Below are 65,301 nucleotides of genomic sequence, written 5' to 3'. Positions count from 1 at the left end.
GTGTTTACGGACATATGACTGAACTAAATGACTACCGCCCCGTAGCACTCACTTCTGTCATCATGAAGTGTTTTGAGAGACTAGTCAAGGATCATATTCCTCCACCTTACCGGCCACCCAAGACCCACTTCAGTTTGCATATCGCCCCAACAGGTCTACAGACGATGCAATCGCCATCACACTGCACACTGTCCTAACTCATACCTATGTAAGAATGCTGTTCATCGACTACAGCTCAGCATTTAACACCATAGTACCCTCCAAGCTCATCATCAAGCTGGAGGCCCTGGGTCTCAACCCCGCCCTGTGCAATTTGGTCGTGGACTTTCTGACGGGCCGACCTCCAGGTGGTGAAGGTAGGAAACATCAGTGTGGTGTCAGGAAAACAACCTTTCACTAAACGTCAACAAAACAAAGGAGATGATCGTGGACTTCAGGAAACAGAAGAGGGAGCACCCCCCTATCCACATCGAAGGGACAGCAGTGGAGAAGGTGGAAAGTTTTAAGTTTCTCGGTGTACACATCTCAGACAAACTGAAATGGTCCACCCTCACAGACAGTGTTGTGAACAAGGCGCCTCTTCAACCTCCGGAGGCTGAAGAATTTTGGCTTGTCACCCAAAACCCTGACAAACTTTTACAGATGCACAATCGAGAGCATCCTGTCGGGCTGTATCACAGCCTGGTACGGCAACTGCACTGCCCTCAACCATAAGGCTCTCCAGAGGGTGGTGCGGTCTGCACAACGCATCATCGGGGGAAAACTACCTACCCTCCATGACACCGACAGCACCCAATGTCACAGGAAGGCCAAAAAGATCATCAAGGAAAAAACACCCGAGCCACTGCCTGTTCACACCGTTACCATCCAGAAGGCGAGGTCAGTACAGGTGCATCAAAGCTGGGACCGAGAGACTGAAAAACAGCTTCTATCTCAAGGCCACCAGACTGCTTAACAGCAATCACTAACTCAGAGAGGCTGCTGCCTACATTGAGACCCAATCACTGGCCACTTTAATAAATGGATCACTAATCACTTTAAACAATGCCACTCTAAATAATGCAACTTTAATAAAGTTGACATATCTTACATTACTCATATCACACGTACATACTGTATTTTATACCATCTATTGCACCTTGCCTACGCCGCTCAGCCATCGCTCATCCATATACTTACATGTACATATTCTCATTCACCCCTTTAGATTTGTGTGTATAAGGTAGTTGTTGGGGAATTGTTAGATTACTTGTTAGATATTACTGCACTGTCGGAACTAGAAGCGTAAGCATTTCGCTACACTCGCATTAACATCTGCTAATCATGTGTATGTGACCAATACAATTTGATTTGATTTGAAATGAGTGGATTTGGCTATTTCAGCCACAGCCGTTGCTGACAATTGTATACAATCAAGCACCCAGCCATGCAATCTCCATAGACAAACATTAGCAGTAGAATGGCCCGTACTGAAGAGCTCAGTGACTTTCAACGTGGCACCGTGATGAATCCCGCTTCAACAACTCATCTGGCAGTCCGACGGACAAATCTGGGTTTGGCGGATGCCAGGAGAAGACTAGCTGCCCGAATGCATTGTGCAAACTGTAAAGTTTGATGGAGGAGGAATAATGGTCTGGGGCTGTTTTTCATGGTTCGGGCTAGGGCCCTTAGTTTCAGTGAAGGGAAATCTTAATGCTACAGCATACAATGACATTCTAGACGATTCTGTGATTACAACTTTGTGGCAACAGTTTGAAGAAGGCCCTTTCGGTGTGGAAGAACTTGACTGGCCTGCACAGAGCCCTGACCCCATAACCATCAAACACCTTTGGGATGAATTGGAACAACGACTGCGAGCCAGGCCTAATCGCCCAACATCAGTGCCCGATCTTACTAATGCTCTTGTGGCTGAATGGAAGCAAGTCCCCGCAGCAATGTTCCATCATCTAGTGGAAAGCCTTCCCAGAAGAGTGGAGGCTGTTATAGCAGCAGTGGGGGACAAACTACATATTAATGCCCATGATTTTGGAATGAGATGTTCAACGAGCAGGGGTCCACATACTTTTGGCCGTGTAGTGTATAATATTGCAAAGAATTATGGGCTGTAGCATTTACTTTTAAATTGTTTGAATAGACAACCAATCTTGCAGAATGCGTAGCCAGTGTTTGGCACTCGCAATAGGTGGCATTCATTTTTGGTTTGAAAAAGTCACTGCAAAAGATTAAAACATTCTACCCACGCCACTGCAGAAATGTGATTAAAATTAGACTTTGCGCTTTCTTTTAGAAACTGACATGGCCCAGTTCTAACATTTTCCAAATCATACAGCAAATGAGGACATTTTTGCTACCATAAATGGTGAATGGAGGGCATTTTCCAGGTGGGGTTGTAGCACTCGTTCACGTATAGTGTGGCTCTTACTTATCAATGAAAACTCAAAGTTGAAAATCAATGTTTGCGACAGTTTGATAAATGCCAATAATTTGTTTGCGCGCGCAAATCCTACAATCTCAATTTTGTGAGAATAGGCCCCAGCAGAGGGGAGGAAAGAATCCTTGTAAATGTCCGTGCACAGTAGTGGGTAAGAGATTAGCTAGTGTTAGGATTGAGTTAGTTACAAGTTGTAGATCTAATACATCTATTAATAAGAACAACCGAAAGTGAGTCAAGCAGTTGAGAGTTAGGTTTGTTTATCTTGTTAGCTCTAGAAAACGAGCAGAACTCTACTCGAAAGTAAATAGGAAAACATTTTGTAGGTATGGTCCAGTACCCAAATGGAAAGTGCCTGTAAGTAACCTACTAAGAAAGCAGTACAATTCAAGGGCCAAGTCCTTTTCATGTTTTTTTGTGCAGATGACATTGGTTACTCTTTCAACACAGGATTTGTCAATCACAAACTATAGCTCCAGACTGTTATTACTACCAGTGGATATCAAGTGCTTGTTTTTTTAGATGGCTAATCCAGCACAGTAATTGTACTTCAATGGCACTTCCATCATGAGAGCTAGTATTGAGTAACAGTATCAATCAAGAACTTTCAATTGAATCGCAAGTGCTCTCTGTCACAAGGCACAGTATGCCATAACCAGATATGAGTTAAATGACAATGATTTCAAAATAATTGACCACACGTCAAATCTCACGACTAAATAGCCAGTCACTACCAGCTTGTTTGACTGTTTTTTGACTGGCCAAATGCACTGTAAAGGAAATGRCAACCATGTTAATAATAATAGTGCCTTCTGTGGGCAATGCGGTTAACGGGACAGACACAAAGTCAGCCGYCATCCGTCGCTTCAGGGGACTAAAGAAAAGTGTCGTCTGACCTCTTCCCCCCTCAGCCTGTGTGTTCAGCACTTCAAAGGAACAGTTTACTCCCTGACAGAGGTCCGTGCACACAGACTAAAGAGAACAGAGTCTGTTTGTGTAACTCATCCGGCTCTATTAGTGTAACTAAACTGACCCTGGGGGGTGAGGGGTTAAAACAGAACTATTTCCAATGAAGGGGTTTGGTCAATGTAACTGCAACTGAGGTAGGCTATTCTAATTCTGTAGTAACCACMGTCTTACCCGACCCCAGGAATAGAGATGGAATAGTTCTCCTTCAAGGATGTGCATGTACTTACTGTAGTGTAGATTTAAGTGATAGGAGGTAAGCATACATTATTGATTTGGGTCATTGATTTATTAGGGCAACTAATCAGGGATTTCCCAATATTGAATTTACTGTACTCTAGTGTTTTTACAGTTCAGCCGAGCACGTAACAATGTAAACGAATATTGATCTGCTACTGTAATTGGCAAATGATGTGGCTATAGGACAATTAGCCAATCAATCAAAAACAATTAAGTCATCAACTCGCATGTACATGTAACGTACTATACACAAGACAATTAAATCGCGAGAGGAAACCTATTTTTCGTAGCTAGCTGTTGATCTCCACAATGAAGCTCCATAAACAGTGTCAATAGTGTCTTTGTGTTTAGGAGACTGCAGAATGTCTGTCTGGTATTAAAGTAGGCTGTCTGTCTGGTTTTTCTCTCCACACATAGGGACTGTTGGATGAGGACGAGGGCAGTGAGACGGTTGTGTTGAAGATGTCAGACTCTCATTAAAGTTTCAGGGCAGCTTACTTCCGCCCCTATAGGCTGCCTTGTAAAGGGAAGCGTAAGCTTCCCACTCTGGCCAGCAGCGCACGGACACCTGGCATACCACACACATATATACCGGAACACACGCACAAATACCGGAACATGAGCACACACAAAACCACATACTGGTAAACACATGCACGCACACAGGCATACACAAAAACACACCCACACATGCACACACTCACTTTTCCATTCATTCACATAGGCACAAAGTTGACCTCATTCTCACACACAAATACACACACATGCAGCGCATGCACACACCCATATAGTCACAGCAGTACCATACTGCTAGCATAGGCAGTTCTTGTAAACCATTAGAGCAGGGCAATCCATTATGTAGTCAATATCATCGATACGTTAGTACTGCTGTAGGCCTACGTCGTATCTTTGATGTCTATTTATGCTGTTTCACCAGACCCCGCTCAAAAAGATATGGTGCATTCCACTGGCTTCTATCACTCTAAAGGTCCTCAGCATCCGTCTTCACGTTACAATACAGCATGTACCACTTACACAACCTTCTAACCTTTTGAACAATGTGGCAAAATGTATCAGGAATCAAGGTAAGACCCAAGTGCAGACCGTGTGAAGTAACAATGTTTATTGTAACAACAGGGGCAGGCAAACGACATGTCAAGGCAGGCAGGGGTCGATAATCCAGAGGTGGGACAAAGGTACCGGACGGCAGGCAGGCTCAGGGTAGGCAGAGGTCAATAATCCAGAGGTGGGACAAAGGTACCGGACGGCAGGCAGGCTCAGGGTAGGCAGAGGTCAATAATCCAGAGGTGGGACAAAGGTACCGGACGGCAGGCAGGCTCAGGGTAGGCAGAGGTCAATAATCCAGAGGTGGGACAAGGGTACAGGACGGCAGGCAGGCTCAGGGCCCGGGACGGGCAGAGTGGTCTGGCAGGCAGGTACAAGGTCAGGACAGACAAGGGTCAAAAACCAGGAGGATAAGGAAAAAGAGAAAAAGACAGGCGCTGACAGGACGAACACTGGTAAGCTTGACAAACAAGACGAACTGACAACAGACAAACAGAGAACACAGGTATAAATACACTGGGGATAATGGGGAAGATGGGCGACACCTGGAAGGGGGTGGAGACAAGCACAAAGACATGTGAAACAGATCAGGGTGTGACAAAAATMTACATTTCCACTCAAATAGACATGCCTAAAAGTAATACATCTTCATGAGATGGCCATAAACAATACTTAGAAATGTTGCATAGTTATACAAAGGTCTGAAACTCACCTTTCTGGTAAAAATAGATATACATTGCTGAGGTGTACAAATATGATGAAAATAATAAGAAAATACATCCTATTCAACAAAAGTAAGGGAATAGGGTTTGAAATGAATTAAATGCATTCTAAATGTAGTAACAATCAAAATATAAACTACCTTAATAGAAGATTAAAGCTTCTAATTGTGATCATAATTAGTGACAGTACAAATTTGGCCCCATTTCATACAACTGATGACATAGCGGTGACCAAAAGAAAGTGGTCGTGTTTCAATTCTCGTGTTTCAATTCTAAGTCATTTAGTATTTTTTCATGTTGAGAGCTGAGAATCCGGCTGAGAATATCACAGCGAGATGAAACTGCGACTGCTGGATTCGCGAGACTGCCCCCATGAATATGCCGCCTCCCAGGCTGGGCTCCGTTGCACAGAGGGAGYGCAAATTGATTATTTGTRTGGATAGGCCAGACAACGTGACACATCACTCCCTATGCYAATGTGGAGTGTGAAACCTGACACTTCAAATGGTAGCAGACAGATGGCACTATAAGGCACTAAAGCCTGCAACGTTCACAGAGCGATTTATACACCAAAAAGTCAGTCAAAACCGGTCCAGAACTGCTTAAAGTCCSCTAAATAGGGGACACACAGTACACACAGTAGAGCGAGAGAGAGAGAGAGAGKGCAARGACGTAGTGACGTAGTGCACATATCTMCACATTTGTGACGTAGAGATATGCATCTTCATTTGATCACTATTTTGTTGATGATAATTTTCCTGCACAACAGGAAATGCGAACTTGTGGTGTATTCAAGGTTTAAAAATCCTTCCAAAGCTTATAATTTCCACTTGATACATTTTATGTTAGGGCAAATCATGTCTGAAATTCTAAACCCCTACAATAAATTGTCATTAATTATAATACACACAATAATTCAATTTTCCTGTTGCTGCAGGATCATTTTTCTGCTGTATCAAACTGGCTCAAGTTAAGATCCCACAACWGTAGTATGCAATTTTTGGGGACCACTTTTAGTTCATGGGCGCTACTTTCAAAACTACTGGCAAAAAAATATATACAAACGTACCGGAGAATCTCTTTAACGTCTAAGAGCAGTTAGCCCACTCATTTAGAGATCCCTCGCCCCCAGAGATGTCACGCAGAAACACGAACACAAAGACAACCCCCACTTCTCGTTAGCCAAGATGAAGAGGTGAAAATGGGGGTCCGAGGAGTGTAATCCCTCAAACAGGCGGCTGGGGGCTTGAATCCGGGGGTTTAACCCCCCATAAAGTCCTTAAATCCCCAGTTTAGACGTCCAAAACTGATGGGCTGAAGCCCCATGCATGGCTCCAGACAGGCTGGACCSAGACAGAAGACCCTCCTCATCCCTGAGTGTTCAACGGATGGACACGCCGGAGGGGAACAGTGGTTACGGAGTTGACCAGGAGATACAATGTGGTTACGGTGAGATGACAACCACGTGTGAGAGGTGCACTGTGGCTACGGTGTTGACCATTTTGAAATGAACTGTGGTCACGGTGATGACTGTACAGGTTAAGCACAGGAGTCATTGGATATTTGTGTTAATGCACTGAGGTTACAGAGGTGACTGTACTAGGTGGTGTGCACTTTATTAAAGATACCAATGGCTGCCTTGGATTCCTATTTGCTCCTACCGTAGCCAGTTGTCTGGTAGGATGTCACAGTTACAGGTGCTACAGGCACGACATCATGAAGGGGTTGGCATGGAGAGAGAGCTTTGGGGACAGAAAGAACACAKGCCTAACAACTGCAGTTTGACTGACACAGAAGACTTTGTTGGTAAGTCAGTTAGCGATCTTCATTTTAGTGGATCTATAGGGTCACAATTGTTTTGTGTTTGCTTTGTAAGAAACAGCAATTCAACCACGCAGTCTATTCTGAACAGTGGATGTTGAGATGRGTCTGTTACTTGAACTCTGTGAAGCGTTTATTTGTGCTGCAATCTGAGGTGCAGTTAACTCTAATGAGCTTGTGGTCTGCAGCAGAGGTAACTCTGACTCTTAKTTTCCTGTGGCGGTCCTCACGAGAGCCAGTTTCATCATAGCGCTTGATGGCTTTTGCGACTGCACTTGAAGAAATGTTCAAAGTTCTTGAAATTTTCCGTATTGTCTTAAAGTAATGCCGGACTGTCGTTTCTCTTTACTTATTTGAACTGTTCTTGCCATAATATGGACTTGGTCTTTTACCAAATAGGGCTATCTCCTGTATACCACCCCTACCTTGTTACAACACAACTGATTGGCTCAAGAAGGAAAGAAATTCCACAAATTAACTTTAACAAGACACAGCTGTTAATTGAAACGCATTCCAGGTGACTGCCTCATGAAGCTGACTGAGAGAATGCCAAGAGTGTGCAAAGCTATCATCAAGGCAAAGGGTGGCTACTTGGAAGAATCTCAAATACACTTTGATTTCTACATGATTCCATATGTGTTATTTCATAGTTTTGATGTCTTCACTATTATTCTACAATGTAGAAAATAGTAAAAATGAAAGAAAAACCTTAAATGAGTAGGTGTGTCCAAACTTTTGACTGGTACTGTACACACACACACACACACAAGACCCAAATGCAGACTGTGTTGAAGTAACAATGTTAATTACAGCAACAGGCAAACGACAGGTCAAGGCAGGCCAAGGTCAATAATCCAGAGTAGTGGTCAACGGTACTGGACAGCAGACAGGCTCAGAACAGGCAAGGGTCAAAACCAGGAGGGTGAAAAAAAGCAAGGCTTGTGAAAGCAGGAGCTGAAACAAACCACTGGTTGACTTGACAAACAAGACGAACTGGCAACAGACAAACAGAGAACACAGGTATAAGTACACAGGAGATAATGGGGAAGATGAGCGACACCCAGAGGGGGGTTGAGACAATCACAAGGACAGGCGAAACAGATCAGGGCGTGACACATGCTTTACTTTAAATGTCTTACACTCCATCAGAACAATGTTTGTAAATAATGTAATTGTAACCAAATAGTGTAAAGCCTAAAAAAACTGGGATGGTCATGGATGGACATTTCTCTAGCCTCATCCCTTAGCTCTTTACCAAAACAGTAGCGAGGTGACCGCTTTGTCATTGTTTGAACTACAGATTGCTTTTTTAAATAGCTAATATTTTGAACAGAAAATACAGAAAACAATGAATGAGACTGATATAATGTCCATGTTTTCATTGATTTAAAATGGATTTGACATCCTGCTTATTTATAACCAGCGTATCCCGTTTGTCCTAAGGGGTAGTTACAACCTAGGTTGAAGAAAGCCCTAGGTTACAACTTGCCTCAGGCTGTGTAATCAGGTCTGACATCGTAAAGTGGTTGCTATAGTGACCGAATGGATAGAATTAAAGAAATGTACGTTGTGGTACCAAATTGTGACCATCGTTGATGTAACATGTAATGTAATGTAATGTAGCTCGACATTTTACGATGACTTCACAGTTGCCACAGAGAGAGAACCCAACGAACAAGATCACGGATAAAATGCAATCAGTAGTTGCAGCAACTCACTGAAAGCTTTAAAGCAAGTCTTTACATTTAAATACTTTAATGGTGTTTAAATAGAGACAGTTGTGGTTGAACAACGAAGCAGTGTAGCCTGATCCTCGCACATTCAGATGGTTCATCTTCATTCAGAACAATTTAATATCAAGAGTTGCCTGTTTATTCACTCTGTCGGCTTGTGSTGAGTTTATGTTATATCTGCCTATAAAATCAATACTACATGGGATACTAATTGAATGCCACACAGTGATTCATGTTTATTAAAGACGTAACAATAAGGGTCATGGTAACAAAGCATGAGGTTTTACAAAGGGAGCTGTGTGCTCTTTCCCCATAGTAGCCAGGTTTCCCACAGTTAATATGAGCTGGTTTACAGTGTTGAACTAGTTTAACAGAATCAGTGTTTTGTATATGAAAAGACAGTCTGGTAATATTATTCCTGAACATGTTGGATGTGTTTGTTTTCTCACAGATATTCTGATCAAAAGGAGTTTGCGAGTGGCGGTGGTGAGACAGCAAGGAGAAAAGTGAAGATGGAAGAGGGGCAAAGGCACACGTTAATAGGGAGATGAGAAAGGCGGTTGAACAAGAGTGCTTGTATAACAGGTGACCAATGAAGGTAGAGAGTGGTAGGAGGATGGAGAAGGAGAGGGGAGAAGCGGTGGTCTGTTGGAGTGGTGAAGAGTATGGAGATCTGCTCTGCAAGCAAATAGGGTGGAGGAGGAGGTGGTGGAGGAGGTGGTGGAGGTGGTGGTTTGAAGAGAAAGAAGGACAGAAGAACTAAAGATCAAATGAGATTGAGCACAATGAAGGAAGAGACACCAACTATCCAGGAGGCTATGGAGAGAGAGAGAGATTGGTGATTCTATCAATGTGATACAAAAAGAGAACGAGAGGAGGATAGACGGGGAGAGAAAGATGGAAAGAATGACGGAGGAAGAGGGGCAGAAAAAGATAGAAAGAAGAGCGGAGGAGGAAGCAACAGAGGAGGATAAAAGAGAGTGGGAACTCCACTGGAACAAAAGAGAAAAATAGATGGAGTTTGAGGCCCAATGGGGGAAGTTGAAGAGATTGACAGAGAAACAACAGAATAATAGAGAGACGAAAAACCAGAGAGACAATTGATTGAAATCAGGCTGTAATGACAGACAGAGAGACCGAGAGGGCGACAGAGACCAGGTAAGGAAGACATTTTTGTTGTGTTGTTTAAAAAWATATATATTATAAGTCATTGTACGAATMAATTGTATTCCTTTTGATTATTATTTACAAACATCATTTTAATTTCAGTTTGAGGGTGGTTGGATATCGGAGAACAGCTTGAAAGAAACTGAAAAAGGAAGTTGGGGGGGGGAATGGAGAGACAAAGAGGGTAATTCAAACTAGATAATTGTCAAAAAATATTGAGGATTTCTTGTGGTGATTACAAAGTATAATGTTCAAATGCCCAAGCCCACACACCACACCGTAGTTCCATACACTGTAAACCCCAAGGCATGTTTAACTCAAATACTTCATTGTTGCTCAAAATGTTTGTGGTACTGACTCAAAACTACACTGACCCAAAATATAAACGCAGCATGTAAAGGGTTGGTCTCATGTTTCCTGAGCTGAAATATAAGATCCCATACATTTACCAGACGGACAAAAAGCTTATTTCTCTCAAATGTTGTGCACAGATGTGTTTACATCCCTGTTAGTGAGCATTTCTCCTTTCCCAAGATAATCCACTCACCTGACAGGTGTGGCATATCAAGAAGCTGATTAAACAGCATGATCATTACACAAGTGCACCTTGTGCTGGGGACAATAAAAGGCCACTCTAAAATGTGCAGTTTTGACACAAAACACAATATTACAGATGTCTCAAGTTTTGAGGGAGTATGCAACTGGCAGGCTGACTGCAGGAATGCCCACCAGAGCTGTTGCCAGAGAATGTAATGTTAATTTCTCTTGGAAGTACCATAAGCCGCKTCCAACTTAGTTTTAGAGAATTTGGAAGTACGTCCAACCGGCCTCAACCGCAGACGAAGTGTAACCTTGCCAGCCCAGAACCTCCACATCRCGCTTCTTCATCTGCGAGAKCAGCCACCRGGATAGCTGATGAAACTCTGGGTTTGCACAAGCAAAGAATGTCTGCATAAACTGTTTTGAACTGTCTCAGGGAAGCTCCTCTGCATGCTCGTTGTCCTCACCAGGGTCTTGACTAGACTGCAGTTTGGCGTCGTGACCGACTTCAGTGGAAAAATACTCACCTTCGATGGCCACTGTCACGCTGGAGAAGTGTACCCTTCATGGATGAATCCTGGTTTCAACTGTACCGGGCAGAATGGCATTGTGTGGGCGAGCAGATTGCTGATGTCAACGTTGTGAACAGAGTGCCCCATGGTGGCGGAGGGGTGATGGTATGGGCAGGCATAAACTACGGACAACGAACACAATTGCATTTTATCGATGGCAATTTGCACAGAGATAACGTGACGAGATCCTGAGGCCCATTGTCGTGCCATTCATCCATCAGGTCATATTTCAGCATGATAATGCATGGCCCTATGTCGCAAGGATCTGTACACAATTCCTGGAAGCTGAAAATGTCCCAGTTCTTCCATGGCCTGCATACTTACCAGACATATCACCCATTGAGCATGTTTGGAATGCTCTGGATTGATATCCAGCAACTTTGCACAGCCATTGAAGAGGACAACATTCTACAGGCCACAATTAACAACCTGATCATCTCTATGCGAAGGAGATGTTTTGAGCTGAATGAGGGAAATGGTGATCCCAACAGATACTGACTGGATTTCTGATCCACCCTCCTACCTTTTTTTAAGGCATCTGTGACCAACCGATGCATATCTGTATTCCCAGTCATGTCAAATCCATAGATTAGGGCCTAATGAATTCAATTTACTGATTTCCTTAAACTGTAACTCAGTAAAATCTTTGAAATTGTTGCGTTTATATTTTTGTTCAGTGTAAATGAGAAGTCACACCAACTCTATTTTTGTAAGTTATGATAACAAATAAACTTTTTTTCCCAGCATGCTCTATTGCAGTTAGATTTATATATATATATATTTTTTTATATCTGTGTTTTTGCATGTACGTTGAGTGACTGATTGATTAATCTTATGGTACACAAAGCTAAATAACATACATTTTCCTAACCTAATCCAATCTTTTAGTTAGAATTTTTGCACCCAAGAAACAAAGAGCTCTTCTGTTGGATCTGACAATTAATCTTGATGGTTGTACAGTCATCTCAAATAAAACTGTGAGGGACCTCGGCGTTACTCTGGACCCTGAGCTCTCTTTTGATGAACATATCAAGAATATTTCAAGGACAGCTTTTTTCCATCTTGGTAACATTGCAAAAATCTTAAACTTTCTGTCCAAAAATGATGCAGAAAAATGTATCCATGCTTTTGTCACTTCTTGACATTTTAATTGACAAAAAAATGTGCTTTTCTTTCAAAAACAAGGACATTTCTAAGTGACCCTCAACTTTTCAATGGTAGTGTATATTTATTTATGTGGGTATGCCTATGTATGTATGTATATATATATATAAATATATGTATATACCCAAAAAATATGGGGAACTGGAAATGATGCAGACAATTACATTGATAGAAGCTGCAATCTATCCGCAACATTAAAGCTGATCTACCCCTAAAAAAAATTACAAATTAATTGACATATTACAAGAAAATATATAAATTGCTAAATAAATAGATGCACAAATACATTTTCAACTAATATGCTGAACAAAAATATAAACGCAACATGCAACAATTTCAAAGATTTTACTAAGTTACATTATATGTTATATGAGGAAATCAGTCAATTTAAACAAATTCATTAGGCCCCAATCTATGAATTTCACATGACTGGGAACACAGATATGCATCCCTTGGTCACAGATACCTTTTTAAAAAATGGGTCTCACAATGGGCCTCAGGATCTCGTCACGTTATTTCTGTCCATTCAAATTGCCATCGATAAAATGCAATTGTGTTCGTTGTCCCCACTACTATAGGGCACTCGGTTCACAACGTTGACATCAGCAAACCGCTCACCCACACGACGCCGTGGTCTGCGGTTGTGAGTCCGGTTGGACATACTGCCAAATTCTCAACATTGGAGGTGGCMTATGTCTGGTGGGCATTTCTGCAGTCAGCATGCCAATTGCAKGCTCCCTCAAAACTTGAGACATTTGTGGCATTGTGTTGTGTAACAAAACTGCACATTTTAGAGTGGCCTTTTATTGTCCCCAGGGCAAGGTGCACCGGCGTAATATCGTGCTGTTTAATCAGCTTCTTGATATGCCAGAACTGTCAGGTGGATGGATTCTTGTGGCAAAGGAGAAATGCTCACTAACAGGGWTGGAAACAAATRTGMGSACAACATTTGAGAGAAATAAGCTTTTTGTACATATGGAACATTTCTGGGATCTTATATTTCAGCTCAGGAAACATGGGACCATACTMTACATGTTGCGTTTATATTTTTGTTCAGTGTATATCAGTGGATTGTTTGTAAATTGTTTACGGTAATACATTATGGGTGGCTTTAAGGTATAATCTCTTACTGTGCTCTCTCCCTTTGTTTGATCCCTCCTAACCCCTATTGGTAGATTCGTGTACCAACAACAACGCAGGTTTCCGGGTGCACAGCATCACCGAAACTGTGTATCTAAGTTGTTAGCTTTATAACTAACTGTCAGACAAGCACAATGGGTATTACAAAACTGGCAGATTTGATTCGTAGCGATGCACCAGGTGCTATTTCTTACAAAGAGATCTGCGACTACACAGGTACGTTTGATGCTTAGCTAGTACTTCTACTAAGGCTAACGTTAGCTAGCTAGCTAGCATGCAGTTTGCCGCTAGTATCAACATTGACCTCCTTCATATGCTCTTTATCTCATCCTAGCATGTATAATGTTATGGAGCATCAGTGTGCTCACCCAATAATTGACATTACTTATCCCCAACATTGAAGCTACCAGACAGGGCAGGCATTATTCACGTTATCAAACTAGCTTGGCCAAGTTTAARCCAGTACTAGATATGAGCACAGTTGGATGTTTCCTACTCATTGAGTTCAATCAAAGATTTTACAAATGRAGTCATTTGTTTTGTCTCAAAATTTTAGGAAAGGTCGTTGCGTTGGACACCTTCATTGTTCTGAACCAGTTCCGCACTGCAGTACCAAATCTTCAGTTTCWGGGGTGAGCTGTCATTTCTAACTTCTAAATTGAGAAGGTTACCCAACRATTGACAGCACCTCAAATGTGGCTTCTTCCTCCCCTTCATCTGCACTGATATGAAATCACAGGATGGGGGAAAGCATATGGCGAATGTCTGCCAGTTATTTACTGTCATCTGTCCAGTTCTTTCCAGCCAGTGTAGATGAAGTGAGTAGCTAGAGGGAGTCACTTTAGACTATTGGGATGTGTAGACCTGTTGTAAACTAACTCTGAATTCAGGGCCCMGTTTCTGTTTCTAACCCATGTTCCCATCCTTTCGCTCTAGTCCCTTGACAGGTTTGTTCTTTCGAACGCTAACCTTCCTGGAGCATGACATCAAACCATTGTTTGTGTTCGATGGGAAGCCTCCTGGCGAGAAAAGMGCTGTGGTTAGTGGCGGCTCTTAGAATTACAGCTGAGACCATAGCTACCTACYGTGCCTTCGGAAAGTATTCACACCCCTTGACTTTTCCCCCATTTTGTTGTTASAGCCTGAATTCAAAATMMATTYAATTGAGATTTGTTTGTCACTGGCCTACACACAATACCCCATAATGWCAAAGTGGAATTATGTTAAAAACATTTTTTCCAWATTAATAAAAAATGAAAGCTGAAATGTCTTGAGTCAAGTATTAAACCTCTTTGTTATGACAAGCCTAAATAAGTTCAGGAGTAAAAATGTGTTTTACAAGTCATATAATAAGTTACATGGACTCACTTACATGGACTCACAACCAGATTGATTAATGACTACCTCATCTCTGTACCCCACACGTACAATTATCTGTAAGGTCCCTCAGTCGAGCAGTGAATTTCAAACACAGATTCAACCACAAAGATCAGGGAGGTTTTCCAATGCCTGGCAAAGAAGGGCAGCTATTGGTAGAAGGGGGYAAAAAATAAGACATTGAATATCAATTACAGAAATTGTCCGAGTGGGAAGCTCGGAATAAAAATATTCAAAAACATGCATCCTGGCACTAAAGTAATGCTGCAAAAAATGTGGCAAAGCAATTAACTTTTTGTCCTGAATACAATGTGTTGTGTTTGGGGCAAATCCAATACAGCACATTACTGAGTACCACTCTCCAAATTTTCAAGCATAATGGTGGCTGCATCATGTTATGGGTATGCTTGTAATKGTTGAGGACTGGGGAGTTTTTCAGGATAWAAAAACAAAAGGAATGGAGCTAAGCACAGGCAACATCCTAGAGGAAAACCTGGTTCAGTCTGCTTTCCACCAGACACTGYGAGATGAATTCGCCTTTCAGCAGGACAATAACKTACAACACCAGGCCAAATCTACACTGGAACTGCTTACCAAGAAGASYGTTAATGTTACTGAGTGGCCYAGTTACAGTTTTGACTTAAATCTACTTAAATATATGGCATGACCTGAAAATGGCTGTCTAGCAATAATTAACAACCCATTTGACAGAGCTTGAAGAATTTTGAAAATAATAAGGGCAAATGTTGCACAATTCAGGTGTGGAAAGTTCTGAGACTTACCCAGAAAGACTCACTGTTGTAATCGCTGGTAAAGGTGCTTCTACAGAGTATTGACTCAGGGGTGTCATTTTCAAAAAATTTGCTGGAATTTCGAAAAACATGTTTTCCCTTTGTCATTATGGGCAATTGTGTCTWGATGGGTGAGGAAAAAAATCTATTTAATCCATTTCAGGCTGTGACAACAAAATYTGGATTAAGTRGAGGYATATGAATACTTTCTGAAGGCACTGTACCTCACAAAATGATACCCTCACAAGTAGTTCACTACACTAAATAGGGAATAGAGTACAATTTGCTACAGTCCATGTCAATACGGTTTAATTTAATTGTATTCTCTTGTTTTCTTTCAGTTGGAGAAGAGGGCACAGGCTGCAGGCTGGAGCTCCCCCAGTCGTTCAGGAGCAGGTAAGAGAAACATTGGAATTCAATCGCAGCGCATATCAGMTTTCCATCTTCCTGTATTTTACTTTTGACCTCTCTGTGGGCACCTGTAGTGTCCCCTCAGACACGGGACTGTCTCCAKCTTCTGAAGCTTATGGGTGTGCCCATCATCCAGGTCAGTGTGCGAGTGCTCTATGTAGCATGCTAACCCTGAACACATACCCTAATTATACCAAGTTGTCTTGAACAAACACCAGCCACCAGAAACCATAACATATGAACTCTCTCCTTCCACTCTCTCGCTCTCTCTCCAGGCTCCAGGAGATGGCGAGGCCCTATGTGCCCACCTGGTGAAACAGGGCGTAGTAGACGCGGTAGCATCAGAAGACATGGACACTCTGCCCTTTGGTGGAAACATCCTGATCCGCCAGCTCAATGCCAAGAAAAACAGGTGAGAGTGCACCTTTGAGTTCATAACCATGTCTATACAGCCTGGTCTCATAGACTAGACGTAATATAGTAAATGTACTTCAGGGACACTCAAATTAGTATGATATGTTACGTTTGGTGTTTATTTTTTATTTTARCTTTATTTAACTAAGCAAGTCAGTTAATAACAAATTCRTATTTTCAATGATGGCCTAGGAACAGTGGGTTAARTGCCTTGTWCAGGGGCAGAACGACAGATTTGTACCTTGTCAGCTCTGGGATTCGATCTTGRAACCTTTCTGTTACTAGTCCAACACTCTAACCACTAGGCTACCTGCCGCCCCAATGGTTACATAAGACGATGATTTGGTATGGGTGAGTGTATAACATGAACGTCTAGCAACCCAAATAACGCGAATGTCAAGAAACTCCAAGGTTGCATGTTCGAATRTCATCACATTTTAGCTAATTATCAACGTTGTAACTACTTACTACTTTTTAGCTACTTTGCAACTACTTAGCATGTTAGCTAACCCTTCCCCTAAACCTAACTTTAACCCTTTAACATCACTCCTAACCTTAACCCTAAGCTTAACCATAAAAGCTCAAGACACCAGCAGGATAGTGAAACGTTTGCCTGCCGACAGTACTTAGCACCTCTGAACAGGGGGTCTGCAGTAAATGTATTTTTTATTCACACAGCAAAGACCTTGGAAGTCGTCAGGCACAAAAGCCTTGTTAAAATACTCCAAACRAGAAGGTGGCAGTTGCGTTGTTTGGCTTTGCATATCTGTGTGTATTGCTTATGGTCTAGATTCCAAGCTATCAAATTGAATTGGTCGCATACACATATTTAMAAGTTGTTATACGGGTGTAGCGAATTGTGTGTGTTCCTAGCTCCAACAMTGCAGTAGTATCTAACAATTCACAACAATACACACAAATCTAAAAGTAAAAGGATGGAAACATGGACACTGACAAATGTTGCGCTAATGTTGCTATTTTATAGAAAGCCCTTGTTGATACTAACCAGATGACCACAGCTAGATCTAGCAAGATGACGAAGAGACAATTTAATTCACTCTCCATAATCCCATACTGTCAGTGCCAGCCCATAGCCAAATGTGTAGCTAGCTAGCTAAAGTTAGCATATTTGCTAGCTTGTGCAACATAGCTAGCTAAGGACACTGCACTAACTCAGCAGCYAACACAGGCAGCTGTTTAATGGAAACTAGCAAATCCATTGTGATTTAATTATAATGCCAATACTAGCTACAGTGGTTAGATAGTTTGGAGGAAGTATTTAGTGTTGTGTGTATTGCATCTGTGCACTTAGCTAGCTACTATTCAATAGCCGACATTGCATATGAAGTGTAGGCTCCCCCACATGGGGGTTCGTGCTCTCTGATTGGCTCAAAGTGAAGTAGTTGGCCAATGACACGAGCGTTGCGATTCTACAAGTAGAATCGGTAGGTTCGTCGCTACCGGGTCAGCAAGCAGCAGGTACCGCTTTTGTTTTAGCAAGAGAAGGAACACTCCCACTGTGATAAGTACCTATTGTCAGACTATCGGCACAGAGATTGTCGGTGTGTTCCATGCATAACATTGACCCTAACCTTAACCCCCAACACCTAGGTTAGCTAACGTTAGCCACCTAGCTAATGTTAGCCACAATAAATTGGAATTCGTAACATATATCACACGTTTTTGAAAATTCGTAGCATGATGTACTAATTGTGATTCGTAACATATTGCACAAATTGCAATTCGTAACATATCATATGAATTGTAATTTGTTACATATCATACAAAATAGATCATGGACATCTACAAAGTAATACATATCATATGAAATGTAACATATCATACTATTTYGAGTGTACAGGATTTATGTTTAATATATTTACACGTTGTTTATACTGCTGTGGTTTCCCCCAATAGAAAAGGTCTTAGGCCAGGGTTACTTCTAAGCACTTTGTGGCAAAGTATTAGTAAAAAAAACATGAATTGATMAATTGATTAAGTTATTGTAATGACTGATGGCCAGTTCTCTGGGTCTCTAAATCTAATTATTCTTCTCCTCACAGCGAAGTCATTGAGTACTCTCTGCCCAAGCTGCTAGACATTTTGAAGATAACACATGAAGAGGTAAGATACCTCCTCCACCCAAAGRATTTGTATTGAATGAGGCATAGGCCTTCATTACACGTTCATAGGCATCATGTGTAGGCATCAAGCGTACTACATTCTTGTAAGGCATAAACATCATGTACCTTTCTCTCAAGTGTAATCTCTCAACTGTCTCTCAACCCTCAAAATGCTCCCATACTATCTATTCAGTGATATTTCATCTCTTAGGCTAACACCCCTTGTCTTTCCTCCTAATTTATGTCAGTTTGTGGACCTGTGTATCTTGTTGGGCTGTGACTACTGTGACAAAATCACAGGCCTTGGACCTAAGAGAGCTCTGACTCTGATCCAGCAGCACCGGAACATAGAGAACGTTGTGCTGAACATCAACAGAAAGGTACATGTTCCCTCCCTGACAACTGTTCATACTGTATTACTGCAATGCGATTGTCTTGGAGATTTTGGTGCCAATGTGTTTGCTGAAGTCTTATCTATAAGTCTGGATAGAATATACTAGTAAACCAAGAAAATATTAAATGATCTATGTCATTTGTTACCACTCCACATATGAATAACATATATGAACTAATGATTATTTCATTTTTCATCTCAGACCTCACCTTCTATGCTCTGTTCCTGTCCATGTAATTAGACTAACACCCAACCCCTTTTCTCCCTCCTCCTTCAGACCCACCCTGTCCCASTGTTCTGGCAGTATCAGGATGCCCGCAAGCTGTTTTTGGATGCCCCCCTGACCGAGCTCCCGAACCTGGTCTGGACTGAGCCAGATGAGGAGGCCCTGGTCCACTTTCTGTGCCACGAGAAACACGTCAAGTACTGTTCTGGTCCTGTATGACCGACCACCTTTGGAATTAGACCAGGGGCCATGTGTATCAAGCATCTCAGAGTAGGAGTGCTGATCTAGGATCAGGTTCCCCTTGACCATGTAATCTTATTAATTGTGTTCGAAAAAGGTAACGCTGAGGCGCTTGATATATACGACCCCTGGTGTGCACAAATCGTGTCCTCTATATCTGCAGTGCATGGTTGTTTTATGTCCTTGCCCAGTAATCTAAAACTGAATTATTCCATATATGTGTGTGTGTTATGTAGGGAGCAAAGGGTACGAGGTCGAATGCAGAAGTTCAGTGAGAAGCGTGAACGCCTGAGGAAGGAGAGGGAGGAGGACAAGGCAGCAGGACAGAGCCGACAAACTCGCATGGAGGACTTCTTCCGTGTTACACGGAAAAGGCAACAGGTGATATAACCCCACTATGACACTTTTATGACACCTCGCCATTTTATGGTGGGAGTACCTGCTGAACTCTACATCTCATGGCCCAGAGCCTGGTATAGAGATGGCTATATATCAGACTTTATTAGCCTGTTCATTGATGCCAAATGTTTCATATCTATGGTATTTATGGCTTTGGAGATCCCCAAACTGTATCAACCCTTTACATTCGGTCCACTATATCCAATACCGCTAAGGTTAACTTCAGTTTTACAATTCGGTTGAAATGTACAGCAATTTTCTAAGTAATTTATAACCTCATCCTCCATGTAGGTATGCCTTTATTGATTGATCACCTTTAATTTATCAGGTTATATTGACTGTCAATCGAGATGTCTAAGGATCAACACTCTTTATACAGTTGAAAAGTGTTTTAATTTTTTTTTGAAACAATTAATGTATGAACTGAACTTAATTGTCCAATAAGAACACAGGTTTTCCTTCTGTTGCTAAATGTCCTACTGAACACGACCCTGTACTGCTGTACTGGGAATAGTAGCCTCAGGGGTATACTAAGACACTAGCTAGATATTTTCTGGATTTTCTAAAGCTAGCCAGCTTCAGTTGGCTTCAAATTCAAGCTCAGGCTTCATACATGTTGCGAAGGTGGATATTGATCATGCAGCCGCCGTTAACTTGAGCCAGCTTGTAACTGCGTGTTCGCGTCYAACGTGACAAGTCAAAAGCCGAACTCGTCATTGAGACAATGCTGAAACAGCAATCCGTGGGCGAGTCGGTGCCACAGAAATTTTTGACGAAATGAAAGAAAGCTTATCTTGAAATGGGCTATTAGAAGTGCCATCTTTCTTTTATTAATCGTATCATTAATATCGTCTTTGGTGTGCTTATCAATGCACAAGCCCCTTTTTACCCACAACTTTTAAATGCGTCCTGTCTTCGCTAAATGTGTAGTGTGGTATATCTTTGAATATTACTACACAAAATCGATTTTTCTTTAAAAAATATTGAATCAGTCTTCCTCAAATATGGTCCGGAGAAGGGGATGATGAGGCACTCTGTGAGAGTGAGGGAATCTATAGCCGACAAATTGCTAATTTGATTGGTCCTCAACTTTCGGCTCAAACGCTTAGTTCAGGATGAAGTGGAGTTGCCCTGCCCCGGAGCAGGTTAGAGATGAAGCATTCACTGCCATAGATATGTACCTAGCTAAAAGGTGAGCCATCTTCGTGTCAACGGTAATCTCGAGTTGAACACAGAATTGACTCAAGTAAGCTCGCTAACTCCTCTCTCCAGCTTCGTAGTACACCCCTCTGGTTCCCTAACTGTTCCTGCATTCAACAATGTCACATTGTTGCCTTGTTTGGCAATATAACATTTCATGATTGCAGGTTGGCTAAAGCAGAAACAGACTGGAATCCAGACTAAATTGATGTGACATCTAAATTAGCCTGTGTATTTCTGGTATCTATTCAGTTATTGTGTTGTGTCTGAAATACCAGCCTTATCTCCACTTGTAGCCGTCGTCTGAAACTGGGGATTCCATTGGCACCAAAGAAAAGAGAGTGAGGTCAAAGTGACACTGCCCTCCGACGGAGTCTGGTGGTACTGCAAATGCATCCTTACCAACCAGCTGCCTGACAGTTAAAAGGATGTGCTTGTTCATGAGGGTCTACCTGAGAAAGGAGCTGTGCAGGTCAACTGATCCATACATTTCTTTAACTTCCTAACGATTGAGCATAAACCAATTCTTATTATGTAAAGATTTGTGACAGCGACTARCTCGGGGTCATGTTCATTAGGCACCGCCTTGAAACGGGCCGACTACCTGGGCATATCCAATAAGTAATGCTCATATTCGTTTTCCGTTTTAAAACGTTGTGCCCTAATGAACATGACCCAGGCCAACTCCTAGGGAGCGAGTAAACAGGATGAGCAGAGGCGGAGACTCATTGGCGAGAACAGTGCAACCACTGTCTGTGGGGCCTTGGCTTGCTTGTTCCCTCATCCAAAACAGGAGCCGATTGATTTCTATGGAGGGAGGTCAGATGGGCTCATGGCTTATTTGGTGGACACCTGCTACCCTCAACAGTGCCAAATTTGAGGCAAATTACTTTCTTATCTTGATAAACATGATCATGTCAAAGTAGATACCAAAATATGATAATCTCTTGTATCAGTGTTGTTACACAAGATGTCAGTATGATGGTATTTACTATTAAACTTTTATTCATCAATATAATATGTTGTCGACTGGTCATTGCTGCCCACCAGATCTTCCCACCGGTAGGTGTCAGTCACTCTCCGGTTAGCTGTCTGGTACACCTCCTGTATGCCAACGAAGAAGGAACGTGTCCGTCCCACTAGACCTCTCAGCAAGGTGTCTGAACCACCACCGCTGTCGAGGCAAGCCTCCCCGAAGACATCCTCGATAAACTTCTCCCACGGTTAGTAGCCCCATTTCTCAACCATGGCGACGAGTGCGAAGCGAAAGCAAGAGGAGACGCATCTCAAGATGCTTCGGGAAATGACTAGCCAACCCCCGAATAGGAAGTGCTTTGATTGCGACCAGCGCGGCCCGACTTATGCCAACATGACAGTGGGTTCCTTCGTCTGTACCACCTGTTCTGGCATTTTGTAAGTACTGTGTTGATTCTATAGCTGTGTTTTTATGTGGGATTGTTTTTAAAGAAAAATGTCGTTCTTTGTGATGTGTTTTGGTGGTTTAGCTAACGTTGGCAAGCTCCCCAACACAGCAGGTAATGCTATCCAACGTTAGCTCGAGGCCATTGGTTGGGCTGGGTCGCAAGCCCATGCTTTGTTGTAAGGAGGGGTCTCAATTCCCAATCTTTAGAAGGRCAATATGCAGTTCCATACCTAGCTTGGCAACTATTTAAAGGATTGTTTGTGCCGAAAGTACTTGTCTGATAAAAGACAAATATTTGACCAGTGTGTCAAAACGGCACGTCACCGCACCGGCGAACCTATTTCCCAATCAACTTGTCTATACCGTAGGCGTAGTTTGGGACATCCGTTGCTCACGCCTATATGTGTAACGTTATAGTTTGAGCAGGGATGGGCAGTCCTCGGGGGCCTGATTGTTGACACACTTTTCCCCCAGCTCCTGCTAAAACYCCTTACTCCAATAATCAACTAATCAAGGTATTCAGTTTAGAATGCAATTCCGTTTAATCAGGTGTGTTATTTATAGGGCTGGGGGAAAAGTGACACATCAGGCCCCCAAGGACAGGAGTTTTCCATCCCTGAGATAGAGGAAGTGTATAAGTGCCAGCCACTGTCTTGTAGAATACATGAAATGGGGTAGTAGGTCAAGTAATGCAAATGATATTGGTTCAGAGACCACAATAGGAAAGGACTTCTGACATAACCACAACTGATGCCACAAGTGATCATCTCACGTCATATGTGAAGGCTAGGCACATGAATGCATAGCCTTATGAGTCATATAATGACTTTCACTGGTGGTTTTCACTTTTGGGATGTGCCKTCTGATTTCAATCACTTTTTGACCTCTTTTGGACATGAATGCTAAAACATATAGGAGATGGAGTGAACCCTTTTTGCATACCCCACCCTACCATGATCTTCATCACTGGAAAATATAAATAGTTGAGTTTGATATAATTCAAATGCTCACAAACATGGTTGTCAAACTTTTATATATATATATATATATATATATATTTTTACATTTTAACATCAATTATCTGAATGCATAAACTCCTTTTTTCCCCCACATGTAGCTTAGACCTTATTTTACATCATCTGAGGTGTTTGTTAGGCCTGATATCGGTTGAAACGGCATGCTATTGGGTGTCATGGTTTGCCAGATAAATGTACTAAAATGCGAATAAAATAGAAATGTCATCTTTGAAATGGTAGCACAAAGATGGTTGGAGGTCCACACCTCAGAGAATGTTGACTTGAATGGGAATATCAGTTTTAAATGATACGGTCAATCTTCCATAGGAAACCTATGGAAATCATAGAAATACAGATAAAAGAATAGACATTCCAATTTAAGTTTGACGGTGGGGGGACCGGTGGCCATCTTTGTGGTAGTAATTGGAAGTAAACATTAGAATTTCAATTATGTACCAGCTAATTTGCAGTGGTCTGAAGGGGTAAATCCGTTCTATGAATTTCTATATCTATGATTGAAATTACACCCACCCTCTATTCAACAGTATGCTGTCTCTCAACCGATAGCGGGCACAATACAAACTCCTCAGATTATGTAAAATATGGATTAAGCATATGTGAAAATGAGTTGACATGTTTTTTGATAATTGCTGCTAAAGGATAAATAGTTTGACATCCCTGTTTATATTTTCCAGTGATAAAGACATTGATGCAAAATGGGGCAACTTTGATCTCCTAAATCTCCTAAATGTTTTGGCATTCAGGTTCAAAAAGTCACTTTCTGACCATTTCTACCATGGGCAAATATGTATGACAAGTTTTATTCAAATCAAAAGTGGTGCGGTCAAAAAGTGATTGAAATCAAATGGAACGACCCTTTTGACAGTGAATATCAGTAAATGCACAGTTTAGCTGTGAGTGTGCAGTCATGTTTTGCCTGGTCATTGTAAACTGAATGACACCGAATACATACCCCTCCACTCCCAACTAGACGAGGSCTGAACCCCCCCCACAGAGTGAAGTCCATCTCTATGACGACCTTCACGCAACAGGAAATTGAATTCCTACAGAAACACACCAACGAGGTAATGACATGAGGTCAAGTAATGTACTAAGAAATGTGTACTTCAATCCTAGTGATCTGCAGGGAGTGCAGGCTTTTATTCCAGTTTAGCACGAACAAATCCAATTCATTCAAAGCTATTGGTGATTAGTCGAGTCAGATGTGTTTGTATTGGGCTAGAACAAAATCCTGCATACCCTGTGGGTTCCCAGGACCAGCATTGGAAAAACACTGGATTAGTATCTTTGTGTGTCTGTCTCCTCATGTCTGCTTTCATTATTTGAAGTTTTTTTGTTTCTCTCTAGGGAGTTTATTGGCATTCCTTTTTCTCTCTCGCGCTCTCTCGCCACACCCTCTCCCCAAACACTTCCTCTACTCTAGGTCTGTAAACACATCTGGTTGGGGCTGTACAACGACAGGACATTGGTTGTTCCAGACTTCCACGAACCACAGAAAGTAAAAGAATTCCTCCAGGAAAAGTACGAGAAAAAAAGATGGTGAGATGCTTCTTTTTGGTTCATTCATCTGTTCACTGAGCTTCACTCACTTGCTTTCTATTGCACCGTGTGAACTGAACATTGTCGAAAGCAGAAGAATTTGATTTGCAGATCCCACAGTTTCTATTGTGATGTGTTAATGTAAAATCACACTCAGAGCTGTCAGTGTAAAATCGTATGAATTCACTTTAAAAAAAAAAAAACAAGTAACAACCCATTTTTACATGTGAAAATTATTTCACCTTGGGAACTCCCCATCGATTCCACCCCTGGATGTATTTTTATTCATGGTTGTGTGCACACAGGTACGTCTCTCCAGACCAGGCTAGGACGGTAGCCACAGCCCAGGCCTCCAAGTCGGGCACCTCAGGCAGCAGCACAGGCAGCACCCCGGAGGTCCAGCCCCTGAAAACCCTGCAGCTTAACAAGACCCCCCCAACACGTCAGGTATGTCCCCTTCTTCTTTCCTAACATATTACATACATTTCAGGCTAATGTGCTTTTGAGTCATTTCCTAACATATGGGGAAATCCATTTTAGGCTGATGCAAAAAATCATAACTTTGTGTATTCAATTACTTTTTAAACCCAATCACTTTTTCACTTCCATAGGTATTTGTAGAAGTGCACAGAAAGTGGCTTTTTGGACCTGAATGCCAAAACATTCAAGAGTTTTATGGTGCTCAAAGTTGACCCATTTTGCATACCCCACCATACATCCATGTCCTCATCACTGGAAAAGATAAATGGTTGAGATTGATAACATTTAAGAGTTTACAAACACCGTTGTCAAACAATTTTGTTGTCTTCCAAAAAAACGGCAATTTTCTTCTTTTTTTAATGTCAAATTTTCAACAAAATAAATTGGTTTCACGTGTTGTAGCTTAGACTCTATTTTACATAATCTAGGTTTTGTGTTGTGCCCGCCATCGGTTGAGATACAACATGCTCTTGAATACAGGGTGGGTGTCATGTTTTGGCTGATCAATGTACGAAAATAGGAATCATTTGGAAATGTCAACTTTGAAATGGTAGCACAGAGATGGTTAGAGGTCCACACATCAGAGAATGTTGACTTGAATGGGAATATCAGTTTTAAATTATAATGTCAATCTTCCATAGGAAACCTATTGAAATCATAGAAATACAGATCATAGAATAGACATGACAATTTAACGCTAGAACCGCCGGGCCTTTCAGCCTATAAGTATCCGCTAGAGAACTCTGTTAGGCAGTCATTCGCATACGTCTGGCCCCTTCCAGCCAATGACGGGTCAACATTCTAACAGTCTATATATGTTATCCGAAGAATAATCATTTGGTTTTGTTTATGAAGGTCATTAGAATAATAATTTTAAAAAAACGATAATTTCACAGGACATAACAGCATTTTCATTAGTTTGTTACTCTAAGCTATAAGTAAAAATCAAAAACCTCTACTTTAAGAGCCAAATCCATTATTATTTGGTTTTTGGCAGGTCTAAAGAAACATTGGAAATAAGAAAATGTATCAAATAAAACTGAATAGCATATTTTATTATGTTACTAGTCTTTGCTTAGTAGCCTGAGAAATTCTGACGCGTGAGTGCGCAAATGCATGGACAGCGCGGTTATTCTTGGGAAAAGTGATATTTGGAAATGGAGAACTGCAGAATATGCTCTTTCTAATACTATATATAGCAATCAGAACGTGTTACCTTGTTTAAAAAATATATATATATATATATGTTTAACCTTTTTATTTAAGGCACGTCAGTTAGGAAGAAATACTTATTTACAATGACGGACTACCAAGGGTCAAATGGCCTCCTGCGTGGTCGGGGGAATTAAAAATAACAATGTAGAACAAAACCCACATCACGGCAACAAACAAAAAAGCATCATGTGACTGCATGAGAATGACCTGCATGTGACTCTGGAGGAGGATTTGATAAAGTGGTGCTCCTTTCTCTGCCTCTGTCTATTTCAAGCTGCGCCCATCTCTTCATGTACAATTTGACAACTGATCATTTTGTCACTCATCAGACTGTCAATTTCATCTTTAGCCAAACTCTTATGTGTGAGATTAGTTTTCGGTATAGTTTAGGTGTAGTTTCGATGGGCCAGCTGCTCAGGCTGACTGGCATTGCTCGTTTCTCCTCGCTCATCAACTCGGATAGAGTCAAGGATATGTTTTGCATTACTCTAAAGGCGTAAAGTTACTGCAATACGTGGCATGTTTTTGTTTCCCTTACAATAAATTGATTTAATGATAGTTTATAGTAAATGATACAGTCCAATAACAGCTTATTTTTTTACAAAGTATTATGTAAAAGAAGGATAGGAACCCTCAGGGTGCGCGGTCAAATTATTTAGTATAAACATAAGTGCCAATGCTGATAAATAGGCATAAGACAAATGTAAAGAATTAATTGCATAAAATATTTATGAAAATATATATTCATGACAAGATATGAAAACAAGGAGGGCCCGATATTGATTGTATCGGGCCCTGTATTGTGGGCCCTTATGCGTGAATCAATCTCGTCTTCTCATATCTATGCTCCCAATTTTACACTATTCTAAATTAATTCAACCTCTTGTCTTCACCTTCATCATTCAGTTAGGCCTAATTTGAATTCAGTTGAAGTAATGTGCACAATTATCAGTTTCTATCATCCATGCATCCATTTAACCTACGTCATTCATTCGGTGAGGAGAGAGAGACACATTAGTTCCTGGCTAGGTACCAATGTCCTACAGCGCACTTGGCCTGTTAAAGTAGGAATAGGTGTAGAGAGAAAAAAACTGGTATAAAGCTCTAAATACTGTACTTCTGTTTGTGATTAAAACATTTTGACAACTGAGCAATGTAAAATACAGACATTTAGGAAAAGTCAAGGAAGGAGCAGTACGTTGCTTTTTTCTTCCCCAATTTGTTTTATTTATTTACAAAATCAATCATCTGTGGCCGTTGTCAACACTAGAACCGCTAATGCCATTCGACGGTGGTCGGACCGGTGGTCATCTTTTGTTGTAGTAATTCAAATTATACTTGTACCAGCTAATTTGCAGTGGTCTGAAGGGATGGGTCTATTCTATTATTTCTGTGATTGAAATGACACCCACCCTGTATTTAACTTCTCTGGGATATGTGGGACGCTAACGTCCCACTTGGCCAAAAGCCAGTAAGAATGCAGAGCGCCAAATTCAAATAAATTACTATAAAAATCAAACTTTAATTAAATCACACATTGATACCAAATTAAGCTACACTGGTTGTGAATCCAGCCAACATGTCAGAATTCAAATAGGCTTTACGACGAAAGCACACAACGATTATGTTAGGTCAGAGCCAAGTCACAGAAAAACACAGCCATTTTTCCAGCCAAAGAGAGGAGTAACAAAAAGCAGAAATAGAGATAAAATTAATCACTAACCTTTGATGATCTTCATCAGATGACACTCATAGGACTTCATGTTACACAATACATGTATGTTTTGTTTGGTAAAGTTCATATTTATATAAAGAAAATCTGAGTTTAGGCGGGACACTACTGTCTGACTTGGCCAAAAGCCACAGAAAATGCAGAGCGCCAAATTCAAATAAATTACTATAAAAATCAAACTTTAATTAAATCACACATTGATACCAAATTAAGCTACACTGGTTGTGAATCCAGCCAACATGTCAGAATTCAAATAGGTTTTTCGGCAAAAGCAAACGATGCTATTATCTGAGGATAGCAACAGAGTAAACAAAGAGAGAAGCATATTTCAACCCTGCAGGCGCGACACAAAACGCAGAAATAAAAAATATAATTCATGCCTTACCTTTGACGAGCTTCTGTTGTTGGCACTCCAATATGTCCCATAAACATCACAAATGGTCCTTTTGTTCGATTAATTCCATCCAATATATATCCAAAATGTCAATTTATTTGGCACGTTTGATCCAGAAAAACACCGGTTTAAACCTGTGCAATGTTACTACAAAATATCTCAAAAGTTACCTGTAAACTTTGCCAAAACATTTCAAACTACTTTTGTAATACAACTTTAGGTATTTTTTTACGTAAATAATCGATAAAATTGAAGACGGGATGATCTGTGTTCAATACAGGATTAAAACAACAAACAGGACACTTCTAACAAACAGGACACTTTAAGTGACCCTCGTTCAAGATGGCCGTACTTCTTCATTACACAAAGGAAAAAAKCTCAACCAATTTCTAAAGACTGTTGACATCCAGTGGAAGCGGTAGGAACTGCAAGATGGTCAATTAGAAATCTGGATTCCCAATGAAAATCCATTGAAAAGAGTGACCTCAAAAAATAAAAATCAGAATGGTTTGTCCTCGGGGTTTCGCCTGCTAAATTAGTTCTGTTATACTCACAGACATGATTCAAACAGTTTTAGAAACTTCAGAGTGTTTTCTATCCAAATCTACTAATACTATGCATATCTTATCTTCTGGGGATGAGTAGCTGGCAGTTGAATTTGGGTATGCTTTTCATCCAAATGTGAAAATGCTGCCCCATATCCTAGAGAAGTTAAGAGCATGTTTCAACTGATGGTGGGTACAACACAACGTCAGATGATGTGAAATAGGGTCTAAGCTACAGTACAATGTTGTGCATTTTTAGATACTTTATTAAAGGTCTAAAATGTTATTTATGTTCAAACCCTCTCATTATAAACTCAAGAAAAAAAGAAACGTCCCTTTTTCAGGATTATGTCTTTCAAAGATCATTCGTAAAAATCCAAATAACTTCACAGATCTTCATTGTAAAGGGTTTACACACTGTTTCCCATGCTTGTTCAATGAACCATAAACAATTAATGAACATGCACCTGTGGAATGGTCGTTAAGACACTAACAGCTTACAGACKGTAGGCAATTAAGGTCACAGTTATGAAAACGTAGGACACTAAGGAGGCCTTTCTACTGACTCTGAAAAACACCAAAAGAAAGATGCCCAGGGTCCCTGCTCATCTGCGTGAACGTGCCTTAGGAATGCTGCAAGGAGGCATGAGGACTGCAGATGTGGCCAGGGCAAGAAATTGCAATGTCCGTACTGTGAGACGTCTAAGACAGAGCTTTAGGGAGACAGGACGGACAGCTGATCGTCCTCGCAGTGGCAGACCACGTGTAACAACACCTGCACAGGATCGGTACATCCGAACATCACACCAGTGGATAAGGGTCAGGATGGCAACAACAACTGCCKGAGTTACACCAGGAACGCACAATCCCTCCATCAGTGCTCAGACTGTCCGCAATAGGCTTACAGAAGCTGGACTGAGGGCTTGTAGGCCTATTGTAAGGCAGGTTCTCACCAGACATCACCGGCAACAACGTCGCCTATGGGCACAAACCCACCATCTCTGGACCAGACAGGACTGGCAAAAAGTGCTCTTCATTGACGAGTCCCGGTTTTGTCTCACCATGGGTGATGGTCGGATTGACGTTTATCATCGAAGGAATGAGCGTTACACTGAGGCCTGTACTCTGGAGCGGGATCGATTTGGAGGTGGAGGGTCCATCATGGTCTGGGGATGTGTGTCACAGCATCATCGGACTGAGTTTGTTGTCATTGCAGGCAATCTCAACGCTGTGCGTTACAGGGAAGACATCCTCCTTCCTGCAGGCTCATCCTGACATTACCCTCCAGCATGACAATGCCACCAGCCATACTGCTCGTTCTGTGTGTGATTCTGCCATGGCCAGCGAAGAGCCCAGATCTCAATCCCATTAAGCACATCTGGGACCTGTTGGATCGAAGGGTGAGGGCTAGGGCCATTCCCCCCCAGAAATGTCTGTGAACTTGCAGGTGCCTTGGTGGAAGAGTGGGGTAACATCTCACAGCAAGAACTAGCAAATCTGGTGCAGTCCATGAGGAGGAGATGCACTGCAGTACTTAATGCAGCTGGGGGTCACACCAGATACTGACTGTTACTTTCGATTTTGACCCCGCCTTTGTTCAGGGACACATTATTCCATTTCTGTTAGTCAGATGTCTGTGGAACTTGTTCAGTTTATGTCTCAGTTGTTGAATCTTGTTATGTTCATACAAGTCTTTACACATGTTAAGTTTGCTGAAAATAAACGCAGTTGACAGTGAGAGGACGTTTCTTTTTTTGCTGAGTTTAAAAGTCAATGGGTGCAACCCCATGTCCCCAGTTATTTTTCTTTTAAAGCATGCTGTCATTCCTCACGCCCTTCCATCTCTCTCCCTCCCTCTGCCAGTCGCCGGTGGTGGTTCGCTCCCAGGCCTATCCTATAGTTCAGGAGAAGAAGTTTGACCTCCTATCTGACCTGGGTGGAGACATCTTTGCCACTCTGCCCTCTCAGGCTGCCAGCAACTCCAACTTTGCCAACTTTGCACATTTCCCGAGCCAGTCAGGTAATGAGTGGGGATGGCCTTCACTCAAACTAACTTCAGTTTAAGCCAAGTGAAAATTTTACTTAAATGGCAGTTCAGGAGTTTCCCAATATTGAGTTGATTCGAAATGTTTGTCTTCAATGAGACAAAATCATATCTTGAGGGCTTGGAAATGAGCAGTTACAAAGAGTAGTGTAAGAAGACTTAACACGTCATTACAATGTGTTCGTGTTAAATCATTCTCATCTGCCCCTCCCATGTACCATAATGCCATTATGATTTCCTCATTCCTCACGTTGTCAGTGTTTTGTTTCCTCCTCTGTGGTTTGCAGCGACTCAGGTAAACTCAAACGCCGACTTTGCCAACTTTGAGGCGTTTGGCAACTCTGGAGTACCTTCACATTTCAGCACCTCACCCCCCTCACAGTCCTTTGCATCAGGTACCCCTGGGTCCCATTCTCATACATACCCTCTTATTTACATTATGTCTGTTCCGGGCACAACATGTTATCTTATTTTTGTGTGTTAAGTGTCCATGTCCTTGCCGTGTGTGTATATTGACCCCGGTGTATGTCTCTCTCGCTCTCTGTAGGGCGCGGTGTCCCAGTGCCGTCGGTGGCCGGTGCTGTACCGGCTCCGTCCCAGCTGGGCACTTCAGCAGAGGACCGCTACGCTGCTCTTGCTGAGCTGGACAACGAGCTGAGCTCTTCGGCCCCCACAGGGAGCAGTGTCCAGGGGTGAGAGACAGGCGCCACTTCAAAACTTGGCACTAACAATAGGTTTTAGATATGCACACTAACACTGCCTCTGGATCTTGCTAAAAAGTMTTTTTTTTTTATGATTCAATGAGATAACAAATTGATTCATGTTATGTATTTATGTGAATCTAGGAATATGTTTGGAGCTGTGTTGGGAACCTCGCCTGCCCAGACTCAGCCAGTATTACCCAGCATGCATGTGCAGCAAGGCTTTGGAGGTGAGTGGGTCGTGTTACACATTCCTGAACATTGATTTCTGAAATGGGTGACCCTCAAAAGGTAATGAAAACATGATGTAATGTCCTGTTTCAGCCATCCCGTCCAATAATCCATTTGTTGCCGCCGCCCCGGATATGGCCACCAACCCCTTCCAGACTAATGGTATAACCCTGTGTGTGTGTGTGTGTGTGTGTGTGTGTGTGTGTGTGTGTGTGTGTACGTGGGTGTGTGTGTGTGTGTGTGTGTGTGGTGTGTGTGTGTGTGTGTGTGTGTGTGTGTGTGTGTGTGTGTGTGTGTGTGTGTGTGTGTGTGTGTGTGTGTGTGTGTGTGTGTGCACACGTGGAAGTACATAAATACATGCATAGCGTGTGTGTGGTTGAAGTCAGAAGTATGAACACAAGCATGCTTAAGCGATGTTTGGGCCTCTGCCAGTGAATTCTTGTCAATTTGTCTGAAATAGCATTGTTTATATCAGTAGATACTGTACATTGAACAGTACGGTTGTGTACCACTGTGTTCGTGGTACTCACTCCGCCCTCCCCTCTGTGTTTCGTAGCCCTCGTTTGGCACAGGCTCTATGAGTATGCCTGCTGGCTTTGGGAACCCCTCCTCTTACTGCCTCCCGACCAGTTTCAGTGGGACCTTCCAGCAGCCCTTCCCTGGCCAGGCCCCCTGCCCTTACACCCAGCCGGGGGCCTACCACCCCCAGCAACCCAATGGTAAGTAGTGTGCCCTCTTCTTCTTCTTAGTAGTCTCACCCATACCACAATATAGTTTGGACTTTACTTCAAAGCTGTGATCCCCCCCCCCCCCCCCCCCCCCCCCAATATTGTGTTTTGACTCACCAAATGTTTCAAATATTCTTGGGACCCTCCACTATAAACAAAGGTCGTATTTCTGGCAGGTATCCCTGTAACAACGGTAAATGTAATAACTTTTATGTTTGAAATAACTTTTAGATTTGTATTTATGTAATTAAACCAGTAAATGTTATAACTTGCTGGTAATCGTAATAAATGGTTGAATGATAAACATAACTTTTGCTGCTAAATCTAAACATGTCATCTACAATAGTTCCCTGCAAATAATGCAGCACGTGACTTTGATAGCCTCTACTGAACTTGTGTTACCTTGTAATGCCAGTCTTCGGGTTTCAGGCAAGGTTACTCAACATGTTCATTTGACACCAATTGCCCTGSTGTCATCCAGATCGTTCAAATACTTTGAGTGTTTGCTTGAGCCTTCCTGGAGTGCCGGACTGATGGTTTTAGCACCATTCCACGTCCATACAAATGAGGGAAATYACACAGACATTGTTATTACATGATCGGTTGAAGTTATTGTTCATTAAATAAAGTTGCTGATGACCTGACATAACCACCGGACATCATAATGAGCTTGATTTAATAATGATCAAATGAAGTGGTGTGTGTGAGTGAGTGAGACTATGCATGAGTGTACATTTCAACGTGTGCTTGTGTCTATGTATTCCTGTATGATGAGCATGAGTTGAGTTGTTTGTGTTGTGATTGGCACTAGGTGGTGGTGGTATGTGCATCAAATTGAGGGTAGTAGGACATAACATTGATTTTGGTATGTCATTACATGTTTGGTTGAAGTTATTACATTATTCATAAAGTTGTTACTCACCGGTTAACGTAATAACCACCGGGTAACGTAATAACCYCCGGTTAACGTAATAACTTTACAATTGAGCAGAAAAGGTCAACTTTACCGTTRYACATTTTATTKCGTTTACCGGCAAGTTATTACTTTTACCAGGTAAAGTTAAATGGTAAATAGGCCATTCAGTCTCGTTTTTTTTCTCTGCATGGACAGGCCCTGGTGGATACCCAGTCTACGGGCAGACCAATCCCTCCATGACCCACTTTGGGCAGCCCATGACTGGGCCGGGGATGACCAATAACCCATTCATGGTGAGCATCTAGTAGCTTGTGTGTGTGTGTGTGTGTGTGTTTCCAGATCATGTTGAGGGAACGAAGGATGCATTGTGGTCTTTAAATAGTAATACTTTTGTGACATAACACATACAAGTCTGAACACATGTAATTTACTTACACATGCAACTTCTGCATGGGTCCAATGTAAAAACACCTATGTGGGCGGTCACCCATTGCAGCCTCGCTCTCTCTGCTAACTTCATGGATGAGTTTGGGAAGTCATGCTGATAGTTATGTTATTTTACGATATTATATTGATGAACCATTTGTTTTGAACCAGGCGGGAGCCCCGATTGGATCCTACCCCGCTGGAGGCTCTTCCACCAACCCCTTCCTGTAGTGCGCCCATCTCCTCGTCAACACCACCAGAGGGCAGCATGCAGCACCTATTCAATGCACCGGCCCTGTGATGTGACCGTAGCACTTCTGAAACTCTGAATTCAAGTTTTTATTTAAAGCTTAGTTTATGACACTATAAAGGACTATGGGATTTGGGACTGCCGTGGAATGATGCCCTTGGACTAAATACGTTCTCTATACATTTATTTTTTTTGTTCATTTGACAGCTCTTTATCGTGCATATCGGCATTTGTAATCACATTTAAATACAAGGTATAATAAGGACTTGACATGGTTGGGCAACATTATGGATGTGCCACTATGTTTCTACCAGTGTGTTTTATAGGATAACTATCAGGGTTGTATACAAGTCTAGGAGGGAACTGAGGGGACGTGAAGAGTTTTTGCCTCGAACGATGTGAATTATCAGGCTGGCAGAGGTGATATGCACCTAATTCTATTTGAGGTGGTACTGATGGTCAAATTCAGTCTAATGTGATTCTGTGTAAACGGAACAATGTAATGTGTAACGGTTTCAATGGCCGCCTCTGCTTGTATGTATGGCATCCGGGAAAGGGACTTTTTATTTGGTGCATAATTAATAGCACTATTACTGAACGTGGCCCTGTTCTTATTAGGCTCAAAACACCGTAGTGCTATCCCAAGGCGTTACAACAGCATTTTGCCTAGCGGTTTACACAACCGTTGAATAACCTTGAATACAACCCAGGTCTTTTAACCTTACTCTTTTTCTTTTTTTTTTTTTGTGACTAGGATAAGTCCCAAGTGTAACAACAGCCCGGACACACTAACGTTAGATAGGTAAGAGTCCGTTTGGAAAGGAACAAATGCCTGCTAAAGAGACACGAGACCCCAGACTCTAGCACTAGCCGTTTTGATGACAGGCAGGTGTCTACTGCAGCACAAAAAGAGAGGGAAGGAGAGTAGGGAATAGAGGTGAAAGGTTCTTGTGCTCTAAGCGAGCCCTCTCCATGTAACCTGACCCGCATGTGTGTGTAAAAACACCTGAGAAGTTTGTTTTTATTTGGAGAGATGGTTACTTGTGGCACCCAATCACTTTTAATGCATTTAATCATGTTACTTGCCATTACAGGAATATGTAAGTCAATGTGTACATATATAAATATATGTATAAATATTAAAGATTTTTAACTACAATTTGCTTCCCTATCTGCATTACGTAAAGGTGCGGGGGTCAAATCACAGGGGAAGCCCAAAAAAAAGCCATATTACAACCTATGTGTTGTGATAATTGCATTGTTTGCTTTATAACCTGTTAGTTCATATGCCTTGCGACAGTGATAGGCCTATATGCAGGGCATTTGGAAAGTATTCTGACCCCTCTCCACTTTTTATTACCTTAGCCTTATTCTAAAATGGATTACGTTTTTCCCTCAATCTACGCACAATAGACCATAATGACAAAGCAAAACCAGGTTTTTAGGCATTTGTGAAAATGTATAAGTATTCAGACCCCTATGTTGAAGCACATTTTGGCAGTGATTACAGCCTATTGTCTTCTTCTGTATGATGCTACCAGCTTGGCACACCTGTATTTGGGGAGCTCCTCCCATTCTCTGCAGATCTTCTCAAGCTCTGTCAGGTTGGATGGGGAGTGTCGCTGCACAGCTATTTTCAGGTTTCCAGAGATATTTGATCGGGTTCAAGTCCGGGCTCTGGCTGGGCCACTCAAGGACATTCAGAGATTGTCCCGAAGCCACTCCTGCGTTGTCTTGGCTGTGTGCTTGTGGTCGTTGTTCTGTTGGAAGGTGAACCTTCGCCCGAATCTGAGGTCCTGAGTGCTCTGGAGCTCAAGGATCTCTCTGTACTTTGCTCCGTTCATCTTTCCCTCAATCCTGACTAGTCTCCCAATCCCTGCCACTGAAAAACATCCCAACAGCATGATGCTGCCACCACCATGCTTCACCATAGGGATGGTACCAGGTTTCCTCCAGATGTGACACTTGGCATTCAGGCCAAAGAGTTTAATCTTTGTTTCATCAGACCAGAGAATCTTGTTTCTCATGGTCTGAGAGTCCTTTTGGTGCCTTTTGGCAAACTCCAAGCGGGCTGCCATGTGCCTTTTACTGAGGAGTGGCTTCCGTCTGGCCACTCTACCATAAAGGCCTGATTTGGTTGTCCTTCTGGAAGGTTCTCCCATCTCCACAGAGGAAATCTGGAGCTCAAATTTTTGGTCACCTCCCTGACCCATCTCCCCTGATTGCTAAGTTTAGGAAGACAGCTCTAGGAAGATATCTTGGTGGTTCCAAACTTCTTCCATTTAAGAATGATGGAGGCCACTGTGTTCTTGGGGGCCTTCAATGCTGCAGAAATGTTTTGGTACCCTTCTCCAGATCTGTGCCTTGACACAATCTTGTCTCGGAGCTCTCCGGACAATTCCTTCGACCTCATGGCTTGGTTTTTGCTCTGACATGCACGTTGGAACTTTATATAGACAGGCGTGTGCCTTTCCAAATCCTGTCCAATCAATTTAATTTACCACAGGTGAACTCCAAATTGTAGAAGCATATCAAGGATGATCAATGGAAACAGGATGTTCCTGTGCTTAATTTCGATTCTCATAGCAAAGGGTCTGAATACTTATGTAAATATGGTATTTCCGTTTTTTTTATATGTACATTTCTAAAAACCTGTTCACTTTGTCATYTTGTGTGTATATTGATATAKWTTTTTTTATTTAGTCAATTTTAGAATAAGGCTGTAACGTAACAAAATGTGAAAAAGCCAAGGGGTCTGAACACTTTCCGAATGCTGTGTGTGTGTATACATACAGTATCTACTCTTTTTTATTTATTTTTTTACAATTTTCTACATTGTAGAGTAATAGTGAAGACATCAAAACTATGAAATAACACATGGCATCATGTAGTATCCAAAAAAGTGTTAAACAAATCAAAATATATTTTAGATTTTAGATTCCTGAAAATAGTCACCCTTTGCCTTGATMACAGCTTTGCACACTCTTGGAACACTCCTGTACTCTCCAAATTCATCAAAGGAATGTGCTTTGACTCAAAATACCTTTTCCCACTGAAACTCTAACACGTTCAAAAGCGAATACTGGAACACTATAACGTAGAATGTGGGGAATGGTCAGAGGCAATCTATAGAACACTAATGTTATTTTGTGATGTCATTAAAAATGTTATAAAGGAAATACTGTAACTTGGAGAGTATACCCACTAGATAGATGAAGTTTCCATACTATGGGTTGTGKWTGTAATATGACAAGGATGAAAGTGTCTTTGTTAAGAGAGGGATGTGATTTGAGAAGTTATAAGATACTTGTTTTCCATAACTTTGCACAGTGAGTAATCCCCGTGCCCGAAGTGAGGTCAGGGAGCGTGCCAGCCCTTTCGAGAAAAATGCAGTGGTGGAAAATGTACACAATTTCCATACTTGAGTAAAAGTACAGATTCCTTCATAGAAAATGACTCAATTGAAAGTCACCCAGTAATAGTACTTGAGTAAAAGTTTTAAAGTATTTGGTTTTAAATATACTTAAGTATAAATAACTTAAAATGTATGATATTGAGCAAACCAGACGGCATCATTTTCTTGTTTTTTATTTATTTACGGAAAGCCAGGGGCACACTTCGTCAGACATAATTTACAAAGTGAGTCCTCTAGATCAGAGGCAGTAGGGATGACCAGAGATGTTCTCTTTAAGTGTATGAATTAGACAGGTTTCCTGTCCTGCTAAGCATTCAAAATGTAATGAGTACTTTTGGGTGTCAGGGAAAATGTATGGAGTAAAAAGCACATCATTTTCTTTGGGAATGTAGCAAAGTAAAAGTTGTCAAAAATATAAATAGTAAAGTAGTTATGTAGTATTTTTACTTAAGTACTTTACACAACTGGAAAAATATATAAATGATGMGTTATGAATTAACACTGCAGACCAWAAAAGTGTGAAGCTCCAGCTGCGTGTTTAAAATGGTTAAAACTTTGAATCTCAGACGATAAACACACCTCCCGGACAATCAATGGTATGGCTGATTAGCTGTCCTAAGTAAAGTATCTTTGAAAGRGAATTTAAGTAGGGCCATCCTCAAACCATTGTATTACACTATTACACCACCCCACTGGGGAACCATCTATACGGCTGGCTCAGAGATGGAAGCTCGAGTGAGACTCGGACTCGAGTTGCACTTAAGTTGCAAAGGAAATGATTTACGACTTGACTTAGACTCGTGATCAATTGACTTGACTTGGACTCGAGATGAAAGACTCATGAACAATGCAAGTCAGTCCTGGGATAAGTTTTTGTTGTGCATCCGGTCAGATAACATGGAACAGGCTGCGTTGTAACACAGAGAAAGTAGTTTAATACAGAGGGCTGAAAAACGTTCTAGAACGTCTGTGTCATTTCTACGTCGCTGTAGTACTACAGCTAAACAATTGGAATCAGCAAAAATGTCATCAGGTGGTGAAGCTTTTGTTCTTATGTTTGGTTACAAGAACCTGCAGTATAATGCCAGTACTGTACTGTCACTCAACTATCATCTGCAAAGTATGCTGAGCACAAGTAGTCACCTAGTCAGTCTAGTAAAAGCACTGCAGCAGTCACTCAAATGCCGATTCCAGGGGGTGTTTGTGAATGTCAGAATGGGCACTCGGATGAACAGGCAACAAAACTTCCATTTTGGTGACAATGTACACTACCGTTCAAAAGTTTGGGATCACTTAGAAATGTCCTTGTTTTCCATGAAAACATACATGAAATTAATTGCAAAATGAATTGGAAATAATATAGTCAAGATTTTGACCAGGTTATAAATAATGATTTTCAATTGAAGTAATAATTGCGACCTTCAAACTTTGCTTTCGTCAAAGAATCCTCRATCTGCAGCAYTTACAGCCCTACAGACCTTTGGCATTCTAGTTGTCAATTAGTTGAGGTAATCTGAAGAATACCAGCTGACTGCTTCTTCCCTAAATAGTTATTGCATAGTTTGGAGCTGTGCTCTGGGTCATTGTCCTGTTGTAGGAGGAAATTGMCTCCAATTAAGCGCCGTCCACAGGGTATGGCATGGCATTACAAAATGGAGTGATAGCCTTCCTTCTTCAAAATACCTTCTACCCTGTACAAATCTCCCACTTTACCACCACCAAAGCACCCCCAGACCATCACATTGCCTCCACCATGCTTGACAGATAGGTGTCAAGCACTCCTCCAGCATCTTTTCATTTTTTTTGCATCTCACGAATGTTCTTCTTTGTGATCCGAACACCTCAAACTTAGATTTGTCTGTCCGTAACACTTTTTTCCAATCTTCCTCTGTCCAGTGTCTGTGTTCTTTTGCCCATCTTAATCTTTTATTTTTATTGGCCAGGCTGAGATATGGCTTTTTCTTTGCAACTCTGCCTAGAAGGCCAGCTTCCTGGAGTCGCCTCTTCACTGTTGACGTCGTGACTGGTGTTTTGCGGGTACTATTTAATGAAGCAGCCAGGTGAGGACTTGTGAGGCGTCTGTTTCTCAAACTAGACTCTCTAATGTACTTGTTCAGTTGTGCACCGGGGCCTCTCACTCCTCTTTCTATTCTGGTTAGAGCCCATTTGAGCTGTTCTGTGAAGGGAATAGTACACAGCGAGGTACGAGATCTTCAGTTTCTTGGAAATGTCTCTTATGGAATAGCCTTCATTTCTCAGAACAAGAATAGACTGATGAGTTTCAGGAGAAAGTTATTTGTTTTTGGCCATTTTGAGCCTGTAATCGAACCCGCTGATGCTCCAGATACTCAACTAGTCTAAAGAAGGCCAATTTTATTGCTTCTTTAATCAGAACAACAGTTTTCAGCTGTGCTAACATAATTGCAAAAATGGTTTTCTAATAATCAATTTGCCTTTTAAAATCATCAACTTGGATTAGCTAACACAACGTGCTATTGGAACATAGGAGTGACAGTTGCTGATAATGGGCCTCTGTACGCCTATGTAGATATTCCATAAAAGATCAGCCATTTCCAGCCACAATAGTCATTTACAACATTTTAACAATGTCTCCACTGTATTTCTGATCAATTTGATGTTCTTTTAATAGACAAAAAATGTGCTTTTCTTTAAAAAGTGGATAGCAGAGAACATGTCGACTTCTGATTCAGGGGGGRTGGTTTAAATGCAGAAGACACATTTCAGTTGAATYCATTCAGTTGTACAACTGACTAGGTATCCCCCTTTCCCATTTACCCTCACGCTTGGCCWTAGATATGCAGTTTACATTGCAACGCAGGAATTTTGCTGGCACACAGGGAAGCAGTGGACAAGAGTAGGGATGGAAAGATCTCCTTTATAGTCAAAGTATTGCATGAATATATCATCGTATTTGCAGGTCTGAGAGAAACTTGCCTTTTTATAAAAATGTCATGCAATTCTATGTAATTTTACATATMAACAGAATATTCATCTTATATTTCTGCAATGCCAAATCAGTGTGTCTTGTCTGCAACAAAACTTTCCCAGTTTGCAAATAATAAAATCTAAGACATCATAAGGAATCGGAGTATGGCGTCAGACCCACCTTTCCACCCCAGACAGAGTAGGCCTACCAACGCAGAAAAATGTATGCTTTTAACTGCTAGCTAAACTGCTAGCTATTCTTCCTCCATGGCTTAACCCAAAGAGAGAAGATCACAAGTTTTTCCCTTAAAGCTGTCTGGGTTTTAAAATGTTCTATTGTACAGAAAGTGAATAGCMTAATCAATTGATTGTGACAGAATTAGATTACTTCCCAAGCAAATTCAATGTTTTGTCTCCTTGGCTAAAGAAGGTTGTAGCTCAGCCTCAATGTCAAAGAAACCAAATAATGATATCKCCATATGCATCGAAGTCACGTCTTTCCCGCYTATTTTACAACTTCTGTCTAGCATAAAGCATCACGGACCAAAGCGTTGTTATAGATACGTTTGTATAATGGAATCTGTTGAATTTTCTCCAAAATCTTATGTTAACATGGGGTWGACCTGTGCTTTTAACAATGTCATGTTTTATAAAAGGTAGGCTTATGGCATACCCTCTCACACCCCCTCAAATAACTTAGCCTACCTCCATGTCAGTGACAGGCTGTTATTTCAGGAGCCTTATTTCATCTGTCATACAGYTAGGCCTACCTCTTCTTAAATAGGAAGAAATCGGCTCCAACACAAAGCCCTCTCGTTAGTTAAGTGTAATTKAAATGAAGACGGTTGAKATGTTGATTTTCCTACTCAAATTTAGTAGGTGCATTTTTCTTTGACTCTCCTCCCGAACTGCCCCTGTAGACATACACAGCACAGCCATTGGTACAGCAGCACGTGTTTGATCAGCAAGAGCAGAGCAGGCTGTGGCTCAAGGTTGGAATATCCATTGCAGTGTGTAATGCAACCTAGTTGTAGTTACACCATCCCAGCAGCTATCTTAGAAATAGAACTTTGCTCTGTGCTTCTCCAAGCATGCACTTCATAGCCTAGATGCTATGGATCATTTCATTGAGATCACACTAAATAGCATATGGGTGCCCAGCGGAGAATCAGAGATGAGGGGCGGCACACATCGATATACAGTGCCTTTCGGAAAGTATTCAGACCTCGACTTTTTACACATTTTGTTACGTTACAGTGATATTACAAAACAGATTATATCGTTTTTTCCCCTTATCAATCTACACACTACCCTATAATGAAAAAGCAAAAACAAGTTTTTGTTTWAAAAAATAAAAAACAAACAAAAAACAACTGAAATATAACATTTACATAAGTATTCAGACACTTTACTCAGTACTTTCTTGAAGCACYTTTAGCAGCGATTACAACCTCGAGTCTTCTTGGGRATGACGCTACAAGCTTGGCACACCTGTATTTGGGGAGTTTCTGCCATTCTTCTCTGCAGATCCTCTCAAGCTCTCTGTCAGGTTGGATGCGGAGCATCGCTGCACAGCAATTTTCAGGTCTCTCCAGAGATGTTTGATTGGGTTTAAGTCCGGGCTCTGGCTGGGCCACCCAAAGACATTCAGAGACTTGTCCCGAAGCCACTCCTGCGTTGTCTTGGTTGTGTGCTTAGAGTCATTGTCCTGTTGGAAGGTGAACCTTCACAACAGTCTGAGATCCTGAGCGTTCTCGAGCAAGTTTTCATGAAGGATCTCTCTGTACATTGCTCAGTTCATCTTTCCCTCCATCCTGACTAGTCTCCCAGTCCCTGCCGCTGAAAAACATCCCCACGATGCTGCTATCACCATGCTTCACCGTAAGGATGGTGCCAGGTTTCCTCCAAAGAGTTCAATCTTGGTTTAATCAGACCACAGAATCTTATATATATACCCTCATGGTCTGAGAGTATTTTAGGTGCCTTTTGGCAAATTCTAAGCGSGCTGTCGTGTGCCTTTTACTGAGTGGCTTCCATCTGGCCYCTCTACCATAAAGACCTGATTGGTGGAGTGCTGCAGAGATGGTTGTCCTTCTGAAAGGTTTCCCCATCTCTACAGAGGAACTCTGGAGCTCTYTCAGAGTGACAATCGGAATCTTGGTCACCTCCCTGACCAAGGCCCTTCTCACCCGATGCTTAGTTTGGCCYGGAAACCAGCTCTAGGAAGAGTCTTGGTTGTTCCAAACGAATTGCATTTAAGAACGATGGGAGGCKAATGTGTTCTTGGGGATCTTCAATGCTGCAGCCATTTTTTGMTACCCTTCCCCAGATCTGTGCCTCGACACAATCTTGTCTTGGAGCTCTACGGACAATTCCTCCGACCTCATGGCTTGGTTGTTGCTCTGACATGCACTGTCAACTGTGGGACCTTATATAGACAGGTGTGTGCCTTTCCAAACCATGTCCAATCAATTGAATTTACCACAGGTGGACTCCAATCAAGTTGGAGAAACATCTTAAGGATGTTCAAAGAAAACAGGATGTACCTGAAATCAATTTAAGATCTCATAGCAAAGGGTCTGAGTACTTCTGTAAGTAAATAAAGTATTCCAGTTTTTTATTCGTAACACATTTGCAAAACAATCTTTAAAAAACTGTTTTCGCTTTGTCATTATGGGTTATTGTGTGTAGATTGAGATATTTGTTTTTTAAATCCATTTTAGAATAAGGCTGTAATGTAACAAAATGTGAAAAAGGGAAGGGGTCTGAATACTTTCCAAATTTACGGTATAGTCTAATAAGCAACTAATTCTGAAAACACTGAGAAATATTGACTTTATCAATTACAAATMACATGACCCTCCCCTGGAATAGTTTTAAACTAATTATAAATCCTCCCCTTGACTGGAATGAAAATGTTCTCTAAAGGTGTGGGAATGTTTGTTTTTAGCTGTGTCACTGCCCACCTGCTCACTKCTAGCTAGCTAGATGGTAGTGAAATAAGCCTTTGCACTCGAGTAAAGCGAATTACCATGCTAAAAATGACTGCATTGATTGTAACCCAATCAACCCCTGATTAAATGACTCTATTACAGTCGTCTTAGTCAGGCAGTGTCTGCTTGGTCGGCTAAGTCAGGCAGTGCCAACATGGTTTAGATTCACAGGTGTGTCAGAAGGGCAGTTTCCAGGAGGGCAGAGGTCCTAGAAATGCAATGGTCTAGAGATTGTGTCCATTTATAATGTTTGTACCATGTTTTGTGCTGCTACCATGTTGTCTTCCTACCATGCTGTGTTGTCATATGGGGCTGCCTTGCTATGTTGTTGTCTTAGGTCTCTCTTTATGTAGTGRTGTGTTGTCTCTCTTGTTGCGATGTGTGTTTTGTCCTATATTTATATTGTATTTATTATTAATTTTGAATCCCCGTCCCCTCGCGCGAACCAGGGACCCTCTGCACACATCAACAACAGTCACCCACGAAGCATCGTTACCCATCGCTCCTCAAAAGCCGCACAATTTTATGAATGATCTTTCAAAGATCATTCATAAAAATCATAATAACTACACAGATCTTCATTGTAAAGGGTTTAAACACTGTTTTCCATGCTTACCGACGGTAGGCAATTAAGGTCACAGTTATGAAAACGTAGGACACTAAGGAGGCCTTTCTACTGACTCTGAAAAACACCAAAAGAAAGATGCCCAGGGTCCCAGCTCATCTGCGTGAACGTGCCTTAGGCATGCTGCAAGGAGGTATGAGGACTGCAGATGTGGCCAGGGCAATAACTTGCAATGTCCGTACTATGAGACGCCTAAGACAGCGCTACAGGGAGACAGGATGGACAGCTGGTCGTCCTCGCAGTGGCAGACCACGTGTAACAACACCTGCACAGGATCGGTACATCCGAACATCACACATGCGGGACAGGTACAGGATGGCAACAACAACTACCCGAGTTACACCAGGAACGCACATTCTCTCCATCAGTGCTCAGACTGTCCGCAATAGGCTGAGAGAGGCTGGACTGAGGGCTTGTAGGCCTGTTGTAAGGCAGGTCCTCACCAGACATCACCGGCAACAACGTCGCCTATGGGCACAAACCCACCGTAGACAGGACTGACAAAAAGTGCTCTTCACTGACGAGTCGCGGTTTTGTCTCACCAGGGGTGATGGTCGGATTCGCGTTTATCGTCGAAGGAATGAGCATTACTCTGAGGCCTGTACTCTGGAGCGGGGTCGATTTGGAGGTGGAGGGTCCGTCATGGTCGGGGGGGTGTGTCACAGCATCATCGGACTGAGCTTGTTGTCATTGCAAGCAATCTCAATGCTGTGCGTTACAGGGAAGACATCCTCCTCCCTCATGTGGTAGGCTTCCTGCAGGCTCATCCTGACAGGACCCTCCAGCATGACAATGCCARCAGCCATATTGCTCGTTCTGTGCGTGACTTCCTGCAAGACAGGAATGTCAGTGTTCGGCCATGGCCAGCGAAGAGCCCGAATCTCAATCCCATTGAGCACGTCTGGGACCTGTTGGATCAAAGGGTGAGGGCTAGGGCCATTCCCCCCAGAAATGTCCGGAAACTTGCAGGTTCCTTGGTGGAAGAGTGGGGTAACATCTCACAGCAAGAACTGGCAAATCTGGTGCAGTCCATGAGGAGGAGATGCACTGCAGTACTTAATGCAGCTGGGGGCCACACCAGATACTGACTGTTACTTTTGATTTTGCCACCCCCTTTGTTCAGGGACACATTATTCCATTTCTGTTAGTCAGATGTCTGTGGAACTTGTTCAGTTTATGTCTCAGTTGTTGAATCTTATGTTCATACAAATATTTACACATGTTAGGTTTGCTGAAAATAAACGCAGTTGACAGTGAGAGGATGTTTCTTTTTTGCTGAGTTTAGCTAGTTAGGATAACACTTTACTAGTTAGGCATTTTACGATTCAGGGTGTGTTCTTAAATTCAATCTGGATTGCCAGAGTGCGCTTGTAAATTCAGAGAATTTCGCTCTCGTAACGCACACTGGATGCTCGAGCCGAGGAGTGTGGTTGATTTGAGCGTTCTGACCTTACAACGGCAGTCAAGCACTAACTTGCCTGCTACTTCCAGACACAAATGAGAGTGACCATTTTACTCGCCCTATCAGAGTTGGTTAGGAAGTTTTCATGTAATCCAGAGTGTTGGTGACAACCTGTGTTTCTGGCAACAATTTAATAACGCTTTTTTGCCTACGTTAACTGACACCGGCCATATTCTTCCGGTGTTGAGCGCTCATAAATTCATTATTCTGCGCTCTCGTACGTTCAGACAAGAGTGCTCTGAAATCGTAGTAGATAGCCAGAGCGAATTTACGAAAGCACCCGAATGTCCATTGAGAATGCACAACGACTATACCATTTAGCTAAGCTAAGATTTACGGGGATTGTCAAGTCAATAAACGTTGGGTAGTTAGATAGTTTATAGTTACTATACTGGCAAGTTTGATGTAAGTAGACAACTAACGTTAGATAGCTAGCTAACATACCGGTACATACTGCTGTAATGATATGCTTTGTGATTCGTAAGGACAGCGTAGCTAACAAATTGTCAGCCAACATAACATGTAAGGTTACTTAATTGAAAAGTAATTACTTTATTACATTGCTCAACATTTTGTTAGTTAAAGCAATTCATTTTTATCCGCTATCGTTGGACTTTGGCTGCATATTTTCCGCCATTTTCTTCAAATCTGCAAATGATGTGAAGCCACGCCCATTTTCTGTAGAATTGCATAATYGACCCTAAAGTACGGAAATAGTGTTCTCTGCATGTATACTTCATATTTTGAGCGGTTAGAGTGAGTAGTATGAGTATTCGAACACAGCTATGGTCTACAAAGCACTTGTAACAGGCTCTGGCTAGGTTGGGCAAGGGGCTAAGTGACCCTGTTGACAGGTACTGTCTGAGTGATGGTTTCCCAGGTCAGGTCAAATTAAATCAAATTTTATTGGTCACATGCATGAGTAGCAAATGGTATTGCGAGTGTAGTGAAATGCTTGTGCTTCTAGTTCAGACAYTGCAGKAATATCTAACACTAACATGTAATCTAACAATTCCACAACAACTACCTAATACACACAAATCTAAGTAAAGGAATATGAATATACAGTATATATAAAAAATATATGAATAAGCAATGACAGAGCGGCATAGGCAAGATGCAATAGATGGTATAAAATACAGTATATACATATCAGATGAGTAATGCAAGATATGTGAGTGTGGTGTTTGGCCCATGGATCCTTCAGTTCAGCCAGGTACTGTGTCAGGCCCACTATGACTACCTGGAGCGTCTGTCAGTTTTTGCTTGTGTGGTTTAAACCCCTGATGATTATTTAACTGAATGATTGACCGCAAACCCTTGTCAGCTATGTGATTTGGAGGTGTTCTGGGTGCAAGTGGTGCAGGGCCAATTGGCTGTGTTGGCCAAGCTGCAGACACTGATCAGCCGCAGGAGGCAGAGGAGCCAGCAACTCTGTACAGACCCAGAGAGCTACGATGTATACACCATGGTGGAGCGCAGCGAGGACGCAGAGATCCCCGCTGCTGATATAGAGCCAGGTTCCGAGCAACGCTGGGGGRGTAGCAGTTCTGTAAAGACATGCGGCGCTGTGTGGTGACTGGGTCAGAGTGTGTCACAGGGGGACTCAGGTTATGGAAGAGGGGACTGGAGCTCTGATTCAGGGACCTCATTGAAATTAGTTTTTTGTTTGATATTTTCACTCTATATAGATTCCTTGAGGTTTCCATGCAAAAAGGACTAGAGGTTGGGATTGGTCTCGGATGGAGACTGTACAAGTCATTTTTGACAAATATGATGACTGCTGAATGTTTGATAAATTAATGTTTTATGTTTGATGAATGAATGTTTGTTATGCTAACAAACCAGGCTGCTGCTTTTGGATGGAAATTTGATGCTGCTACCCAGCAAAACCATGTTTGTTTGTGTTTCATCTTTGATAAGAGAATTTTGTTCTCCAGGTACATAACCCAATTTAATTATATTACTCAGTCTGCAAACCAGAATTTGTAAGATCCTGGTCGAATGAKACAGACGGAGGCCCAGCTAAAATAGATAGTCAAAAAGYTMTATTCACGGGAACGTTCTAKAGTCAAGAATACAAAACAATACATTTTATACTGACTTCTCACGCCCACACATTCACACAACCATACGCACCCACACACATGTCCTGCTACCCAGCCGCCAGAGATTAGTGACCTTGTCCTTGAGACATACTCCCTGTTCTCTCCCAAATCTCTAGTCAGGTCGGCACCAAGCTCAGACAGTCTGTGTTTAAAATACCATAAAGACATATTGTCTTTACCCTAATTGTGACTAGGACTACACATTTATTGATTATGATGTTATACATTCTAATCAATTCCATACAATTATATGTTTCAGGGCGGAATATTCGAATCATTCAATTAACAGATCATTTTCACCAAACAATCTTTCAGTCAGTACAGTGGCTGTGTTGGAAGAGGGTCAGAAGTCTTGCAGCAAAGGATGTTGTGGCAATGATTGGAGATGTTAAAATGCATTTTTAGCTGCTGTTGCTGTGTTGCACATGTGCGACACTCTTATGCCCTATACATTATTGCACGAGCAGTACTACCATTTGGTGGAATGATTCAGGGAGTGCATGTTTCTGAAAATACAAGGATAAAACCCTGTACCTCTCAGCTGTGTCCTCATAACATAACTTTATTCCTAATTTATTTTGTAAATGTACACGTATGTTTACAATATCACAATATTTTAAACATTCTCATGACCTAGGCCTATATTCCATTGAATATCCTTATCTAGGCTAAACAACTTGAGGACCAAGAGGTCCAATAATRTTAACATCCTCAATATTTATTTATTAATGAACATGTACAAACATGGTAGTAGCTAACAATAGGGAAAGTGATTCAGCCTGACTTCTATTCCACTTATGGATATTCACTGTCACTAACCCTCCTGATGCAGGTCGGGTGTCCTGTCTCACATACACATAGCACAGGCCTACTTGCTTGACCTACTGTTAAACATGGTATTGTTGCTATGCTGAGAGGCAGGTGTTGACTGAACAATTTATTCCACTAAGCCAATCGATTTGGAGGCAGTTGATAAAGAATCTATAAATGCATGAAGAGGGTGACACGTGACAGAAAAAGTGGGAGAAGGATGGAGAAGATAACAGTTACCTGAAGCAAAGGGCTAGCAGCCACGGCTCCCATAGATAGACAGCCATAGTTGTTGGCAGTGGCACCATTACCCGGGTTTGGTGAATTCCCTATTTGTTTTTCACCGCTGTGACCTGACAATCAGACACAAGCGATGTCAAATGACTCCAACTATGATGTGGATCTCATGTGGATCTGACAGCTGCCTGACCTGCTGGGTCCTCTTTGACTTCCAGGCGTCTCTGGGCCATGGCGTGGGCATCACCCTCAACATCTACCTGTCCATCCTGCGGCTGTTCCACTACCTGTACTCACTTGTACTCACATTCAGGCTGACGGCCTAAACCGGCCAAACCCGGACGACGGTGGGCCAATTGTGCGCAGCCCTATGGGACTCCCAATCACAGCCGGTTGTGATACAGCCTGGTTGTATTGACTGGAAAGATGTAGTCGAAACCCGCTGCATGCATCATATATGGATTTATAGCCATTTTTTTCATGTGTGGTCTTTATATTTTTGGAGAGTATTCACAGTGCAAATTATAGAACGTGTTACCAATTCAATACATTTTTATAAGCAAGGATTTCCTKATTTTTTATGCATTTAAAGGCCCAGTACATGGTCAAAAAGTTATATCTAAATCTGAAATGCAAGAATAGATCACTCTGGGGTCAGGTGTTAAAATAATGTGTAATTTAGCCTATTCAACACAAAAACTATGCTTCAAGTGAGAATTAGGCAGGTCTGGTGCTGAAAAAGAAAGGAAAGGATTGCCTATTTCCCCCATATRTTCTTCTCTTTTTGTTGTTCCAGTAGTTAGCTACACTGCTACGTGGCAAAAAGTTCTTAACTACTGAAAACACTAACAAGATTTCAATGTAGTTCAACTGCCACCAAGCTACTGCAAAATGTAGTTTAATTACTGGTTAAACTACATGTAGTTCACTTCTCCCCAACACTGATCATTTGCAGATTTGCATATTCATCATGAGTTGAGTCGCCAACAGCTGCAGGTAACACTCAATACACTWGCCTTACAATTTGACAGACTGTCTAACTATAAATCTCAGGCCTTGAGTTTTAAAGATGACCCAATATGACCTTTTTGAATATTCGTGAATATCCCAAAAGCTCTGGATCCAGTTTCAACTAATTGAACTAGCTTGTCCCAGATTCTTGGGCTGGACTTTCCAAAGACCCCCAGCCCAAAGCAGGTTAATGTTCTTCGTCATTAATCTTGTTCTGGATGCAGCTCTGAAGAGTGGTCGCTAGCTGGCACAGCCACAAAGTCGTAAAATCAGATTTTAAACCTAACCCTAACCTCAAACCTAACCTTAACCACACTGCTAACCCTAATGCCTAAACCTAACCTTAAATTAAGACCAAAAATAACATTTTTGTTGTCATGAATCTTTACAATATAGACAATTTTTACTTTGCAGCTGGCCTATCTAAGGGAACATTGCTCAGTTCTGCCTCTAGGACAAGACTCATGACAATAAACATCAACCTGCCAGCGCAAGCCTCCTTATCCACTCCAATGACCCTCTCCTCCCTGGACATCACTATGCGTCTTCCACTGTTTGTGTGGGCCAGGTGTCCTGGCTGGACTGACCAGGTGGCCCACTCTGCCGTTTTCTTCCAATCTCCATAAGGGAATAACACAATATGTTATGTATAAATAGAAACTGTTACATCTCACATACAGTATCTACTAAAGGTTGCGAGTGTGTGTGTGTCACATATTAAATGAACTACATTACATTTCAACTTGGAAAAGTGTAAAGGAGGCTGTAGAGGAAATATATGAATAACGTTCACAGCAAATTCACGTCGACATTTAAGTCAGAAAGTGTTAATAATAACACTTCACAGAGCACATATGAGAACCACTAATCCAGTTAACACTTGTGAGTGTTGAAAAAAATATATTTGCCTTCAGTGTTCGTGTGAATGGGCCTCATTTCTGGCRTGCATTATTCTCTTGAAGTGATCTTATAGTACCTGTCACGCCCTGATCTGTTTCACCTGTTCCTGTGATTGTCTCCACCCCGTCCAGGTGTCGCTTATTTTCCCCAGTGTATTTATCCCCGTTTTCCTGTCTCTCTGTGCCAGTTTGTCTCAAGTCAACCAGCGGTTTTCCCGTTCTCCTGCTTTTTGCATTCTCCTTTTTCTAGTCCTCCCGGTTTTGACCCTTGCCTGTGTCTGGACTCTGTACCCGCCTGCCTGACCATTCTGCCTGCCTTGACCACGAGCCTGTCGGCCACTCTGTACCTCCTGGACTCTGATCTGGTTTTGACCTTTTTGCCTGTCCACGACCATTCTCTTGCCTACCCCTTTGGATTAATAAACATTGTAAGACACCAACCATCTGCCTCCTGTGTCTGCATCTGGGTCTCGCCTTGTGCCTTGTTAGTACCCTAAACCTCTGCCAGCTAGCCCAGCCATAAAACAGGTGTCCATCAGATTATCTCTTCACTATTTGATTTTCCTGGATCTGTTTATAATCCTGGTCTTTAGTACACCGTATTCCTTAAATTTCCTTTTAGCATTCGATAATCTGTCTCACTTGTGACATAGGATTATGATTGGTACTTCAGCTAATGAGCGTCACTGGACTGCAAATAGGCCACTAGAGGGCATACACTTTCAGCCAAAGACTGGGATCTATTAGATCCATAGCCATGGTTAGTGTACCACGGAGTCAGAATGTATTAGAGCCCTAATGGAAGGCACAACACAGTATACTGTAGTAGCATGCTCTGGCAGGCACTGTCGTACACGAGTTGGGTTAGTTGTTAGAGCATTATGAGAGCTGTCTGTCAACACACATATGTCAGATAAAGCAGCGTTGTGATGGTGATGAGGTACCATTCAAAGCGTATGAAGTGACTGTGCAGGTGTGTGTGTGTGCACTTGTGTGTGTGTGTTCATTTGCTGAAGTGTGTGACCAAAATATTTGTGGATCTACAAGTGTTTGAAATAGTGAGAGTGGATTTGTGTGTGTGCAAAGTGAGAGACCAGTGTTGTGCTCTTTCAAAACCTTARAGTTATAAAACTCTGCTGGACTGGAGGCCGCAAACTCACCCTGATGTTTTGGGAGGGGTTGCTGGAGGGCACTCCAGACCATGAAGCAGATGGGGAATTGGTGGTCTGATTCTTAACTCTCCTACCCCCAATGAATTCCRCCCAGTCAGCTAACACTGTTAGTCAGCTGAGATGACAGGTCAGCACTAAGCATTCAGTTAAAAGTGAGAGGGAGAGCATGAAACGACCAAAGTATATATCTCTTAGCATGTGTGCATGCTTACAATGTGTTAGTGAGTGTACAGTCGTGGCCAAAASRTTTGAGYATGACACAAATATTAATTTTCACAAAGTCTGCTGCCTCAGTTTGTATGATGGCAATTTGTATATACTCCAGAATGTTATGAAGAATGATCAGATGAATTGCAATMAARTGCAATGTCCCTCTTTGCCATGCAAATGAACTGAATCCCKCAAAAACATTTCCACTGCATTCCAGCCCTGCCACAAAAGGACCAGCTGACATCATGTCAGTGATTCTCTCGTTAACACAGGTGTGAGTGTTGACGAGGACAAGGCTGGAGATCACTCTGTCATGCTGATTGAGTTTGAATAACAGACTGGAAGCTTCAAAAGGAGGGTGGTGCTTGGAATCATTGTTCTTCCTCTGTCAACCATGGTTACCTGGAAGGAAACATGTGCCGTCATCATTGCGAACTTCAAGGAGAGCGGTTKAATTGTTGTGAAGAAGGCTTCAGGGCGCCCAAGAAAGTCCAGCAAGCGCCAGGACCYTCTCCTAAAGTTGATTCAGCTGCGGGATCGGGGCACCACCAGTACAGAACTTGCTCAGGAATGGCAGCAGACAGGTGTGAGTGCATCTGCACGCACAGTGAGGRGAAGACTTTTGGAGGATGGCCTGGTGTCAAGAAGGGCAGCAAAGAAGCCACTTCTCTCCAGGAAAAACATCAGGGACAGACTGATATTCTGCAAAAGGTACAGGGATTGGACTGCTGAGGACTGGGGTAAAGTCATTTTCTCTGATGAATCCCCTTTCCGATTGTTTGGGGCATCTGGAAAAAAGCTTGTCCGGAGAAAACAAGGTGAGCGCTACCATCAGTCATGTGTCATGCCAACAGTAAAGCATCCTGAGACCATTCATGTGTGGGGTTGCTTCTCAGCCAAGGGAGTGGGCTCACTCACAATTTTGCCTAAGAACACAGACATGAATAAAGAATGGTATCAACACATCCTCCGAGAGCAACTTCTCCCAACCATCCAGGAACAGTTTGGTGATGAACAATGCCTTTTCCAGCATGATGGAGCACCTTGCCATAAGGCAAAAGGGATAACTAAGTGGCTCGAGGAACAAAAGATTGATATTTTGGGTCCATGGCCAGGAAACTCCRCAGACCTTAATCCCATTGAGAACCTGTGGTCAATCCTCAAGAMGCGGGTGGACAAACAWAAACCCACAAATTCTGACAAACTCRAAGCATTGATTATGCAATAATGGGCTGCCATCAGTCAGYATGTGGCCCAGAAGTTAATTGACAGCATGCCAGGGCGGARTGCAGAGGTCTTGAAAAAGAAGGGTCAACACTGTAAATATTGACTCCTTGCATCAACTTCATGTCATTGTCAATAAAAGCCTTTGACACTTATGAAATGCTTGTCATTATACTTCAGTATTCCATAATAACATCTGACAAAAATATCTAAAGACACTGAAGCAGCAAACTTTGTGGAAATTAATATTTGTGTCGTTCTCAAAACTTTTGGCCACGACTGTATGTGCAAGCACTGAAATTTTGTGCTAATTATAGTTCATTTGTCATGGTTGATATTAATTATACAGTGCCTTCACAAAGTATTCAAACCCACATTCTACATTTTGTTGTTTTACAGCCTGAATTAAAAGTGGATTAAATAGATTTTTCTACACACAATACCCCATATTGACAAAGTAAAAACATGTTTTTAGAAATGTTTGCAAATGTAATACAAAAATATCTAGTTTACATAAGCATTCACACCCCTGAGTCAATAATGTTAGAATCACCTTGAGTCTTTCTGGGTAATTCTCTAAGAGCTTTGCACACCTCAATTGTACAGTATTTGCACATTAATCTTATAACATTCTTCAAGCTCTGTCAAGTTCGTTGTTAATCATTGCTAGACAGCCATTTGTAAGTCTTAGCATCGATTTTCAAGCCAATTGAGGTCAAACTGTAACTAAGGCACTCAGGAACATTAAATGTCYTCTTGGTAAGCTACTCATGTGTCTATTTGGCCTTGTGTTTTAGGTTATTGTCCTGCTGAAATGTGAATTAATCTCCCAGTGTCTGGCAGAAAGCAGACTGAACCAGGTTTTCCTCTAGTATTTTGCCTGTGCTTAGCTGCATTACGTAATTTTTTTACGACCTAGTCTTTGCCGATGACAAGCATACCCATAACATAATGCAGCCACCACCATGCTTGAAAATATGAAGAGCTGTACTCAGTGATGTGTTGTGTTGGATTTGCCCCAAACATAATGCTTTGTATTCAGGCCATATTTTTTGCAGTTTTATTTTAGAGCCTTATGCAAACAGGATGCATGATATGGAATATTTTTTATTCTGTACAGTCTTCCTTATTTTCACTCTGTCATGTAAGTTAGTATTGTGGAGTAACTACAATGTTGTTGATTCATCCTCCATTTTCTCCTTTCACAGCCATTAAACTCTGTAACTGTTTTAAYGTCACTGTTGGCCTCATGGTGAGATCCATGAGCGGTTTCCTTCCTCTCCGGCAACTGAGTTAGGAAGGACGGTTGTATCTTTGTAGTGACTGGGTGTATTGATGCACCATCCAAATTGTAATTAATAATCATGCTCAAAGGGATATTCAATGTCTGCTTTTTTATTTGTACCCATCTACCAATAGGTGCCCTTCTTTGTGAGGCATTGGAAAACCTCCTTGTTCTTTGTGGTTGAATCTGTGTTTGAAATTCACTGCTCGACTGAGGGACCTTACAGAAAATTGTATGTGTGGGGTACAGAGATGAGGTTTCAGAAACACTATCGTTGCACACAGAGTGAATCCAGAGTGAATCCATTCAAATGATTATGTGACTTGTTAAGGCCATGCACCACAGGAAAAATAGCTGATTTAGCTTCAATTTGTCCATTTTCAGATTTTGGGATYTTTTGCAATTATAACTTCCGTACTTTCATAAAATATACAAATAAATCGTCAATAATGTATATACATACTTGATTTATATCATTTTAACCCAACTCCGTCAACGACATCTAGCATAAATGTAGTTATTGCWAGCATGTTTCATGTAGAACTTCAACTGCAATTTTAAAACTCTGCATGTTGAATCATATATCATTCAAAAGCTTGTTTTCCAAGAGCATATCGTTAGCTAGTCCATACAGGGCTATATCCTTTGTAGATGTGGTGCTTAGTGTTGAAAGGTGAGTCATTTCCTGACATCCGACTGGTTACTGGCATTTAAAAGCCGTTTCTGGCAGCACTCCCTTTTTTGAAAATATATCCTGCAAAGAATCCACTTCAAATCTCAAATATACCTACAGTATGTGAATAAAAATGATCAATCTCAGTTAGCCAAATCGAGAAAAGCAGTGAATAAAATAAAAAATGAGCCTGATCAGCCGATCGAGGCAGTGGCAGTACAGGTAGAGGAGGAAAAGGAGGTAGCCGGTAGCAGCGCATCGAGATGCAAATTGGTTGAGATGAGGATGACTGCTAGCAGCGATCAACCAGACAGCAGCCAGGCAGCCAATAGTGGTTTTTATTCCAGCCAGCCAACAGTGCAGTTTGAAGGAAGTCCCTAACTAGCGCTTGCGCAATTGCTAACTAGTTGGCATTGGCTCGCAAAAATACCTCTTAATTTCATCCTGGACACAGAGACATAAAAATGGTATCCACAAGTTCATCTGACTCTGGGGAAGTAGATAAAGGGCTTCCTTGCCAAAATTCTGAGGTATCCCTTTATGCAAATTTTTACTCCTGAAATTATTTTTCATATAGGCGGCCACAGTGGGAATCGAACCCACAACATTGGTGTTGCAAGCACCATGCTCTACCAACAATCCATTTGTTGTGAAAGGACGTAAACTGACCTCTTAGCATCTGTAGTTATATTCATGAGAGCAAAATGTTCAATTTCATTAATAACACACCAATAACATAACATACGTAATATTACATGATATACCACTAAGAAAATATCGCAGATTTTCTACAGGAATTTGTGTCTGCGTTTGCTAAATCAGCATAAAAGGACATCTGCCCAAGTCTATGCAAACGTCAAAGTTAAAGGCATCCACCGTAGCTTTAATGTCTGTTACAACAGCATAACCTTTGGCACTGACACAGGCTCTCCCCCACTACCCCCACTTAAGTGCATCATGGGCAAGTGATTGGCTTGTGTACAACGTGACACTGGAGAGAACGGGGGCCGCAGCTCCTAGCTAGAGCGTACTAGCCATGGAAAAGACGTTTACTCCCTGGTCTTACGCACTGCACTGGGAGCCGGGGACACTTTGGGCGTGGATAAGCTCATATTAACTTAGGTTTATCGGACTGAATTAGCCTATATAGCTCCATAGCCTTAGGTTGAGGTTTCTGCCAACCAATGGGACCAGTAATGATGATGTAATTTGCCCCCGTCACCTGCCTCTGGTCGCAGGGGTAAACATGAAATCCCCCTGTAGGTGGCATCATTAATGACTAATCAATTGATTAGGTTTGAATTAGAGCATTGGAACATTGGCCCGTTGTCCGTTGTAACTATGGGGTTGCTGTAAGTCAGCTTTTGTGTGGCCACTGACAGATGTAGTTGCCCCTGTAAGAATACAGACAGAGAGTGAAAAAACAGAGAAACTGAGATGCTGAAAATGAGAAAGAAAGCTAGTGAATCTTCACACAAACACAGCTTGGCCCTGGTGTATTAATTGGCAGTAATGGAGAGAGTGGCAGAGTGACGTTAGATGTAGGCTGGCAGTGTAAGGTGGCCCCAGGGTAAGAGCATCAGTTTGGGGATTTGGGGCATGTCTGACAAAATAGCCAAATACACAAGGCAAGATGCCATATTCAGAACAGCATGCAAATAGTGCTTGAATTTTGTTTATGAACTAAATGGCATATGTGACATACTAAACACACGTATTTCCACTGAGCATTTACCCCAGTGTTTTATTCAAAAAGCTCAGACTTTTCTGTTTCCATCTTCGCCGGGCCGGCACCCGTGTCTCACTGGGCCATGGCTCTGGCGGACCTGCATTGACTTGGAGCATTTACATAAGAATGGCTAACTGTGAACTTTAACACCTTCTCACAAAGCAAGGGTCTTGAATGATGCAGAGATTGTTGATTCTGCTTGCCACATGTCTTTAGTGTCACACTCCTGATGGAAACACTAGAGCTGACATTAACATAAAACACTGGTGACACCCTGGTGTGAGGGTAAYTCTATAGGTGGAAAAGCACCATGAGGTGTTTTTTTGGGGGGGGATTTGACACTTTAAACATTCAAAGGCTGTTAAATGGGAATAACATGGAAACTGAGAGCTTTTGACATTGGACACTGGATGTGAAAAAACATGCCTATAAAATGATTTTGCAGCGCTAGTGTCAAACGCACTTTAGTTTGCAAGTCATGTAAAAACTGGCACAATGGCATTTTCCAGCCCTAACGATTCAGTAATTCACCAYTCTTATATGGCCGGGGTGGAAATATTTGAGGTGTGTCCTTAAAAAGGAGCCAGCAGTAGCCAGCAGCATACCACCCTGCATACCACTGCTGGCTTGCTTCTGAAGCTAAGCAGGGTTGGTCCTGGTCAGTCCCTGGATGGGAGGCCAGATGCTGCTGGAAGTGGTGTTGGAGGGCCAGTAGGAGGCACTCTTTCCTCTGGTCTAAACAAAGATCCCAATGCCCCAGGGCAGTGATTGGGGACACTGCTCTGTGTAGGGTGCCGTCTTTCGAATGGGACGTTAAACGGGTGTCCTGACTCTCTGAGGTCATTAAAGATCCCATGGCACTTATCGTAAGAGTAGGGGTGTTAACCCCGGTGTCCTGGCTAAATTCCCAATCTGGCCCTCAACCATCACAGTCACCTAATAATCCCCAGTTTACTATTGGCTCATTCATCCCCCTCCTCTCCCCTGTAACTATTCCCCAGGTTGTTGCTGCAAATGAGAACGTGTTCTCAGTCAACTTACCTGGTACAATAACGGTAAAATAATTTTTATTTTAAAAACATGATCCAAAGTGCTAATTTCATGCAGCGCTGATAGGGATACCAACTAAAAGCTGGTTTTAGTGGTAACGCCATGAATTTTTACAGTGGAAACACAGCCTATCCAGCCTACACAGCCTATCCATCAATACCTAAAATGTAGCTGGCTCAATTCGGTCTTATGTAACAAAATGTGAAATGTTTTTTTTTTTTTTACATTGGATAAAAGTAGAAAAAATTGTATATCACACACTACAGTTGAGGAACAATGGAAAAGCAATTCTGCTTTGAAAGTTTATAAACTTGTACCTCACTTCTGAGAAAATGTCCCTTAAATGTTTTGGTAAACGTACTGGAGAGCTATTCTTTGTTTACACCCATTCAGCATCATTCACACCCTCTTAAGCCTTAGCCCCACCAATCTCTTTAAGGATTCACATGTGAGGCCATGTACTAAACAACCAAAGACTTCAAGACTAAAGGCTGGTTTATACTATGGGTATGTTCGTAAATTCAATCTGGAGTGCCAGAGTGCACTCCGGGTGTTCGTAAACTCAGAGCGTTGTCASATTGTCCATTCGTAAATTCTGAGCTTTTCGCTCAAGGCCAAGGAGTAGAATTGATCCGAGCGTTCTGACCTAACAACAGCAGTCAAGCACCCAAGCTAACTGGCTAATGTTGGCTCGCTTGCTAGCTACTTCCAGACACAAATGAACAGCTCACTCTGAACATTTTACTCGCACTAGCAAAGCTGGTTAGGCTTTTTATGTTATCCAGAACGTTGGTGACTGCAATTGTGCTGCTAGTAACAATTGAATTACATACGTAACGTTAGCTAGCGAGCCAGTCAGTTAACGTTAGCTAACAATACGCTTTAACTTGAAATGAAAATTACTTTCTGACAAATTAGAAACGTGTAATATCTGAAAATGTAGCTAGCCAGACTATCTTACCCTAACGATTCAGTAATTCACCAGTCATACATGGATGGATGCTTCGTCCTCTGTCACAGATGCCATGATTGCCCTTAGTTTGAAGATGTAATCCGGAGACAGGTGTTTTGTCCAACAGCCTTCTGTGTTCTCTTTTCGACTCCCTCTGCATATTTGCAATCAAACGCCAGAATTTTCTCCATCTCCTTAGCTATCATACTCTAATTCCACTGATTTCAAAACTCGGTCCTCCAGAAAGTGGAGAGCAACACTTTTGCAGTTCTACTAGGAAGAGTCTTGGTTYTTCCAAACTTATTCCATTTAAGAATGATGGAGGCCACTGTGTTCTTGGGGACCTTCAATGTTGCAGAAATGTTTTGGTACCCTTCCCCAGATCTGTGCCTCGACACAATCCTGTCTCGGCGCTTGTACTGAGAATTTCTTTGATTTCATGGCTTTGTTTTTGCTCTGATATGTTCCTCTTCTTCTTCTTCTTCTTCTTCTTCTATTGTATATTGGTGATCACACAGTTTAATGTGCATCCCAACAACCTACTATGCGTGATGGAAACAGGACTCCCCAAAAAACCTGAAGTACCAAAACTACCAACAAAAAAAACAATATAAATCAAACAACTTTTCTGTCATAAATAAATAAATAAATAAAACAGATCTGATCCCTACACAGGCTCAAGGGGAACCTGGGATGCAGGGTCTTCCGGTGCCAGTAACCCTTGCAGGTCTTTCGATGTAAAATCCTTGAATCCTAAAAACTTTTCTGTTGCAGCCACAATAATGTCTAGGTTCTTCGACTTCTTTGAGACTTGTGCTGTACAGTTCATAACTGTGGCAATGAACGCAACAAAATCCACCTTTTTAACACACAGGGTATATTTTGTCTGGCAGAAAACATTTACTACAGGCTGAGGTGCGTCCACTACCATCTCTTCACTAGCATCACTTGTTTTCTCAATTATTTTAATCGCCTCCACATAGGAGATTCGATTGACCGCTCTAACTTTTGCCACCACAATTTCCTTCACCCTTACAAGGCACTCCAGGAACTCAGGATCATGATCCCCACCACAATCTCCTTCACCCTTACAGGGCACTCCAGGAACTCAGGATCATGATCACCACGATATTTGCAACACCGTCATCCTTCTACACACCGTTCTTCAGTATACTCCGTTCGTCTGCACACACTTGAAACATGGCCAAATCCTTTACAATTCTTACACTGCAGTGGTTTGGAGACGAAAGCTCTTACGGTGTATCTTACACAACCAAGCTTCACACGTGTAGGTATTTGCTCTTTATCAAAAAACAACAGGACCGACAGACTTTCTTCTTTTTCTCCATTCACCAAGCGGGTCAGACGCCGGGAGCCAACAACACCAGGGATTCTCTTCGGGTATTCAACCTGAGCATCAGTCGTCACCTCTGAGATGACTCCTTTGATGGGTGTTCTATTACGTAAAGTTCAAAACACAAAACCTCTGTTGTCCGGATTCTTTTAAGGCCCACTGCAATCTTCCTCTGCTCTTCAGAAATCCAATGAATCAAAATAAGACCACTCCTGGTCACTCGGACAGACTCCACTTTTCCAAGCACATACATCACCATTTTCGACACCTCAAACGAGTTTCCCACATACGCATCCTTACCCAACAAACGCATCCCAACAAGAAGCGATTCATTATCATTTACACATGTATCCTGCACTCCAATTTTAGACAATTTCCTTTTGTTCCAGTTTTCAATATTAATGTTGTCCATTCAGAACATTCGTCTTCACAAAATTGACTTGACGCGCTGCTTAATTCGAACTCAGCATCCACTTCCGCCATCTTCCTTTCTCTGACATGCACTGTCAACTGTGGGACCTTCTATAGACAGGTGTGTGCCTTTTCAAATCATGTCCAATCCATTGAATTTACCACAGGTGGACTCCAATTGTCACGGCCGTCGAAAGTAGTGGACCAAAGTGCAGCGTGGTAAGTGTACATTTTATTTTTTATTTAAAATGTCGCCAACAAAACAACAAACGAAGAAACAACCGTGAAGCTTACAGGGCTATAGTGCCACTAACAAAAGTCAACTTCCCACAATGACAAAAGAGGAAAAGGCTGCCTAAGTATGATTCCCAATCAGAGACAACGATAGACAGCTGTCCTGGATTGAGAACCATACCCGGCCAACACATAGAAATACAAACACATAGAAATCAGAACATAGAATGCCCACCCCAAATCACACCCTGACCAAACCAAAATAGAGACATAAAAAGGCTCTCTAAGGTCAGGGCGTGACACCAATCAAGTTGTAGAAACATCTCAATGATGATCAATGGAAACAGGATGCACCTGAGCTCAATTTTGAGTCTCATAGCAAAGGGTCTGAATACTTATGTAAATGTGGAAAAAGTCAAGCGGTCTGAATACTTTCCCGAATGCACTGTATTTAGCAAAGATGGGATTTTGTTATTTTGTTTCTGTAAGCCATTTAACAAGCAATAATGGACTAACATTGGAATTGGAATTGATTCCAAGGCYATACATAAACGACAATGAATACACAACCTGAAACGACCACAGGTAGGAAATACCTTTTCTTGTAGGGTTTTTCTCAGTTTTTCTCTGACAAAACAGAGCTGATTCCCTGTTGCCCAACACATTTAACCTCACCCCAGTATGTAGTAGTAGTGGCACCTTTCCTAATAGTATAGGGTGAACAGTTAAAAATAACTAACTGTATACAGCCCCTCAGATGATGTGTTAATATCATGGAGCATCCACCTGCAATACATCCCAAAACCTAAGACAGGTTAGACCCCCTACCCCAAGGCAGTAGTAATGAAAAGACAGCTCTGCTTTAAAATAATGAACATATATTGTCAGTTTTAGGCAACAACACAACAGGCACAATTTCACAGTTCWCAGAATAGCCTACTGTAACCTACCTCACGTGCACGTGTAGCCTAACTTGAAGACAACCAATGAAAACATAGCAATACAACCTCGCAGTCTTACAGCATTTATCTCAGATATCACAATAACAAACAAACAAAAATTAAAAATGACACCCATTACTGTGTTGATGCAGTCTGTATGAGGGGACTAAATAATAGAAGTAGTCCGCAKATTGTCGCAGTAAAATTATTTTCCTTTGAATGGCTAATTAGGCCTGAATGTTCATTATTAACAATGTCCCTTATCCTTGCACTACTATGTAATGTCAAACAACTAAAAAGTACACAACTTTGGATGTCCTCTTCTTTCAGGACGTAAGCAGAAAGTCCAATTACTTCCACGGGAATCTTTTATAACTGGATCACTTCCGGAAGCAACGTCAGCACAAGAACTGCTCGTCGGGAGCATCATGAAATGGGTTTCCATGGCCGAGCTGCCGCACACAAGACTAAGATCACCATGGGCAATGCCAAGCGTTGGCTGGAGTGGTGTAAAGCTTGCCGACCATTGGACTCTGGAGCAGTGGAAATGCTTTCTCTGGAGTGATGAATCAAGCTTCAGCATCTGGCAGTCTGATGGACAAATCTGGGGTTTTGGCAGATGCAAGGAGAACTCTACCTGCCTCAATGCATAGTGCCAACTGTAAAGTTTGGTGGAAGAGGAATAATGGTTTGGGGATGTTTGTCATGGTTCGGGCTAGGCCCCTTATTTTCCAGTGAAGGGACATTTTAAGCTACAGCATACAATGACATTCTAGATGATTCTGTGCTTCCAACTTTGTGGCAACAGTTTGAGGAAGGCCCTTTCCTGTTTCAGCATGATAATGCCCCTGTGTAGAAAGCAAGGTCCAAACAGAAATGGTTGGTTAAGATCGGTGTGGAAGTACTTGACTGGGTTGCACAGAGCCCAGACCTCAACCCCATCGAACACCTTTGGGATGAATTGGAACGCCGACTGCGAGACAGGCCTAATCGCTCAACATCAGTGCCTAGCGCTCTAGTGAATGAATTGAAGCAAGCCCCATCAGCAATGTTCCAACATCTAGTGGAAAGCCTTCCCAGAAGAGTGAAGGCTGTTATAGCAGCATAGAGGGGACCAACTCCATATTAATGCCCATGATTCTGGAATGAGAGGTTAAACGAGCAGGTGTCTACATTCTTTTGGTCATGTAGTGTATTTGATACTTGGTTTGGCAAAATGCCTGTATGAGCAACATCAATATCATGTCCACGTGGTTCACTGTATTTAAGTGACATTGACACAGCAAACAGGGATCATTAGGAGATCAATCTGTTCTGGCTCCACAGTAAAAATGTTCAATCATTCCCAAACGATATGAATCGTTCTGATCTGTTGCCGATCTGATATCCCCCATTTAGCCTGTCACATGGCTGAGGCCAGAGGAGCCCTGGGAGGTAAGAGTGCTCAAGGTTTAACATTTACTTTCACATTTTCATAAGAGGATAAACTGTCATATTCATTGTAAGGGTATATGTGGGAAATTATAGCTATATTATGAGATAAATAGAACATTTAGAATGTTTTAAACTACGTGAGGAGTTTTAAGAAACAGATGCAAATAATTGTATGTTTCTGTATGTTAGCTCAAATGAAGAACAAGTTGTCCCATGCAGTCAACAATGTGTCTCTGTGCCTCTGAGTTCAGTGTGTGTGTGTGTGTGTGTGTTGTGTGTGTGTGTGTGTGTGTGTGTGTGTGTGTGTGTGTGTGTGTGTGTGTGTGTGTGTGTGTGTGTGTGTGTGTGTGTGTGTGTGTGTGTGTGTGTGTGTGTGTGTGTGTGTGTGTGTGTGTGTGTGTGTGTGTTGTGTGTGTGTGTGTGTGTGGTGATACTTACAGTGGAGCTGTGTCCCAGCTGACTTGAGGAGGGCCAAAGCGGTGTTCTCCAGGTGCTCCAGGTGCGTGCGTGAGAGAAGGAGAGAGAGAGAGAGAAAGAGAGAGAGCGGTGGGGAGGAAGGAGAGGCAATCAGATTACGAGTAAGCTCTCTGAAGTGGACTGCTGATACTGGGAGACAGAGAGAGAAAAAGTCAAGAGAGCTACCTTTGTTGACCTGGTTCTTTGCAAGGCCATTGTTTACTCTACTCTACTTACAACTCTTGATCCCTCGTTTTCAATAAATGTTGGTTTGTGGAAAACAAAAGGGCATTGTGATGAGGGATGTGTGAGTGAGTATGTGTGTTGTTTGTGTGTATGAGTGTGTGCAGACAGATCTTCTTCTTTCTTCACATCATCTCGCCCTTAGTTTTTAGTCAACAGAACTCAATGGGCCCCGCAAGTCACAGGTCGACAACGGGCCAAATATAGAGAGCCATAAAGCCTCTTAGGAGAGAACCTTCTTACGATTCCCTTTCCGTGACCAGCATCTACAAATAGACCACACAAATATCCTTAAGTCAAAATCCCTCCCAGGTATTTAATTCTGAATGAGTAATTACTGGGTGTGTCAGTGTGTCTTAGGTCTGAGGTACGTGTGGTGTAGTCGCTCATTCACACCCTGGCTTTGGAGTGAGTCGCACACCCACACAGACACGCACACAGACACGCACACTCAGAAGCCCACTGCACCGAGCAAGGGATCTCGAAGGAACCGCTGAAGAACTCAGTCGCGTAGGTGGGACAGATCAGACAAAGCCGCCAAGATGTTTGACAGGGGGGGATTGGATAACCTGGTGGCCAACACGGCCTACCTGAAAGCCCAGGGTGGCGACGACAAGGAGATGAAAAAGC

General features: G+C 42.0%; 3 protein-coding genes across 3 annotated transcripts in view; all 3 read left to right on the top strand.

Moving 5' to 3' along the window:
• Positions 1-13,587: 13,587 nt before the first annotated feature.
• On the top strand, positions 13,588-22,018 carry zgc:110269 (probable flap endonuclease 1 homolog). The gene is made up of 11 exons (XM_023977037.2): positions 13,588-13,777; positions 14,118-14,193; positions 14,498-14,600; positions 16,071-16,125; positions 16,215-16,276; positions 16,416-16,552; positions 18,618-18,678; positions 18,926-19,057; positions 19,349-19,494; positions 19,774-19,918; positions 21,433-22,018. The coding sequence occupies exons 1-11, from the start codon at positions 13,696-13,698 to the stop codon at positions 21,490-21,492; spliced, it is 1,059 nt and encodes a 352-aa protein (XP_023832805.1). The 5' UTR covers positions 13,588-13,695; the 3' UTR covers positions 21,493-22,018.
• A 265-nt stretch (positions 22,019-22,283) lies between these two features.
• On the top strand, positions 22,284-35,349 carry LOC111956554 (arf-GAP domain and FG repeat-containing protein 1). Its single transcript, XM_023977036.2, has 12 exons — positions 22,284-22,549; positions 24,567-24,660; positions 25,020-25,135; positions 25,441-25,582; positions 31,365-31,521; positions 31,833-31,940; positions 32,093-32,237; positions 32,391-32,476; positions 32,571-32,639; positions 33,035-33,196; positions 34,317-34,414; positions 34,719-35,349. Exons 1-12 carry the CDS (start codon positions 22,383-22,385, stop codon positions 34,776-34,778), a joined length of 1,404 nt encoding a protein of 467 aa, XP_023832804.1. The 5' UTR covers positions 22,284-22,382; the 3' UTR covers positions 34,779-35,349.
• Positions 35,350-65,127: 29,778 nt separating this feature from the next.
• Positions 65,128-65,301, top strand: part of LOC111956490 (rhodopsin kinase grk7a-like) — a 10,550-nt gene continuing 10,376 nt past the window's right edge. Inside the window, exon 1 of the mRNA XM_023976942.2 lies at positions 65,128-65,301. This exon is cut by the window's right edge and continues 509 nt beyond it. Coding sequence (XP_023832710.1) covers positions 65,214-65,301 — 88 coding nt within the window. The 5' untranslated portion in view covers positions 65,128-65,213.

The sequence above is a fragment of the Salvelinus sp. IW2-2015 genome, linkage group LG32 (assembly GCF_002910315.2).
Source record: "Salvelinus sp. IW2-2015 linkage group LG32, ASM291031v2, whole genome shotgun sequence".
Taxonomy (NCBI): domain Eukaryota; kingdom Metazoa; phylum Chordata; class Actinopteri; order Salmoniformes; family Salmonidae; genus Salvelinus; species Salvelinus sp. IW2-2015.
The sequence above is the reverse complement of the archived record's forward strand: the minus strand, read 5'-3'. Positions and strand labels throughout refer to the sequence as shown.